We start from the raw sequence: 71424 nt of genomic DNA, 5'->3' as shown, positions 1-71424 counted from the left end.
CCGTTCTGTTGCTGTACACTCCCAGTCAACTTCCTAAAAGAAGGTCAGCATGTAATGTTGGATCATTGCCAGTTATGAAAATAACAGACACGATATTGCAAGACAGTCAGTCATACTGAGAAATCTAAAGTCATGTCACCCTTTACCTTGTCTAATTTTCATGGGTTCATTTTTAGTAAATTTTTACTTCCGATTACTTTTGTCTGTTTCACCGTTGTGAGCTTTTCGGTCCTTAGCACCGGGATAACAACAACTTTCTCTAAGCATGTATGCTTTAAGACAATTTGATATGTTGAAATTTCCACTCTACATAAATATATTTGGTTTAAAGATAAATAATATCTGAAGAACATATATTATTAACCCATATGATTAAAGTTTAGTCTGAAAGCACACGTGATTTTAATTTAAGTCAATAAAGGTTCTAACATTGTGCATAGTAAATAATGTGGTCATGTGTTTTTTATTGCCAGATTTTTTTATTTTTCTTTGGACTCTAAATTTTGCTGCAAATATTTTATTGAATTCTTTTCACACATTCAGTAGATCAATAATTTTACTCCCAAGAAATGAACTTTTTTTTTTTTTACACTTTTAAATGCCTACAAACTGAGATTTTATAAACCGTACTCTCTGCCCGCACCTTAAGAGGTGTGATGTTTTATTCCACTGACTTATGCCTGAGGATGTAGCTCCAACTGAGCTTCTTCACATACCACTGAAACTGACCAACTAATTAATCTCTTGTGCCTGTAAAATAAAGCATAGAGCTTCGAATGCATGTCAGAGATGATGGACAGGACTATGCTTAGTTATGGTTACAAATAATTTGTTGCAAATGATTTGAATATCCACTGATAAATTATTGTTTTGGACATTCCTAGCCTTTTGCTCAACAGACAGCTGTTTACAGCATTTTACCACAAAGCAAGCAAAATGACAAAGCAGAAAAAAAATTAAACATGAAAGTTTTTATTTTTGTTTTCTCTTTATGACCAAACTGTTACTTCACATCAAAAAACATAAAGTTGATACTCATAGGCACATCTGCAGTTGAGTAACTGAATAATGACATGAATCACCATCTATCTATCTATCTATCTATCTATCTATCTATCTATCTATCTATCTATCTATCTATCTATCTATCTATCTATCTATCTATCTATCTATCTATCTATCTATCTATCTATCTATCTATCTATCTATCTATGAGGCTCGTTGCCAGATTAAAAGCACCTCTTGGCAATAACAACCTCAAAGAAGGTGTTAAATATACTTTTCATTAAGTATATGTTTCTGAGTTGAAAATTGGTCTGTTGTGATATTCTAGTTTTCAATGTAATGTCTTTATTAACTGTAAGCGGACAATCTCCATAATTAGCAGAAATATCAGCAGAAATACAGGCTATCAATCCTCCATCTGTTTGTAATTAATCTATATAATGCCTAGTAATAAAGTTCTTGAAATAAATGGATTTTTAAGTAACATTCTAATAACTTAATGGGTCTGTATATATGATTTGTCATTAAAACATGCCTTCAGTACAAACACACGTGGTGCGTTCAATACAAGCACACAGTCTCTTTATTTCACTTTTTTTTAATAAGTTTGTATTCAAAAGTGATGGCCTGATAATGCCACTACCTTTAACAGTTATTTTTGCATAAAATGCAGAACGATTAGATTTTTTGCTCACTAAATTTCCAACTTAAATACATTATTTTGTGCCTCATTTCATCTATTTTGTTAGATGTTGATTCATATAAAGTATGATCATTTAGAATTTTTAAGAACATACACAAAATAATGCAGTATTTTAAAATTCCCAACATTCAAGCCCTCTGCTTCAAACCATCTGCCTATCTAGCAGAGCTGTTTTTATTCCCATAGATTTCTGAAAAATCTATCTAAGGTTTCACACTAAATTCCATGACATTAATTTATTTACGAATTTAAACCACCAAAGCATGAGTTAACTTTATATTTACGCAGGGTTACACACTACAGATTTCTTATTGTAAAACTTAGCAATATGAAAGACTTAACAGAATAATGTCCATTGAGGAAACTGTAACAAGCTGTCAAGAGGTGCAACCAAAATACTTTTTGAAAACTCTTAAGTTCTGGCTAAAGCAACCATCTGTAGCTGACTGTATTGTAGGCAATTTATTTTTAAAGGGATGAGGGTTCCAGAAGGCGCCCCACATCACTTCAACATTTTATAGAATGAATAATAATATTTCAGAATACATAACCAGTCTCAGACCCTCTGGAGATGTGTGTACAGTGAATTAAGATATCGACAGAAGGAGAAAAAGAGAAAATATTACATTTCAGTAAACAAGCTGCTCAAAACATTTGTGGAAAAATATCTAATAATTTTGAGTCTCATTCAGTTAGAAAAAACTGAATGAGAAAGTGTGAAACTCCAGTTGTCATAACTAAATGAACTCAGTTTCTGTAATTTTCTTCCAGCTGTGTTATTGTTTCCTTTCATTTCTAGTTGTTAAATTGTCAAGGAAAAGAAATAGCAAAAAAAAAAAAGAAGAGCCTGAAACTGAAGCTGTTTGTGAAAGGTATTTAATTTACTCACATAACGTTCTTTCTGCAGAGAAACTGCAAAATGAATATTTGCATTTTAATGTCAAAAGGTTAATTACTATAGAGAAGTTGATTAAACGCAATTTGTTTACTCTTTCCTTATCAGGAATGCTTTTATTTTTCAGCCGAATTCTGCTTGAGCAGTATTCAATCATGCCTCTTTTTCTGTGGGCTTCCACAGTAGCATAAAACAATGCCAATCTAGCCTGTATCACATCCACTTAGTTGAGCCATTTTTAAGGCACAGGGGTCAGATTTACTGGGGGTGAGAAAATTTGATCTTGGTTTCGGAAGCTGCTTCAAGAAAACAGCATGTGTCTGCAGCGAGAAGCATTAATATATTGTTTCCTTATCAAATCAATTTAATTTTCTATCCCACCTCAGCATTTATATGGAGTTCACATAATTGCACTGCAGGGTCAAATTCCTGTTGTACGTTTTATACTTTTTTTTTTCTGTGAAGCTACCTAGGGTTTGGCGTCCGGTTCTCTTTCCCTCCTGGTGAGCCAAAAGTTGTGGTTAAAGGCAAAGAAAACCAAAGTTTTGTTTATTTTACTGAAACCTTGTCCTATAGCGCTATCAAAGGTATTCAGGTTAAATTTTTGTATTTGTGGTTACTTTTACCATCTTCCCTCATTTCCATCAATGATTTGAGCTTCTTTTATTTATGATTGTAAAGAAATACCCAATTAAACCTTCACTGTACTCGTTACTTCACTGGTAGGTATCCAACAAGAGGCCTGTCTTAACATCTAAATAATTCAAAGGATAGGGAGGAAGTGATGCGGTCAGATGAGATGAATTTCAAGCTCTTTGGCATCAGGTGATGTGTTTGATGGCGTCTGAACCACAGAACACCGTCACAAACACCAACCAAATATTTTGCTTCAAGTCCTCAGGACAAAGTTTTTCTGTTGTCAGTGGCACAGTACAGCCCAGGTACTGTTTCTTTCTTTCTTTTATTCCTTTTACCAAATATGATCAGTGAGTTAGTCTTTCTAGTAAACTAATTACCCAACAAACACCAAAAAGACGACAAAGGCCTGGCTGCAAGCGTGGAGCTAGAGTGAGGTTGAGCTTGGGGTGAGGTCCTTACTACATCCACCGTCCCAATAAGCAGATTAAGACAAAATTAGCCAGCAGCAATTGTTCTCTGTTCACTTCCTTCAGGGTCTTCACATAATCTCAGCTTAGCTCCAATTATGGGTGCTCTCACTTCAAGCCAAGAATCATTTTAGCTGCTTTTAGTTGTATTTCTCTTACTTTTTGGGAATAATTAGCTTGCCTCCTCCATTGTATTATCATACCAGTCGTACTGTGTTAATAAACCACGTGGTTCTTTCCTTCAGCAGGGGCAGGAAAGCTGCACAGAGTTGAAGGAAGATGGATGGAACTCAATTCATGGAGGGAAGCCTGTTAAAGTTTGTAAAGGATCACGACTGGGTGGGTTCACCTTCCAGCAATTAGTTTGTACAGCAGTTCTCGCGAAATAATTGTGGAGGACAGCAGCTTTTATCTCTGCTAGAACCTCTCTGTAACCTCATCCTCCACAGTTTAAGCCCATCGGGCTGAAAGAGACCTGAAGAGTTTAATTAAATAGGTTTTATTCACTCCAGTACTGAGAATATTATCTTGCTTGGATGAACGACCCAATATTTCCAATGATCGGCTTTGATGAATCGTGTCTGTTATCACCGATGACTGGCTTAAGAGACTGTGTTCAAATGTGATGGGGCTTTCTCTGAACGGGAATGTCAGTGGGGTATCTGTCAACTGCTGCTTCACTTTCAGCAAAAAGGTAATAAAGCAGATGGCTTTTCATTGATCTAGTTATTCTTGAAAAAGACTATCCCCTTTTCCCTGATCAACTTTTGAGAGAATAGCATCAATACAAGCTGCTGGAAATGCACAGCCATAACTCTCTCTACTCAAGTTTGGTATAACCATGTTTAATAATATTTCATTAACAGCAGTTCTGCTCTGAGGAAATAACATTAATTTGATGGATTAAATTTTAATTTTTTTAAAAGCATTTTGACTACAGCTATATTTGAATTCATGCAGCCTGCAATGTAATATTCTGCTTTGTGCCAGTTTTTATGACACGCCTGAGGTGTGGTTGAAAACACGGCAGTGATGTAGCACTTATCCAGCAGCCAGGTGTTCATTTTACTAACAATAGGCCCTGCTGCGTCATTGTGCTCAGGCCAGCTACATCCTCTCATCGCGAATTAAAGAGCAGGGCCCTTACTCATCGTGTCGTTTTTGGAGTCTGACTTGTAAATGGTCTTTTTATTTAAGGCATGCTCTTTGTCTTGCTAATCAAAGATGCCTCTTGTTTGAAATGCAGTTGAATGAAATGAGGGACGGGAAAATGGATAACAGAGATGGATAGGGAGGAGGGCTTGTGAGGGTATACAGTGAAAAGAGGCCTGTTTAAAACATGGATTCAGCTTTAAACGACTGTGAATTTCCCACCCCCCCTACCCAGTTGTTTTCCAGCATCGGCCAATGCACGACCACAAAAAAAGCGTTTTGAAGGCTTTTATGTCTGTAGATTAATATTCCTGAGAAGATCAGCATCTCATTCAGCTGTCTGAAGCAGTTCTTCATTTGTCAGACACTTTAACGTATTTCCTGCTCCTTATGCTAATGACTCCTCAAGGGTACAATAATATCTCTATAAAGGCAAAGTTGATAAGCATATACAATAAAGGCCCAGGATTCATTTGTATGGCATACATAAGTTCCCTAAAGTTTAATTATAGTAAACCTAAGTGGAAATTAGGTATTTCAAAGTTGTCCAGGTATAATTTAGCTGCTGATCAAGATTGTATAAGTGCCTGAATGATGTGTTAATCTGTATGAATTATGTTTTCATAATACCCAATGACTTTGAAGATTGTGTGGGCCTGGAGTTGAAGGTAAGTCTCTAATCTAAAAGTGAGGCAACGTTCTTGACGGCAACAAATAAGCAAAGTGCAGCTTCTGAAGAAAGTATCTATTTTAAATTTTAAAAAACTGAGTTAAGTTAAGTACTTGATTAACACAAAACAATAGAATTTAAAAACTTTTTCCGCCTTCAATGTGACATATATCCTGTACAGTTACTTAGTGGCAGGCATTAACGATAACAAAGTTGTAACAATCTGGTTGGCCATGCAAAGACACCTGCTTGCACAGCTGGTAGTCTCTTTCAGCGTGCCACATCTGAAATTATCCACAGGCTTCTTCAGGTGACCCCACAAATATTTTGAAAAATTTTAAAATCACTCCAGTGAAGTTATCTTTTTGTTTGAACGTTAAATTCAATTCCAAAAGCAACTCAAGGCCATGTAGCTTGTGCCACCATACTGTGGATGTGTTGTTCTTTTGAAGATTGAAAGTGCCTTTGTGCCAAAACTACTTTTTGGAATTGGAGTTCAAAAATGTAGTTCATCCACTCCTGATGCCTCCTCCTACGTCCTTTGGAGGTTTTGGATGTTTTGTTTGGAAGAAAAGGCTTCAGCTTTCAACTGAACTTCTGGTCCGGAGTAGTCTTGCCATCACCTCCCTATCCCAGTCCAAGGATTTCTCCCATTCACTTAGATTCCTCAGGTAGATTTTCTACTGGGCCAACAGAAGGAGATGGTGTAAACAATGATGATGATTTTCTGCACTGTTTTGAAATTGTAGTTTGTTTCAAGGTGTGTTCAGAGATGGATGTCCACTCCTTGTTTTAGCAAGTCATCTCTACCTCAATTAGATGCTTAAATATGTTGAGATGTAGCCAAATAATCGGCGGATTATCTATTTCTGTTAACAAGCAGTTGAACAGATGTATTTAATAAGGTGAGTTTTTTTACTGAAGTTTGCAAAGTACAGATTTACGCCAGAAGTGACTGCTGCAACCAATTATTCTAATAAATGTTTTATATCTGCAAGTACATTTAAACTTAATCAATTAACAAAAGAAGTGGGCAATTATCCGTTCTAACTCTAAATTGGTTTACCTAAATTGGTTTGACTTCCCAGTTTACTTTTCTCTGCATTACCTCATTTGTTTTTTTCTAAAGGTGAGTCTAATTATTGATGACATATCAGCACAGCTTGATTCAGAGTACAAATGCCTGCATGTAAGGGATTCAGTTTGCCGCTTTTGTAAACTAAAAGAAAAACCTGCCATAATCTAAAAATATTTGTCTTTGGCTTGAAGTGCATAATCAAGATGGTTGAAGCTTGCACATTGTAGAAGTGGAGTGGGCATTCTTGTGCGGAGCTAGTCAACAACGCTTCTCTGTAGAAGCATCAAATGTGTGAAGATTTATAATTATGAGTGGGCGTCACTGATTGTCTCAGGGTAGGAAAAAGAAAACGCTCCTCTTAGGAAATTATTCCATGTCTCTGCTCTCATTTTCAAATGTTCACATTTGTGTATTGAGCCATTAAAATGAAACTGCTGGGCAGCAGAGTTACTGTGGAAATACCCTCCTTTAGCTCGCTCTATCCCTCTGTGGTGCAAAGCTTTGAAAATCCCTTCATACTGTGCTGCACAGAGGACTTTGTGAAGTAGAAGGGAGAAAACAAGAAACATAGTTAAGAAGCTGAAAAGCCGAGCAGGAAAATCTGTCTCTTTACTGGCTCATTATCATCCCATCTTTCAAAACAATTTATTGCCCAACAGACCAACCTCACATCCTGCAAAGCAACTATTGATCACTAATCAATATGCTGGGTTTCCATGTGGCTGTGATTCACATCATTATACAGCATGCTTAATCTTCCTCAGTCTGCTGCAAAGCATCCGTTATCAAAACATATATACTCCTTTAAAATATTTATGGAGCAAAGGTCCACTGCTACCAAAGGAACAAAATGCTGCAATCAGTAAATTACACAAAAAGCGCAACTATAGCTCTGTTTTCATTACAAATATGAACGAATATTCATCTGTATTCTGCTAATGTCTAGAAAACACAATTTTACAAATGTGGCGTTTCCATTAAAAAACAGAAATAAAATTTCCACAAAATGCTGCACACATAGCATTTTGTGGAAATTATAGTTGCCGATTTTATAGAAGAGTTATGGATTCAACATGTTCGAATGACACACAGCTTTTTGTGAACTGTGTGATGCTTTTAGTGCTCAGGTGGAGACAGCTGCATTTGTCCAAAAATATAAAAATCTAAAACAAACGATGCTCCTCCCACTACTTCCTTCTATCTTCTTTGACGTTTTTGCCAGTAGTAACATGAGTCATGTATTGATCACATGACTTGATGTGCAGAAAATATTTCCATTGCCGTTTTAACAAAATACATCTGTTTTGATATGGTTGGAAAAGCACATCATCAGAGAGCAAAAACTCCTTATAGAAAAACGGGAGTTGTTTCAAAACTGCCAAATTTATTTTTGTACTTCCAATTTACACTATTTTATGTTTGTTGGAAATGCAGCTACTGTCAAGATAATTACACAGCTTTGTTAAAATATTCACAACTTTGAAACTGTTTCAGAATTTGTCACGTTGCAAGAACTTTACAAATTCTACATTTTTATAGGGATCTCATGAAATAGACCAACAAATCATAGTGTATCACAGGAAAATGAAAATAGAGTGACAGGTTTTTCTTAATACTTTTTTTTTTTTACAAATAGTTTGACCAAGTGAGTTGAATTTGTATTCAGCCCTACATAAGAACTCGCTCTGGTAGGTCTTTGAAGTACCTCTAACAGCTTTACACACCTGGAGATTATAATTTTTTATATACACTCAGATTAGAGGGTGATCATCTGTGAACATCTATTTTTGTGCCTTGCCACAGACTCACACTCAGAAAAGCATCCCCACAGCATGATGCTGCCACCACATTGCTTCACTACACAGATGGTGGTTTTCAGTGTGTTAGTTTTTCACAACTAATACTGTTTTGCATGTAATCCAGGAAGACGAATTTTAAACTCTAGTAACGTAGCTAGCTTATGAAAACTTTGGAAAGAACATCACATGACTAACTTTCAATTATCAGATAAAAAATAAAATCACTTGCTACTTTTATAAAGCCCAGTTTGTGGAGTAAATGGATAATACACTAAATGTTACTCCAACAGAGGTTTTCTCTGTTGCATGTATGATGTTTAATTTGTCTGTAATTTACTTGAGTTTGTGCTGTTGTATCGTCTGAAGATCAGTAGGGGGAGCATATCTCATTTTGTCTTAAAATAAGATATTTTGTTATCTTATTTTGTTAAAATCATAAAATAAGATAACTCAGAGATCCTCCCACCTGAGTTGTGGATCTCTGCAGCTCCTCAAGTGCTACTATGGAAGTCTTTACTGCTTCTCTGGGTAATACCCTCATTGCCTCCGTCTCAGTATAGATGGACAGAAATTACTTTCCATTTTGACGATGGACGATGGACAATCAGCACTCTGTGAAGTGAGCTGTTTACCAGTTGTGTTCTGACGGTTGTGCTGGGCTTTATTAAGGAGCATCAGCGTAAATGAGTTTTAATACATACAGACTGCCCACCTTTCAGATTGTATGTATAAAGCCCTTTGAAATCCGCGTAGGATTTTCTTTCCACTTCCGTTCTGCTCTTTGATTGTCCATCCAAATAAAACGCAACAAAGTTTGAGGGATGTGACAAACAGTAAGAAATGTTGCAGGTGTTTCAATGCTTTTACAAGGCATTGCACGTACTCGGTGTGATACTTGTGCGTCATGTTTGACAGAAGCAGGAATCACACCTTGACTTTGATTGCATGTAATTTGATAACAGAATGGGCTTTACACTAGGGGGAGACAGAGACCCTTTATGGACATACCATCATTGTTGACTAACGATTGAGTGATTAATAAATTCAGGTGATAAGTAAATAAAAACAGATTCATTTCCTTTAGATGTTCTGCTGAGAAGCAACTGTCTGATTGGCAACAGACATACAGGTCAATTCCAGAGGAGTATCGCTGTATGTGCAGATTGTATTATCCACAGATATAGCCTATCTGTGATTACCTATTTGTTTTTATTTAAAAATCAAATAGTTCCCCAAAAAGGAAGGTTTGGTGTCACGTTCTTGTTACTGTGTGTCTTAAAATGCTTAGACAAGCATCGAGGCAGCTGGGTCCTTTAACTGAACCATAATGTAGTGAAATGTGGGCCACATTACTGGGCTGTATCCTGGGGGAGACTCATTGTAACGGCAGCATGGGAAAAAGGAGAAACGGTGCGAGGCAGGGAGAGAGGAGGAAAAGAGCGTTGTCAAATTGCCCTTTCACAGTCTATCTTAAACCCATAACGCCGTGCTCCCAGATAGTTCAGAGGATGTGTTGGGCAGTCAATAACCAATTTATGTGAAGTTGATTGAGGAAAAGGGACCACTGCCTGGTCATTTTCAGTGAAGTGTGGAGTCATTTCTGCGGTGCTGCTCCTTTGTGTGAACCCTCCGAACTTTCTCTTGGAGCAAGATTTGCCCAGATCCTTCAATTATCGTCCTTTTTTGAACGTATACCAACTTTTGACCTTAATGAATGTCTCACAAATTATATGATGTTGTCTGCTTTGCTACAAGCATGCTTGAGTTGCTATAACAACAGTTGCAGCCAAAACTCTCTGCTCTGGGTTAAGCTAAAAGAGGAACGTACGTTACATACCGTATATAATATGCCGCAGCTTTTTGCTGTCTTTATCTTTAACGTCTGCCTTTCTGTGTGAGGCAGTATTCTTGTTGATGAAAACAAACAGGAAAAAAAAACACCTTGCTTACAGCGAGACGACTGACAAAATGCAGACAGTCAAGCAGAAACAAATTGAACCCTGCTTTGCTTGCTGCTTTTCTGCAGCGTTAATGAGCGTCGAAAACAGCAGGGGATTTTCATTGTAGGTGCTAAATCTACTCCACTGCTTTGAAACACAACAGTCATGTATAATAGTGGACAACATGGAGGGAGGGGGAGGGGAGCTGCTGAGAATCAATATTATAGCATATTTTTTCATAAAGTACATTTAGTAAGTTAATTCAGAAAGCTGGATTCATTACTCGGAGTGATATATACCTCAAGACTTTTTGCTCACTTTGATATTTATTGATTAGAAATTATGAAATCCTAGACCTAAGTGCCTCACAATTAACATAATATGAAAGAAGAATCTAATAAAGTATTTTTTATACAGAAATTTAAGCTTTCTAAAATACACTCGAGTATGTACACTCTGTATGCAGAGGCTCCTTTTCGCGAGAATTATACTGTGTCAACCCAGCGTGGCATGGAGGTGAACTGCCTGGAAGAAAGCCAATGCTGGATTCATATTCACCTTCAGCTGTTTGGATGCTGCGTATCTCAAATTTTTTCTTGACAATGTCCCATAGATTCTGTGAGGTCAGGTGAGTTAGATAGCCAATTAAACAGAGTGAGACCACAGTCATTGAAGTAGATTTTAACAGTGTGAGATGGTATAAAATCCTGCTTGAAAAAATCTCCATAAAGCTTCTCAGCAGAGGGAAACATGAAGTGCTATAAAATCTTCTGCCTTGACTTTGGATTTGATAAAGCACAGTGGACCAGCACAGACAGATAACATGATACCTTAAATCCTCGCCCACTGTGGAAACTTCACACTGAACCTCAAGCAGCTCAGATTTTGTGTCTCTCCACTTTTCCTTCAGAGTCTGGGACCTTGATTTCCAAGAAGAAAAAAAAAATGCTAAATGTATTTTGATCTGCAAAATGGTTTTGAGACCACTGAGCCACAATCGAGCCTCACTTCAGGAGGAGCAGCTCTAACACTGACTTTAGTTCAGTAAAGGCTTAATAAAAAGCTGTCTCTTCTGTAAATGTGTAGCTAATGTACAATTTCTTCTTAAAAATAATTCTTGCCATTCACATTTTGAATTGAATTACTGAAATTATATATACATATATACAGTATATACAGTATATACTGTATATACAGTATATATATATATACTGTATATATATATATATATATTTTTTTTTTTTTTTTTTCTGGAAATAACAGAGAAGTGCCAAATCACTCTGTGGAATGTATATTTATTAAGTTAAAAATGTAAAATTCACAGATGAATTATTGTATTTGCAACAGAACGAAAATGGTTGGACATGATGCAATCAAGTCAGAAATGTTTCTACAGTTTTGTATCATTGAAGGAGGCACACACCGGGTCTCGATAGCAATACTCAGGAACAGTCAAAGCTTCAAGAATACATTTAAGAGCACTAAGTGCAGTACCACTTGATCTACTGAATGTACGTTGACATCAGAGCTGAATGTGGATTAAAGATTTATACATCGGCGAGTAAATACCTTCAAATAAATTCAGCTGAATAGAAAGTCTTTTTTCTTGCGGAATATCATGTTTATAAGCATTTCCACGATTTTGTGGCGCATGACGGAAAGCAGAGAGTATGAAGACACGTACGAGTGTAAAAGCTTTTCAACTCAACCATCATAGAAAGACTTCTGGCCAGTACAAAGAACTCTGTGACCTGAAAAATCACAACAAGGTCTATATAAAGGTTAGAAAAATAAACATGGCAGAGTAAGTTTAAGAGCCTTTAAAACAGCAGACGCTCTCCTTATGTCAAGGAGTAAATGTCGAGGTACAAAACTCACAACACTAGCTGTTTGGAAATGGGTAGTACATCAACACATGAGCAGGTCCTTAAAGTCTACAGTATGGCTATATTGATCGGATAATAGGTCCGGGACAGTTTTACCCTCTGAACTACTGCAATAGTAAAAGCACTTGATGTCAGAGAGAAGAGGGAAAGGGAAAAATATATATATAGCACTTTTCTGTTATAAGACACAGTGGATGCACAGGGAAGGTTGGCTGGCGGGATTCACGTCGCTGTCTGGGAGAAATATCTTCATGGTGTCACCGATGGGACTGTGCTGTCTGTGCCATCATCCTGAGTGGTTAATATCTGAAGAGAACAGAGAACAAGGTTCCCTCAGTAAACCTGAAATGATTCATTGAAAGAAGTTAACACATGTTGTCTCAAATCATCTATTGTTTCCTGATTCGTTGCTTCCATTGAGCCAGATGTTCAGTAATCCTTAAAATTCTTCCTACCAACTGATGGCAACAAATTGTTCAGACCTTTAGTGAAAATTGGGGAAATTGTAAATGTGTAAAACAAAAGGAAAGGTGTGAGGTCTGAAAACTATCAACAGCACATCATAGTCATGCCTTTACGAAACAGGAAAATTCAGCAAGGATGGACACAACCAGTGAGGCTCAATATAAATAAAGAAAATCAAATCAAAATAAATACTTTGAAATGGCCTCCAGGAAGCATAATTTACAAGCTGACAAAAAATGACTCACTGGAAGCAAAATATGAATAAATGGGACATAGAGTGCCTTGCAAAAATGATATCTTGAACTTTTTTGAAATAATAAAAATGAAAGTTTTCAAAGTTAAAAATAGCTATGTTGTGACCCTTATTGCAAAGCTGAAGTCAATTTTTCTTTCTCCATTCTTGAATATCTTACATTTGACTAGAAGCAGCTGTGAATATCAATGTTGCCAAACAGGGGTTTTTTTATCCTTTAGCTTTTCATAACCATGTCTATTTGTATTTCACTTTACAATTACACATTGATCTGCCACTTATAAACCACATTAACACAATGAAGTTTGTGATACAACATATGATAAAGTTCAAGGCATACAAATAACTTTTCAAGGCGCTGTATCTCCAAGGTTTTGCAAAGTTTTACACTACTGAATGCATCTAATTCACCTGAAAACAGTATAGAGCGCTACTTAACATGCAAACATCACACTTTGATATTTTTACAACGTTCACACATCATAGCCACACATCAGAATCTCAAAGGACTCTAGGTATGAACACACCACTAAAAAAAATCATGCATCATGTCTACTTATCTTTTTATTAGAAACAACTATAATATTAGATGTTTTCTAATGAGAAATATCTAGATAAGAATCAAAAAGAGTGATTGAAAAAATAGATGAGTCCAAAAAGGACAGAAATGAGTGCCTTTCAAAAATGTGTGTGAAGGATGAGACAGAGTGATGGTTGAAGCAACGGGAGTCTACAAAGCTGCAGAGTTGTGAGTGTTGAAGCTACAAACAATGGATCCAAAAAGGAAGGGGATGATTTTGCTGTTCGGGTTCAGGCTGAGGAAATCACATGTAAAATACCGTGTCACTGAAAAGCTCTTTTATTCGGTAACAGGAGCGACTGGATTGTCTTTCTGCTCAGAAGGAACGGCTAGGTAGTTTGTCCTGCAGGAAAACAGAGGAGCATCTGAAAAACAATGCCTTGGTTGTCTCCTGTTAGAAGGCAGAAGTTTTCTTTTCAGTCTGGAACAACAAGGCTGCAACATACATTTCCCTTTAAATCACACGTAAGTAATTCCTCACTTGTCCCATGTGGAGTTTATGAAAGACAAATAAATCAGTGCAGTCTTGAGACAGCGAGTGCACATCCAGATGAACTGACACACTCATTCAGTATTTATCATCATGCTCTTAGCCTCTTAAAATCTCAGTGCTAAAAATGCTTGCAGTTACATGCAGTGCACCTACACGACTTCTCTGCAGACTAAACAAGATTTATATTAATGAAATTAACTTTGTTACCTAGTCAGCAAATGTTAGGGAAGAAAAGTTATCTAAATCTTTGACCAAGTCTTTCTTTTTGTTGTCACTTCCCATCTTGATCTTAAATAATTATCTCAGATATTACAGCTAATTCACTGCCTCAACTACAAAGACTAAATGCATATAAAATTGAGTCCAACATAATAGAAGTTAAATACTTTTGTACTGTTGAGTTTTGTGTCTTTTAATAAGGACTAAAGCCTCTACAAAGCTTTAGCAGCTTCATCAAAGTACCATCTAGCTTAATATGCTTTACCCAAGGTTAAAGTAATTATTTGGAATGCAAATATCAATCATGGTAACCTTACACAGGAAGGCTCACAACTTTAAAATAATTGCTGACTTGGAATATTATAAGAAAGTCCTCCCAATGATTATCATAGCAATACAATTTCTCTGCTCACTTGCAAGAAGAAGAAGAAGAAGAAGTCACTGAAAGGTTTGAAAACCATAAAACAGGCTAACAATAAGCTCCTAGATTTTTCACCTTCTTGGCCTATTGCCAACCTTAACACTATGCAATGAGTGAAAGACCAATAATGATCAATATATCAATCATATCTGCAATTATATATGTACACATTTGACTAAAAGGGGCTCAGTTAGTGGAGTATGCATGTACAGAGGTTGTTGTCGTTAACATGTGTATTCAAGCCATTTGCTCCTTGTCTTATTCTCATTTCACAGCACTAAGAGCAGTACCACCTACCATTTACTTTTGAATAAAGGCCACAAGAGATTAAAAATGAGTTCTGGGGAGGTTTCAGAAGAACCTATATGACATTTAACCAAAAGCACGAACAGTGACATTAGATATTTGCCACCATTTTCACAGAGTCTGCGATTGCATTGCACATTTCCTCCCCCATGAAATAAGGAATCTTTAGAACATACCGCGTTTTATTTTGCAGCTGCAGGACTCTATTCACATTGCAAGAATAGTGAATCAACCATGGTGCTGTGTATTATCTGTTACTTTTCACAGTATGACTCATATTTTCAACAACAACAAAAAAGGAAAGAATAAGCTGTCAACAGGAATAGGCTGGCAGAGTCAATGTTGTGTAAATCCAGTAGGAGCTGACTACATAGGTGGCTTTGAGACAAGGTGACACAAAAAGCCAGTTTACGATGGAGCTGAAAATCCAGCTTGGATGTTAAAAGCTTGCTCAAAAGGCAAACAGTCAGCAGAGCTTGGAATAATTCAGGTGTGTCTGGCTGGCTTCCATAGAGAAAAAAAAAAAACAGATTAAAAATGTAAGAGGGTTAAAAACCAGAGCAGGGAACATACTCAATTTTCAATTATTCCCATATCTGTCTGTTAGTCTGACCTTTTCAGTCTGACTCTCTGTCTGACAGCCTGCTAAATCTCAGCCATTGATGTCTGGAAGGTATATGATCATTATGTAACAATAAGAGATTCAAGGATCCACAGGTGCAAAACATCCTTTTCAGATTAGATCAATTGGATTTACTATTAGGCAGATCACATCAGAACACTGTGTTTGTCGTTAGCTCACGCTCTGAGTGTGTGGAAACGTGTGAAACTCACGCTGTGTCCTGCGCTTGCTCATCAGATTTTGAGATCTTCCTGTAGCAGTAGACCATTTCCACCAGCAGCCACAAGGTCAAGAACACCAGCAGGACATACATCATGATCTCAGAGTAGATTGCGGTAATGTCATTGGAGGCTGCGGAGCACAAACAGCAGATAGGCACATGCTTTATTCAGCGCACATTCATTTTCTGCACCATTTAGTGAAGAATGACAAAATAGACTCTGCTGCAGCTCTGAGGAAATGTCCTGAGCTTGTTGAACACGGCTGGCACAAAATCTTGCATCATTTATGACGAATAGGACGAGATATCAGCAGGTTACTTATTTGACTAGATAAAAAGTTCAATTTAAGCTTCTTAAAGGATGCATTTGTTATTTCTTTTGTATTTTTATTTATCCATTTCTTGTTAACACTGTTAACAAGAATTTTATACATTGGATCTTTTAGCCTGGTGCTAATTAGAAAGTGATCGTGAAATGAAGGTGTTTATCATTTTAAAGAGGCAGTGAAAAGAGCATAAAACATCTATTATTCAATATTAGCCAGAAAATGTTTTTTTAGTAAAGCGGTAGTAATAGTAAAGGTTGTTTTCATATTCCACAAGTTCCTACTGATAATGACGAAACAATCTAAACCTGCTTTTCTCTACGTTATTTGCAGCAATTGGGCTCGATGAAACTAAATTTCCCACTAAATATTCTGCTGCCAAATGCAACCCAGTCTAACAGGGTAACGCAAAAAAACTGAATTTACTGGAAACAATTTCCGGATGTTTTCCAGGCTAATGGCCACAGAAATAAATGCACAGAAGAGGACTGCTGTCAGCACATTTTCATGCCATCAGCACATTTTCAGAAACACTTGCAAAATAACCATTGGATGCTATTCAATGAAGAAATCTCCACTTACCAGGAAAGGGTGGCAGCCTTGAACGGCTGAGGTACACAAACAACCTTGTTGCATAATTATCACGTTTATGTTCTCTTATTCTGAAATTTAATTTTCCACTTAACTTTTGTAGCTTAGCCTGGAACAGTGCATCCTCTCTTGACTTGTATTTTGGTTTAATCAAAAAATATATTTTATCTGTTTCTAGACATGAAAAACCCAAAACACGATGGTTTCCATGCAACATACAATTTAACAACATGAAAAATCCCACTTCCTGTTGTTCTACTAAAAACATTTTTTTTTTACATTTAGGAGTAATGAGATACTGTCTGATTACCAATTACAGTAAGTACTGTTAAAAACATTCTTCTTATAAGTTCATGCTTTTTGGATGCATTACGTTTTAGATAAATCTAACAATATACAGGTAAATATGATGGGCATAAGTATTGAGTGATGATATTAGAACCTAAAAATGTGAAAGAAAAGGTGCCTTGCAGAGATTTCACAGTTACATGCAGGTAGAGAGCAAACCTGCCCATTGAACTGTGAAAGCTCCACAGGATACCTTTGTGTATGATATAAAATGGAGGTGCAAACTCACAGTGGTTCTTGGATCAGACACTTCTTTTTGTTGTTTGAAGACAATTATACCATCAAATGAAGAAAGTTTCTGCTTACTCTTGTCATTTATTATCTGTAAATCTATAAGAAAGAGTGTTTTCACTATTCTATTTGTTTATATTTTCTAAAATTCTTCACTTAGCTGTAGTAAAAGATAAAAAACCTTGGAGACTGAAGTGCTTTGCAAAGGTATTTAAACCCCTTAAGCTGGTTCGCATATGACCACAAAATTCAATGTATTTCTAGGTTTTCATGTAATCGACCATCACAACATCGTGCATAACTCTGAACTAAGAAAAATTGTTTTCAACTTTGCTTTTTATTATTTATAAACAAAACACTGAAAAGTTTGACCTGCTTCCTCAGCCTTCTTAGACGTAATCCTCTAAGCTGATTCACAGCTCAGGTGGGAGAATCTGTCAGCAAGCCTTTATTAGCCATGCACTATCCAAATCTGATCTCTAAAGTGGAAAAAACAAAGCCTTCTGAGAGGAAACTAAGCCATTCGCCCAGTTTAAAGTTTTGTCATAAGGCATGTTGAAGCCAAACAGAAGATGATGTTTTGATAACTTAAGACTCAAATGTAAATTTTTGGCCCAAATGCAAAAATATGTGCAGAGCAAAACTAACACAACAGCACTTTCCCATGGCAAAACATGGCATAGCCTTATCGTCCCATGTGAACATTAATCTTTTTTTTCTTTTTGACAAGCAGAAAAGTTGGGAATAGATTAAAAAAATCCAACACTTTCAATATTTCATTTGGAAGAGTGTGCAAACTGCGTATTACTTTCCTTCTACTTGTTGGTCTGTGACACCAAACCCTAATAAAATGCGTTGATGCACTGAAGGCTTCAGCAAAATATATAAAAGAAACATAAATGCTTTTGCAAAGCACTGTACGTCACCCATCAATCACAATTAAACTTCATTTGGAGCAGAATCTTAACATACAATTTAAACATGAAACTGGACTTAGGGAACCAAAATGTCTTGGGAACACACACTGACATTTGAAAATGTATACATAAAAGTTTAATATTTTTGAACCACTGTGAACCTGTTTGTACCAAATTCCAGAAAACCTTCTCAGAAGAACCATGTTTGTCCAACTTGATTTGCTGTTTTTGTAATATGATCTCTTAGATGAGAAAGCACAGATCCGCTGAAAGCAAGCTTTTCCACTTTCTTACCATGAAAATCATTATCAGAACATATGCATAATGGTTGCTGCAGAAAAGGCTTTCTGAAACTTGATACCACTGTTGTATGAAATATGAAGGAAGATTTTGATATTTGTGCAGAAAGAAATCTGACTGCAGCGTTCTGCGTGTAAATGCATCTTATTAAAAATTCTACCATATGCAAGCATTGAAAATGAAAATCTAAAGAAATGGAACAGAATTAGGAACTTCCAAATATACACGTTGATTTGTATATTCGACTGAGGTGGAAGATGAAACATTCAGCAGGCCAAACATCCAGGAAGCATAATACATTACCCAGTTTTAAACAGATAGCAAAGTAGCTGGTTTGAATTAAGCCCTTCACAGACAACAGAAGAAAGCTTTAATGGAAAAAAATAAAGGCAGACAAAACAAAGCACAGTTATTTTTTTTGTCAAACCAGTCACAACATAGAGTGGGAAAGGGAAGAGGTATTGTTAGTGACAGAGTGCTTTCACACTAATACATCACTTAGCAAAGACAAAAAGTTGGGTTTATAATTACAAAGCAAGTCATGCTGTCCTGATAAACATTTTAAAATCAGATGAAGACGAGGCAGAGCACAAAGACAGGGCTAGGTGCACAGAGGCCAGCAGTTTTGCAACTCAACAGCACAGTGTTGATTCAGGCAGCTCTAAAATAAAACACTCTAAGTGCTTAGCAGCTTTCAGCTAAACACCAGAGCCTGTATGCAGAAGGATTTTCAAATCCCTCAGAGCTTCTATCTTAGCCCAAAAATTCCTGCCAAGAAGTCCTAAGAGTATTTTAAGAGTGATTCAGTCAGCTACTGAGAGTGAAAGGAATTGCCATCTTACTGAGGAAGTATGGTTGACCCTGGTTGCTATAGGTGACGCTGTCTTCTAGGGTCATTGATTGGTTTTTCTTTTTCTGTTTCTGGTGGATCACTACCACCACCAACTGATAAAGAGTGTGGACCAAATGCCATACCATACAAATCACATTGTCTTAAAAAAACAGCATGTGAACTGCATAAAAGGACATTGAATTTTCTTTCCCTCACATAAAATTGGGCCCAAAAGTCTTTTCTTTAAGGTCAGTGGAGATTACAAAAATTACTTGTAATTGGTAAATACCAGAATAATTATTTGAAAATTTCTTCTTGCTAATTTGCTTTATTTTTGGTTTATTTTTACTGTCTTAGGTGTTTCTGAGTCGGCTTTCTTCTTACTCTCACCTTTGTAAGCCCTGTCCACATATTTTTTTGTGATAGAAGATCGTAGCTTTGACTTGGCCTCTCCAAACATTGACTTTGTTGCCCTTCAACTACTTGGACCCTTTTTGGACCTGAGTTTGAGATCATTGTCTGTTTGGCAGACCAATTTTCACCCAGGTTTTACTCTGTTTGATGAAGAGCAACAGTGCTTCCTACAGAAAAACATCCAGACACCATGGTGCTGCCACCCTCATACGTCACAGTTGCGAGATTGTTATGGAGCTTGAAAGCTTTTTTCTCTAAATGTAAGGATGGTCATTATGGCAACTCACTTCTACTGTGGGTTTCAGACCACAAAACATGTCTCCAAGACTCAATATATTTGTCCTTAAGTGCATTTGCTAACTTCAACCTGTCTTTTAAAGTCATACTTTTGCAATAATAGCTTCTTTCTCCTAAAAGCAGCATTCAGTCCATGTTGGCACAGGATGTTTTTCTTCAGCCAGGACCTTTACAATAGTTCTTTTAAATACATAAAAAGAACATTCTTAATACATTCTTGTGGAAGTCCTCTTTCTCTTCCTGATACCCTGTCCTTAAAATACACCCACCAGTATGCCAATATTTAACTGGAATGTTACTCGAAGTTTTGTTATTGGGTGCAACTTCTGAATTTAAAGAGAGCTAGGAAAAAAATCTATTCCATCCTCCTTATAGTCGTTAACATGTCTAAAACTCTAGTAATCTTAATTGATCTACAACAGGAAAGGTTAGCGTAATGCTACATCACAAACTGAGACAAAAAAATGGGTGTCTTTTTATACAGTGATTTAAATATCTTGTTTCTGCTGTATTTACACTGAAGCTAATGGACACAATTGTACCTTTTTCTTTCACGGTCAGTGTGATGTTCTTTGTTGTCAGTGTCGATGGCATATAGACTCCAAATTCAAATGTACGATTAACACGGCACTCGTAAATACCACGGTCGCTCTCTGAGACATTTAGGATCGAAAGGGAGACGTCTTGCAGGTCTTTGCTACCATTCCAGATCAGACGGTCTTGAAAAGGTCCATCCACTCTTTTTCGGACTCCATTATTCCTTTCGAAAATCTAGGTAAAAAGAAAAAAAAAAAAAAACTTTTAACATTTACAATCTAAACTGATCAGCACGACGCTCAAAAGTATGGGTTGTACACAACACTGTTCTGGAAACATACATGAATTCTGTCATATGTGTTGTTTTCACTTGACGTGAAATACCAATTCACACTTGTGTTTGGTTTGAGTTCCTCCCTCTTCAAACAAGAGATGCATGTCAGCTTCATGGAGCTTCCCAGCACTGCTTCCGTATCGGACGCCACATCGACACATACTGGCCTGCTCAGGTGGACTAAAAAAGAAGCAATATTACACACATTTATGTCCAGAATCAACTCATACTTCCATATCTAAAATTCATCAACTTTCAAGAAAATGTTTCATAAATCTTGAACATTTTTCTCTGTCCTTGATCTGGAAGAATAAAGATAATTTAAACCAATAAGTAAAAGAGCTAACTAGAGCAGAAGGGAGAATGTGTCTGTCCTAGATTTGATAAGATGAAAGGTAAATGGCTTGTTCTTGTTTAATGGTTTATCAAGTCCCGGGGACCCCAAAGCACTTCACACTGCATTCACATGCTGATGGTGGTAAGCTACTACATTGTAGCCACAGCTGCCCTGGGCAGTTTGACAGAGGCAAGGCTGCCAGGCATCCACGCCACTAGGACCTCTGACCACCACCAGCAGACACGCTGGGTATTCGAACCATCAACCCACCAATTAGAGGTCGAACTCCTACCACTCATCGCTACCACCAGATATTTAAGCAATAGATATTTTTATGACAATGGAATTGGTTTAGATGCCTTTTTGGTAATAAAAAAGTCTAATGGTAATGGCTCCAAAATTTATGGTGTTTATTTTGGGCATTTCGAGAGGGAAATGCTTAAACATAAAGCTTACAAGAAAGTAACTGTATTACAAGTTCTCTTGTAGAGCCACACAAACTTCGACAACAAATACAAATGCTCTTTTTTTGTTTTTTTCAAAACAGGAAAAAAATCTCATGAGTGGGAGGTTTGTTTTTTTTTTTTTAAGTTTCATGATCTCCATTAATCTGTACATGTCAAATCCAATACAAAGCCAGATGCAGAACTCAGTTTACATAAACACAGGCATAAACTTAAGCTTACAGTTCTGTGAGCACTGGAGAGACTCAAGTCATAAAAGATCGACGAAGAAAATACTGTATTGTGGCTCCTGCCAAGTAATGTTTTCTTGGTTTTGCAATATTGGTAAAGATCATAGAAACTATGGGAAGCATTTGAAGGGGTTTTCAACATACTATGAGAAAACTGAGGAAGGGGAAGAATAGACTATAATTGCATTTCAGTTAATTGAATAAAGTGGGGAGGGAATTGAGTAAAAAAGGCAAATGATGCAGTGGTTATAAATGCATAGACTTGAAGTCTGCAACCAGCAGCCAAACAGAACTCCTTTACTCCCTCGTTTGTGACTCTTAAGAACGAGGAAACATTGTTTAGGCCTTCTATCAAGAGATGGGTATAAAAATTTGCACTACTGAAAAACACTAATGGTACAACAGAAATTGTTTGTCTTGTTCAGTCTGGTTAATGACATCAGACTTCAAATTATGTTGTTTTTTTTTAAGTGAACTATTTTCTATAAATAAAGAAAAGAGTCAAGGAGTCAAGTGGTCACAATTAGTGGTAAGTAGTTGTATTCATAGCTAAGTGTCCTCTCAAGTCTGAGGATAAAGATAACAGTACTAGACAGTTGTATATTCATAAAACTTTATATGTTTATTTTGTCAAAGGACGTTTTATAGTGGTTTATAATGTCACAAAATGTGGAAAAGTTCAGTGTCAATGTGAATGCGTTAGGCCCATTGCTGTTATATAACCAGAGTCTTGCCCAGGGCAGACAGTGACAACATTGATTTTATCCCATCCTTTTTTTATTTTATTTTTTAAAAACATTATGTGAGCGGAGAGAAGACAAACAAGAGGACAGAGAGGGAGACGAGAAGGAAATAAGAGGACACAGCCTGACATCCCTTTCTTTTCTCCAGTTTACCCATTATATGAAACGAACGGAAAGCTCTGGAAAACGTCAGTGTTCATGACCGTGAATGCGCCACAGACATAGCATTCAACGCTGATAACTTAAACCCGACATAAGCCAACCTCAAATGTGATACTTACCGACAAACAACAACAGAAGCAACGTTTGCTGTTGAACTCTGTGCAGAGTCAGCATATTCAGCCCTATGAGGAGCTGCTGGTGGGACAACCGCTGCTCCAACTCCAGCTGCTGTTTTGAAGTTGTCTTCAAGGCCAACTCCTGGCTGAGATATGCGAGTTCAGGACCACAGACAGCGCCTCTCCTCGGCCGCCCCGAGCGCAGGAAACTTCCCTCTGCCCCACGAGTGAAAATCCACCTGCTGAAAGAAGCGACGCGAGGCGACAAGTGACGCTCTGCAGAAGTGCGGGCGAACTGATTTTAGCAGTTTTAGGAGCCCGTCTATGAATTTATAGCTTCTCGGTTCGCAATTCCTCATCTACACGGAGACAGGAAATTTCATCATCCCTGGCACTTGGATGGAATGAGCAGGTCCGTGATGTGCGAAAGCAAACTCGAGTGATGCAACAGTTTCCTCGCCCACAAATCCAGTCACCTCAGTCCAGATCCATCCACAGAAGTATTTTTCTTTTCTTCTAAAGTAAAAAAAAAAAAAAAAATCAAAGATCAAAACCTGTGGATTCTATAACAACAAAGCCGATTCACTCACTTACAGCCTCGAGGTTTGAAGTCTCGAGAAGACCCAAACGGCAACACTTCTCCTGCTTTACACGACATACGGCAAGATTGTTGATTGATTAAAATCCATCTCTTTCATTTAAAAAACAAAACAACCTATTGACCGTATTTCCTAGCCGCTGCTCACTCTTTGTTTTCCACTTAGCGCCTGGAAGGAGGAGAGGGTTTGATACGCATGCGTGAGTTACTCCCACCCACAACACAACGTGCATGATCATGTTATAGCCATTTGGGTCCTGTCTAAGAAAGCTCCCCCTTCAATTAATTTGTTTTTATTTGACTGAAAACAAATCCGAGCAGCTCCTAGAATGGCTTGCAGACATTTAATGCAAATCAATGGAGTGAAAAAAAAGCAAAACAGAAGCATGAAAGAAAATGGGGTTCCTCAGTTTGTCATGTGTTATATAAGGTGTTTAGAAGAGCCCACTCATGACATTTCCTTTTTTTTATACACTTGACCCTTTACATTATTTCAACCTCTCCAGTGTCATTATAACAAGGCACAAAAGATGTTGCAGACAGTTAAGCCTTTAAGTAATAATAGGAAAATGAGGTATTCTCACCCTTTTTCCATTTTGTCTCTTTATAGCTAATTATTTTGAAGTCTTTTCTTAGAATGTGATGGACCAATTCAAAGCTATGTATAATTATGAGGTGAAATAAAATCTGAATAGCTGTATGTACATGTACTCAGACTCATTTGCTGTTGTATGTCTTCTGAGGTATGTTGTTGTAACCAGCTTTCAAAGCACAGAGACTAGAATTTGTGCCTCCTGGCTGCTTCACCCATAAATGCTACTATTAGTCAAGCTGGACAGCCTCATTTTAAAAGGTTTAGCTGTCCCACACTCCCTTCGTTTTAAATTGGATTGTCCAGTGCTCTGAGATGTTTATATCTTTATTGTTTTACAAGCTAACCCTGATTTATCCCTGACCTGTCCACTGTGCTCCCAGATCTTCATTATGCTGTTTTTCTTCACTGATGTTCTTAAACAAAACTTAACAGTCTGTACAAATAGACCGCTTATGCTAAGAATAATTTACACACGTGATTTATTTGATAATTAGGAGACCTTAAAAGGTCAAACAGGGGCAATGTAGTGTGGTGAAAAGTAATGCAGCAGTTTATTTATTTAACCACTTCTTAGTCATGCTCCACTTCTTTTAGTTTGAGATAGTAATATAAGAAAATATGAAAATATTTAAAGAGCATAAATATACCAGTGGACCAACTAGCAAGCTATAAAATGGAAGAGTTTAAATTATTAGCTATCTATAATCAGCATTGTGTACATTTAATGGTCTAAAAACTTCCATAAGTAAAGTCGCACAACTTTAATGGCTGTACAAACATAATGACTTGATGACTTCTTTAACGAGTTAAAAACTAAAAGCTATGCGTCCTGACTTGAGACTTAAGATAAACTGAAATCCTTTGGAACGCTTACTAAGTCTGAAGTTTCAAACTTATTTAGTTGAAAAATAATGATTTTATTTTTCAATAAATAAAATCATTCACTTCATGAATTTGATTCATTCCTCGCACGTTTACTGCTGTCGTCAAATCCCAGAGCCTCCAGACTACCAGATCATCGTTATGGGAAATGATTAAAACTTTTAAAACCATTATTGATTTTTCTTGGTAGGGGCATCATTAGTGTCAGGGTTGGAAACGGTCTGCGCCCGCTGAAGAGTTGGATCTTAAACTGAAAATTCGCCACTTGATGGTTTTCTTATTTTGTAAAGAATTTCATTTAGTTATTTATCCAGTTTCTCCTCTCTGTTGCTCCATGTTTTTCCCTTCCATCATAAAGCCATGTTCACCAACAATTTAAATAGGAGACAAAGATTCAAATTAGTTTTTTATAATGTATAGATTTAGAGCAAGATAAAGTAAGGCGCCTCTTTCCATTATATACTGCAATGTCTAATGTCTCTGCTGAAGCTCTTTGGGAAAAGAAAATCATTAAATGAGCTTCCAGGATCCTAACAGAATCTACACTGCTTTCCAAGTTTTTAAGTGTCTTCCCTTGGGACTCAGACTCTGCTGTCCTTGCTGCAGGACTCAGTTGACGAGGACAACTTTAGTCCCCAGGGCTGATCAACTCCTTCATTCCCAACCTTGTCCTGAATTGCACTAAGACGTTGAACCAGCAAGGTTGTGGTAAAGTTTTAAATAATATTGTTTATTTTTATGAACCATTTTAAAACATTTACTCGTGAATGTTTTACACAGTAATCCATTTTTCTGATAGGGCTTTCTCTGGTTTCTGTGAATGTGTCTGTGCTTCCTAGGGTCTTCTGAACAGTAAGAAACACAAACTACTAAAGTCTCAATATTCCTTGCCCAAGTGAAAATATACTGTTGTCGGTTTACACTTCAAAGATGGATTAAGATTTAAAGAGACATTTTAACATTCCACATAAATATCCAAGGTTCTACCAAAGCTGATTGATGGATATTTGAGTTATGTTACAAAGTTATGTAATTCTTGCTCAAATCTGGGTCCAGTATATTTTTACTTCAAGAAAGTTGCACTACATGATATAAACTGTTTGGGATTTTTGTTTTAAATTCCACATAAGATAATGTTTCTACCAAGAAAGACAGATTTCTATGTGGGCTGTTCCAATCTGCGAAGTCTGTGAAGGACCGAAGAATGGCAGGTTCAGACCAAACTGTGATAAAGCCTAAAAGAGACAATAATCTCAGAGTATTTAATCCTGCAGATCTTGTATCTGGAACTATAAGCTGATTATATAAACAAAACAAGAATGTAGGCTTAGTGAGGTTTACCAGCATTATTTTGTTCAATATTTTGTAATTTCAAAGATTAAGAAGTCTAATTTCTGGTTTACCAATCCCCTCTACGTAATTGTACACATCAAACCGATGTTAATGTTGTGCTAAAAGTGCAAAAGTAAAAATTTACACAACAAGGCTTCAGGGCCACTTCATTCTTCACAGAGAAAAACAAGTGAGCTAAGTGCATCCAGCAGCAGCAGGCTTGCGTGCTGAAAAGCAGACTAAATATGGCAGGTCTGGTTGAACCACATCCTGCAGATAAGGAAACCATAGCAACAGTAATGCAGTGCCATGGTGACTAAGGGCCTGCTTAGTGACAGGCTGCAAACTCATTATAAGCCTACAGGAAGCTCCAGAACAATTTCTCTTCCTTACTTACATCCAGACCTATTAACTGCAAGAACCAAAGCCAAAAAAACAACATTGTGTAGAGTGAATGGATGTGGTTTTACACTGTTGCTCTTTAAAGAAAACGTGCATATGTACAGGTCTGGAAAAAATGATCAGTTTCTCTGAATTAACTTTTTATAGGTATATGTTTGAGTAAAATTAAATTGTGTTCATTTTAATTAGTCAGATATTTTCTGACCATTTCTCAGAGAAATGATCAAAATAAAGAAAGATGCAGTGTTTTCAGACCTCAAATAATGCAAAGAAAACAAGTTCATATTCATTTAGAAACAACAACACTAATGTTTTAACTCAGGAAGAGTTCAGAAATCAATATTTGGTGGAATAACCAGGAGGTTTTCAGTGGGGATCAGTGCAGTGGGCTCTTCATTTTTTCCAGCACTGTACATTAAAAATTTAAAGGGAGCACAGTTGCAGCCTATAAATATACTACTGCTGTATATATTGACATCATTTTTCAAACAGGAAGTTGTTGTGAGAGCAGATATCCATGACACTAAAATCAAGAGAGCGCTCAGAATGGAGGAATTTAAGTGGTCAGAAGTGTATATGCTGCTTCATATGTACTAGGATGGGTTGTGCGAGAGTGCTTGCAGGACCTAAAAGACATAGAGCAGATTTCCAGGGATTTGGAAGGATTTCAAGATTATAACATGATTACAGCAGGCAGTCATGGATCAAACATGATGTAAACTGAGATGTAAACCTCATGTGTGTCTTACTGGAAAAACCTCTTAACGCTGCAGCTTTTAGAGCCAGACATCACTCATCTTTTGGCACGATTAACTGTTTTGTTGCGCGTTGTGTCTCAAGAGCGAGTCTCGCAAACATAATCATACCCACTGCACTGTACAATATTTTGTCATGTTACAGTCACTCATTTTAATAGTCTCTTGTTGCATCTACTGTTTTCTTGCAGGGTTGCCATGTATTTAGCTTCATCCATGTTTCCATCAGCTCAGACTAGTTTTCCTGTCCCTGTGGAAGGCAAGCATCTCCACAGCATGATGCTGGCACTGCCATGTATCATCGTGGACATTGTGTGTTCAGAGTTAGGCTTTCTGGCACTAATATTGTGAACTTTGTTTAGTAATTAGGTGATTTTTAAGGACATGATTTCTCTGGATTTTCTTTCTTGACACCAGAATAGAAGAGGCTGAATAAAAAGGTACTTAACAAAATGTAAACAACATTTATCATTTTCATTCTTCTTCACAGTTATTCACTTAGAATCTCAAAAGAAATGTGTTTGTGGTTGAAATATAATGTGCATTTTGTGAAAGAATAAAAATACATTTTGTTTTCTTGTCTCAATTAATCATACATTTAATCTAAATCTTGAGCAAACGCATGTTTGATTTTATTGTCTTTTTTTCTTTAGGCCTTTCCATATTTCGAATGTTCATTGATTTCATCTGTACAACTCTTTGTCGCAGCTGCTGATGTCTTAAAGTGCTTTATGAATGAAGTAGTAGCAGTAATTTACTCAGAAAATGTTTTCAAACAAATGAACAAACAGATTAGGTCCGCATGCACTTGATTAGTTACCTTGACTTGATTGAGGGAAAAATTAAAAGGGAGCACAGTTGCAGCCTATAAACATACGATTGAAAACATAACACGTATGGAAACATACCCACACAGATGTCACATGAAGTTAATCTTCCCGAAATAACCCATGTGTTGTGATCTAAACAACTAGAGCAAGTGTAATGTGGTACAACTGCAAAACATCCCACAGATTTACACACACAGGCTCCTCCAGCAGTTTGTTGTATGTCTGTGCCACTGTGAAGCAGACGTGAAGGTCCGATCAGTGGCAAAAGAAGCTAATCTAACTGATAAGCACATAATCTCAGGTCAGTCACTAAACAACACCTCACATACAAGCACCCACACATAGCTGCGGGGCATTGCTGGATTCTGTAAGGGGGACTTGGCATGGAGTGGAAAGCTAACACTGATATTAAGTGAAGACTTGTTCCATCTGACCTTCTGATTTGGCTCACAGCCCCCCGGTAGGAATACTGACTTTCTATTATAAGACCCAGAACCCTGTGTGTCAGATAAAGCGCTGGCCCAGAAGAAAGCAGCAGTTATGAAGCTTAGGTTTCTCCTCTGACTGGCACTCATGTTGTGGAGAGGGTTACAAAGACATTTCTAAGGCTGCGGGAATCCAGCAAATCACAGGGAGAACTATAATCAACAAAGGAAAACCAAAATGGAACCCAAAAGTGGTAGACTGGCCAAAATTACTCCAAGAGAGTGTCAGCAACTCATCAAGTTGGTCAAAAAATTGCCCAGAAAAACAACTAAAGCACTGTAAATACCTAGAGAAGAGTTCCAGGGGGGCAAATTACTTCTGTACAAAAAACTCCACAAATCCTCAAGACTTTTGAAAAAAAATATTCTGTGTATCCATGTGACAAAGGGATAACTTTTTTTTTTAACATTTGCATATCAATTAAATCTGACATTAAACTAAAACAATGTCAGCTTATATAGAAATATATATAAAACCGGTCAAACATAGAGGTGGGCATGTAATAATGTGAAGCAGCTTTGCTTTTAAAGGAGTTGGAGGATAATTCTTGGAAACTATAATTTTTTGTTCTATAACAGAAATCTCCAGCCATCAGTTTGTGACCTTGAGGTCAATCTCAAGCTGAGATTGCATTATATTGGTTTTGCAGCAATACAATGATCCAAAGCAAACAAGCAAATCCACCACTGAATGGCATAAGCAAGTATTATCCTAACTTGGATTTTAGTTAGTGAATATATAAACAAAGACAGGTTATCAGGAGACAAAAAAAAAGTAATTCAGTTTTAGTTTATAATAATTAGATTATTATAATTAACATAGGTTGTTCTAAAGGCAATAGTCCTACCCCTTTATTAACTCCAGACAGAGACGCTATCTGGATAATATTACAGGTTGTGTCATACTGCGGCTCGTTGCCAGAATATATTCCTGTCTGTTATCACTGGTGGTTAACAGGGCACAGCTGAACTGATTTCAAGCTGCAGCATGGTAAGACTGAGGTCAATGGAATCACACTTTAGCAAACAAATGTATTATCTTGTACAATATTAGCTCAAAGCTATTAGAGGCCAAATATTACAGAAAAAGAAGTCTCTGAAAGAAGAATATGCCATTGCCATCTGAATGAAAATCAAAGCATCAAATATATGTTTGTAATAGTTTTGTGTCCTTTTCTATTTTTCTTTAGGTTTGTCTATTAGGCTTCAGATTTCCTGGGGGATTTTTTTTTAATGGAGTTGATCTTTGGTGCGCCGGAAAGTTTGATCCATTAAGATGTCCGGATTGTTGGTCTGAACAGAGCCACTTCTCTGCTGGTCGGAAATATAACTCTCCGCTTTATCATTCAAAAGACCTCGGCTCTCTGGGCTGCGTGGGCTGAGTTTCTGACCAGCTGAAAGAGCGGCGCTCCGCTGGTGGTCTGGAGGACTGCGGCGATCCGTGGCAGGATCATGCTCCTTTTCTCTGTGCTGATCGGAGCCATCATCACTTTCCTCGCGGCCTTTTGTTCCGTCTCTCAGCTCGCCATCACGCAGCTGGCAACGTCTCATTTGGTTTAATGTGGTTTGCAGCTCGTTGAGTCGCTGTGATACATAACATCTCTTCAGCTCCAACAGGACTGTTCCGTTACGACTCAGGCTTGGCGTGCTTGTGGATGTTTCCCTCTGCAAAAATAGATCACTCATTCATTCATCATACTTGTGCATCCTAATGTGAGTTTTTATCTTCTATGTCAAGAATGACTTGGAGCACATTTACATCAACATGAAGGAGGGATTTGTTTAAGTAATTATTCCCATTAATGTGATTACATCAATGCAATGTGTCTTTTATTCGTTTGGTATCTAGCAAAATAGCCAACTCTCTGAACCTTTTCAAAATTTCTCATGTTACATTTTATTTTTATAAAGTTGAGTGAAAAACTAAAAGGTGCGTGATGTACATTAGTATTCGGTCCATTTTGCTTTTATACATAAAACAAATCCAGTACAACAATGTGTAATTTAACGAGATTAAATAACTTAAATTTCACTATAAAAAGCTATGGTGTCTGTAAATAGTATTATGAAATCCAAAGAACACAAACAGATCAGGGACAAAGGACCAGTGAAGTTCAAAGCAGGGTTATGAAACAATAATCCAAGTTACTATATCCCATCTCAGATTTGTTGAGTCATCATCTGGAAATGAAAAGAGTTTAACAAATTTACTAAAAAAAAATTCAGGTGTGGTGCAGCAGAGGCACATCTAAAAGTTGCAGGACACTGGCCCTTGAGGACTGGAGTTTGACACCCCTGCTGTACACTTATCGTAAATTGTTCTTTTAACCTTCTCGAGAATTTTTATGACAATAAACTCCAAATCCGCAAAACTAAAAACATTGTTGGGACTGTTATTTCAGTTGGGTTTTTTCCACTGTTAGGTCTATAAAAGCAAAACAAATGTTTAAATACAGTGATCATGAGCTGCTTAGGGATAAAACAGCACTACAATGTGCTGAAGTAGCCTTTTCTATAACAAGAGTTTATTAAAAGGTGGTTTGTGACTGTAAAGATAAAACACTGAACAGGTTCAGGGAATTTAAACAATTTTGGCTGAATGGAATAAAAAAACAAATCTGTGACAAAAACGTCAAAACAAACACACAGGAAATAAGACAGAAATAAATTACGTATGAGTGGGACAATGCATCATTCAATTTAAACAATAATGTACAAATCATATATATTTTTAGGATTTTAAATATGTCACCAATCATTCTAATTACCGCTTTTTCTGCAGCACCGTTCTCTCTCTCCTTTAACATTGTGCTTATTTGAGATCTCCTCTGCATCTGCATGCTTAGCTGCAGGAAAGATTCACTCATGCGGTCAATTTCTTCCTCTACACATGACATCTGGGGAAAAAGGATCATGTTATGCAAGGCATAAAGTACATTATCTTTGCTTCTTTTATTCTAACCTTTTATGCCACGTAGCTTCATTACCTGCACTGGTGTCCCATTTGGTGGTAAACCTGAGGAAATTAAACCATACACTTAAAAAAAGTAAATAATGACATAAGCAATTAATAAACAGAGCAGTATGTAGTTGCTTTTCTAGCACAATAGCCCCTGTGTGCACTCCTTCAGCACTCACTGGTACTGGGCTATTGGGTCATTTCTCATAAACAAAAGCTCTCTAAACTCATTAGGGAGGCAATAATTGACTTTCTCTCCAGACCCACAATTGTTTAATGATGTTTATAGCTTGTGGAAGTGGAGAAATGAGAAAAAAAGAGTCTGATATGGCAAATGGATTCATCCATTTATCTATGAGACGCATTATTCTAGCAGATTAATGGAACATAATTGTTTCACTATCTGGACCCAAAATAGATTATGCTCTGAAAATCTCACCAGAAGAGAAAGTTTGTATTGACCATTCAAAGTATAGTTTTTTCAAGTAGACTTAAGGATGGTCTGTTTGTTTTTGTTTTGGTTTTTTGTGGAGACTGCTGAAGGCAAATGGAAAAATGAAAACCTGAAATACATGACACAATTTTATTGCTTTTATTTAAAGCAACAAAGCATTGCTTATTCCTAGTGTTGTAATTATTTAAAAAAGCACTGTTTTCGACTGTTATAATGTCCTCTCTCTACTTTTTGGTTTCTTTATACTTAGCAAATGCATAAGAAACACATCTTTTACACACAGTTGGTAACAGCAGCGTTGGTGTGTTGCCATAAAGTCATGGGTTTGAATACTGGCTTTATTGTGCAGAGCTAGCTTTTGAATGAGCATGCATGCCTAGGTTCTCTCTGGCATGGATTAGTAATCAATAGTTAGTAGTAATTACTAATGAATTACTATTCACTACAAGTTGACATTACTAATGAGTGCAGAGCTCTGAAGGATTAATCAGGTATAAAAATGTAGTTTTATGAAATAATAATGTTATTTACTTTATAAGTAGTGTCATCCTAATGACTAAAGACATATTTCAAAAATATTTGATCAATACTATATTTAATTTGTTTTACTACGTACCAATAAATTCATTAATTAGTTTTAGACACACAAACCTGAAGAGGCAGAGCTAATTTCTCAGAGCTAGCATCAGGTGGAGGTTTATTATCACACTATCTCTGTGCTCATCTTTATTTGAATGGAGCTATTTGAGAATATCTCAGCAGCTGTTTTGTAGTTTTTTTTCTGCTCTGTTAAGCTCATGCTCCATTTGCTGAGCTTTGCAAAGTCTACGATTAGGTTTACCTTCTCTTATTAAAGCAATGGATAAAAAAATGCAGACCGAAGATGGACTGTGTTGTGCATTTTTAAACTATATTCCCTATTCTGAATTTGACTGAACTGTTAATAGCCTTAATATGTATAATTATTGTGGCAGATATCATGATAGAATGTAGAGAGACAAATGTTTGAAAATTGTAAATGTTCTATTTTCAAAGTCTTTTGCAAGTTATTTGAGTGCCTTATATTGCACTTGTCTTTTATAAAGTGTAAAAAAAACAATAAGCCTACAAAATAACTTGAACTTGAACATTAAAAGCTGCCATACCTGTATTTGGAGTTGATCTTTGTTTGAGGTTGCAGATAAGATCTTCCAGTTTAAAATACTTATATTTCTCAAGTCTAAAGTAGAAGATGAGAAAAGTTACTTATAATAAATGCATCCAACATTCTCTGCTGTAATTTTTAGTTTTTCACACCAACCTTCTAGCTAATAGGGGCTCAGTGAAGCGCGCTTCAGAGGGAACTCTGATATTGAGAAATTGCTCCACTAATGCCCCATGCCGCCCACCTAATGCATCAAAATTAGGCTGAAGAAAGAAGCAATAAAAAGTTATCAGCCTACATTTCAAACTGTGTGAGGATGATGAGTGAGCTTCAGATTACTCTCACACACTTCTGCTGGGCTCCATTTAAAAGAAAGGTTGAACAGCTGAAGGCTTACAGCTGAAATGGCTTCATGCAGAGCTTGCAGAAACGTCTGGGGTTTGGATCCTGGATAAAAAAAAAACAACACAAATTAATCTTTCTGCTGCCGAAGAAGATTACATAGTTACTGCTCAAAGATGATTGCCCAGCCTATAATGTTATGCATGACATTCAGGACTCTCTTTTACCTTTTTTTTTTATTACCTACTGCTATGCGGGCCATGGACAGCAGAATGACAGCAATAAAGTGTCCCACATGCTGAAGCTTTGCCTCTGACAGATAAAGGATTTGATTGGTTGGATCAAAATAGAAGTCCCCAGTGAAATGACCCAGGGGATTCTCATTAGACGAAGATGAGCAAAAGGGAACCGACTTTGCCAGCAAAAGAAGCACAGAGGGGAACATGGGGGAATCTGCAAGCCACTGCACCACGTGACAACCAAAAAGGTAAACAGCCGAATGCTGTGGAGACAGGCTGTCCAGTGCAGTTGGAATTAGACGTTCGTTGTGGTTCTCTTGGACTGAAGTCCCCGTTTCTGCTATAACAGAGAAATGGTGAATCAGGAGTTGATGCGTCGGAATTTACGATACAGTGCCTCGCAAAAGTATTCAAGCCCTCGTTTCCCATCTTTTGTTACATGCCAGCCACAAACTTGCAGTAAATACATTTAATCAGGTTCAATAAAAGTAGCACATCATTTTCACATGGAAGGAAAATGACTTGTGGGTTTCTTATTTTTAAAAACTTTATTCCAAATAATCTAATTGGAATTCATTTGTAATTCAACTCTTCCCTGAAACAACTAAGTGCCACCAACGGCCTTCAGAATGATAAATGGCCTGTACTTGCATAGGGCTTTAAAATCACTGTCCATTACATCCAGTCATTCACCCATTCACTCTGGCTCCAGTCGGCAGACCGACAGGAGCAAGGCTGCCATACAATCAGCACCACTGAGCGCTCTGACCACCAACAGCAGGCAAGGTGGAACTGCCAAGGAGGGCAGTTCATCTATAAATACAGAAAATGGTGGTCCTACAAAGTTGAAACTGCCATTTTCTTTCTATTTTATAACAATGCACTATTTTGCATTGGTTGATTAAATAAAAGTACTAACTGATAGGAATGCGAAGGGTTTTTTGCTTTTGCAAGACACTGTACATAGTTCATTGTGAATTTTACTTTCAAGCTAAAAGACAGTTTTGTTTTTGCACCTTTATGGGAATGCTGATGTGACTCATCTGTGGTAAGCTGTTGTAAAGACTGCTGAATGTCCTGCAGAGTTTTGAACAAAGGAGATACGGTGACCAATTTGGATAGATTGTCTTCACTGAAACAAGGAGCAGCTGTCTGTGTGCAGTCTGGAGAACAGAGAAACGGCATCTTAGCGCAAGTACTATTTTGTCCTGATTTATTTAACAGAGAAAAAAAACCTCAACTTTTAAAGATTTGTTTCTGACCTGTCTCATGAGAAATAGCTTCTCCTTTATTCATAGACATTGATGAGCACTGGGGAAAGCAAACAAAAAGGGGATACAGTTTTTACATTCTCAACATATGTTTGAAGCAATTAGCAAATGTTTCTATATTACCTGTGTAAAAGACATATTGGTGTTACCAGGTTGCATATATCCAACCTGAGCCTCAGAGTCTCTTGAACCGTGACAATATGGAAGACCACACAGATCCTGGTTCTGCCAAGCTTCTGCTGTCAGCTTGCATAAAAGAGCTTCGACTGATCTAAGAACAGCTCCCAGTAAAGACACAGAGGACTCAGCTTGGCTGGTGGAAATGTCTGCTTTCATGAAAATATACAGAATAAACACAAGGCATTTTAAAAGTTTTAGGCTCTTAAAGCAAAATAGTTTAAATGCTACGGGAGATCATTTTTACAGCAGTGTTAAAAGAATTACATTCTCAATTTGAACAACAGGACCTTAACCTAGAAAAAAATCTGAATGAACTTATAAACATTGCAAACAAAAATATGGCTAAATGAATGCACAGGTGCTGAAGAATGATATCTAAAAGATTAGACGTGTTAAAGCAGCAAATGAAAAGCAATCTCACAAAAACTACTGTTGTCATTTTTACAATGCAATATTATGTTGATTTTATGTTATTTCAATCACATGAAATCAATTCTCTCTGTGAATATTTGATCAAGTGAAAATAGTGATTTTGTTTGACATATACTGGATCCTCTCTCCATCCATCCACATCCAATATAATATAATATAATATAATATAATATAATATAATATAATATAATATAATATAATATAATATAATATAATATAATAATGATCATCAAGGTAATCAGAGAAACAATTAAACTTGTTTTGTATGTAATGAAAGACTAGAAGGGAGAAGGGTGGATTGTATTTTTTGAGAAACCAGTGGTGAGGACGATATTGATTAATTTTTATTCTGGTTTGCTGCAGCATTTTTTTTTTACTAGAGTTGTCTAATTATAAGTACCTCCCAAATTTGGACAAGCATTTATTGCTTTACTAATAAAAGCATTTTATTCAATTCATTATTCATGTTTATCCTAAAGATTTGAAAATTTGTTATGCTCAGCATTTTATTAATATTTTCTGTAAAAACATCAGTAGGCCGGCTGCTTGATGATGATGATGCAGATGCACCACATACATTTATGATCGTAGTTTTAAATCTAACACCCATATCAGACCGTATTTTATCAGCCCACCCATAGTTTGGCTGATAAAACAACTTAGATTATTAGTATTATTAAGTTAAGTGTGCTTACGTTTGAATTTACTCTAAACTGTCCAAGTTGTAAGCATTTAGCTATTGAGTTGAAATGTACTAAAAAAATGTGGAAGTTCTCAATTTTTTTGATATTACTATCCACTGACCAGAACCACTGGTACACACACAGACCTGGCATAATGCTGCCAATTGAGTCTAAAAAATAGACTCAATATGATAGACAGGATTTTGAATATCATAGAGCATATATATTTTTAGTCCTTTTTATTTTCTATTGAATTTAGCAAACAGACTAATATGTTTTTTTGATCTTCAGGTTTCCAGACCTCAGATAGTCAGACACAGACTGTTAACTGAGCAATTAGAGTAAGGCAGAAGGGACTGCAGTGATTACACACAACAGATGGTCGAATACTGCGATGTGCTGCGGTGAAACTGCACTGAAGTGTTCTTCATATTTTATACAAAGAGACTGCACATGTTTTCAGAGCAGCAGCCAGAACTGCAGTAAAAGGTATGAGCAAACAATCTGTCCATCTGTTCGTCCATCCCTTCACCAGATATTAAATGAAATTACAAAACACTAATTTAACAAGATTTCATTTATTTTTTTCCTTATTTTTTTAACATAGATTATCCAGAAGCTTCCTCAGAATAACAATATAATGGGAATAATAACTATAATTTCTAGTTGCAGCTTCTATTTTGTTACTAATGGGTCCATCTACTTTTATGAATAGCAAAGTACATAATTTATCTTTCTTTGACCATAACATAACATTGTGTTTTTTAAAAAAGTTGTCGTATTTTTTGATTTGTGGAGCTTAACTAATTATTTAATACGTGCATTTATTCTCACCTTGGTTGTCTCCCTCTCCGATGTGAGTGTGTGATAACACATCCTTCCTCACATTATGGACTAGAATCTCTTTAAGGAGACTCAGGTTTTTACTATCCATATTTTCAAACACATCCTGAAACAAAATGTACAGAATAACGATATATCCGATATATTTTGAGTGCAAGTCCACCGACTTGCTAAAAACAAAAATAAGCCACTAAACCTTGAGTGATTCAGCCTGCTGGCATATATTCCTATAAAATTCCTGCATGTCTTTGCGATGTCTGGCCAGCTGGGCGGCGATGTGGAGGTTCTGGTCCTCTAGTTTGTCATAAAGAGTCTTCACATTAAACTCCTCCAGATCCAGGCAACCTGACACACTTCCTAAATGAGAGAATTAATCATCAGTAATTGTGAAATGATCTTCGTGTATGGCTGTATCTTGTAGTAAAAACTTTGCTTAATTTGACCACACGTCGATTCACTGGGCTCTCTCTCTCGCTCTCTCTTTATATAAATGATTTAAGGACAACTCATTACAGTCTAACATTACCCATTATTTTCTTTATTATCTATCTAATTCAGAATAGGCTGCTAACTAGGAGCTGTCATGGATGATGATCTCATTATAACCATCCTATGAAGCTGAATGAATAATGCAATACGCACTAACTGAGTAACATTAGGGTCAGCACCATTATCAGTCAGCAGAGCATAATAGCAAATGATTACACATGCAGAGAACAAACACTAAAGGAAAAGTTAGAAGGAAAAGTTAGTTAAGTGTTTCCGACGACTCTTAATTTGAAATAGAAATTAATCAAAATAACAAATTTTTCTTTTTGTTTGATAATCCTCCCCCAGAGCTCTGCCTTAAAGACTAAAATATTTTCTTAAAAGATATTTTAGTCTTTAAGAGTGCAATAGGTAACTTTTTAATTAAAATATGCTTTTACATAATAAGTAAAATTAACACTTTGTCCTGACAGTGTAAAATGAGACAGATAATCTGTGGGCGGAAAAAAATCAAGCTCCTCTGTCTCCTCCCTGAGGTCCTACTGCCATCTGCAGAAATACACCAGCTCCTGGCCAGAAACAACCAATCAGAGCCAGGAGGAGGTTGTAACGAACCAATCACGCTGTATGTGGAGCTCACACCCTCCTCTTTGCTCTCTGCATCATTACAGCTCTTTCCCCACAGTGGAGCCTGGTGTGAACATGCAAGCTAGTAAGCATCCATCTCATACTACACTGTTATGACATTGAGGCAGTTTTAGCAAATATGTACAAAAATATTTTTATTAAGCTTACCTACTGCAGCTTTAAAGAAAGATTAAGGAAATAATTAAATGGTTTTGTATGAAAAAGGTTTCAGTACAAACAGAACTTACCTCCCTTTATGACTGCAGATTCCTCAGCTTCTGCTCCCTCACCTACGCCTCGACTGGCAAGAACGTCGCCTTGACTCTGGACAGTTATGCTAAAACACATGAATAAAGGAAAGATTTCTGAAGATCTCTAAATCTCTCACATGTTTTCACAAGATGTTTTGATTAAGGATTATATGACTGCAGGTGCACCAATTGAGGTTCTGTATCTGATCACAATCTTTAAAGCTTGACCTGTCAATACCAGTTTTGTCAGATGCAGAAGTTTTTTTGTCTGAAATTTTTTAAAATATAGTAACAAAGTCTCGAAGTTGGCAATAGTGGGATTAAAGTAGTTCTTCTTATAAGCTCATTGAGAAGCTGATTTTATTTTCCAGAATATATGGAGTATAGTCGGAAGAAAGGAAGGTAGTAAGGAAGGAAAGAAAGAAGGAAGGAAGGAAAGTCTGTAGCTAATCATAAGTGTCTTATTTTCTGAGCTTATTTTCTTGGGCTATCAGCTGAAAAAATGCTTGAAAAAATAGTGCTAAGTAACATCTGTGTACAAGTTTATCTTTTAGAATGTAATTACCATAACCACTCTTGTATGTAATGTAGAGCAAATTTTGTACTGAAAAACATTGTGCATAGAAATGCTAAACAGATCAGTCTACTTTAAACCTGTTACCGGTAATCAATTTCCATTTTATGCATGCACAGAGCATGTTGCAAGCTCATTAATATGCTAGTGACACTGTGATAAGCTTGCTTAGACTAAGAAGATTCAGCCCATTCAGAGGCAGTTATCACAACATAATCAGCCGGAGAGGCACAGACATAATTGTGTTTCTTGGCAAGAAAAAAATCCTAAATCACAGGTGTCCTTAAGGTCGGGTGTCCTGGCAGTTTTACACATGTCTCTGTTTCAACACTGCTGATTCAAATGGGCCAGCTACTTCCTCGGCAGGTAATGGTGCAGAAGCCTGCTCATAAACCATCATTTAATTCATGCGTGTTGTACCAGAAAAGGAACCAAAATCAGCCCTTGAGGACTGATTTTGGACACCACAGGGTTAAATCCCTCTGTTTCACTCTACTTGATAAAATGACTCAATTCCCAGAGGTTTCTAACCTCCATTTTGATTTGCATATTATCTTAATAGTATAACCACAGGCTTATAAGTGATGAATCTTTACCTTATCCATAATTTGGAACCAAAAAAAAAAACTCAAACTGAATGGTGGGTAATATACAATGAGCAGGGGTTGTACAGAAGAATAGAATTAAAAATAATTAATTCTGTATTTGTTATTAGTTAGTAAGAGGGGAAAATAAAATGCTAATAGACATGAGTGTCCAATTTTAAGTAAACAGAAAACTGACTGTGTAAGATTAACGTAGCACTATGTTAAGAATTATTTCTTAACATGGTGCAATATTTTATTGATGCAGTAGAATAAATATCTCATGTTTGAATAAAAAGAAAATAAAACAGCTACAACAAGAAAATGTGTGTTATGTAAAAGTAAGCAGTAATCTTTTTTTTATGTTATAAAACTGTTTTAATTTGTAACGTGTTATAGCAAAAGGCTTTTGCTTCAGCCTTGTTTCTTTACCTGAAGCCAAAACATTTGTATGTAAATATGTGCATAAATGTGTATATGAGTATAAATTGTCACTTATTTCTGTATTTTTTTTTCTCTGTACTCTGGTAACCAAGCAACAAATTTTGTTGCCAAGTTCACTGTTGTGTCTTTGTGCAATGACAATAAACATATCCATAATGTAGTTTAAAAGCAGTTTTTAAAAAGTAGTGTGAAAAAGCTGCCTGAATAGTGCTCTAGCATATCTGCAACCCATACACACCTTTCTCTACTGCAAACACACTCAGCTGGGCAAAAAGGCTCTCCAAGGCTGCGCCACTTTGGTTTTATCTTCCAGTGGGGAACGAGTTTCGCTTTGCTGGGTCGCAGAACCAGCACAGTTGTGGTCAGGACTACAACTAGGACCAACAGCAGACTCAGGATCCCTGCACACAGCCACTGCTTAATAATCCTGTACCACTTACTCAACGAAATCAATCATTAAAAATAAATTAAAACAGCTTGCCAACAATGAGTCCCCAGTCAGGCAGAAGGTTGAGGCGGTGATTTTTTACAATCCCATATTTGACCAAGTGTCCTGGAGTCATGGGTTGAAACGCGGCAGCTCTGGTGTCACATTCTGTCCCCTCCCTACTGACCACCACAACAATACTCCACTCGGGGACAACACTGTCCACAAACACATACTTTCCTGCTTCTGAAAAAACATGAGCAAACCTGAGAGGGAGGAGAAAAGATGAAAAAAAAAAACTGTTTGCAAAATGTAATTTGAAAGAGTTAAAAACTGTGTGGAGTCGACTCTACATTGAAGAGTTGAATTTTGTTTGCTTCATGAGGATCTGCAGATGTCTGAAGGCTCCAAAGTCCCAGCTTGGGTTACTGTTAAACAAGTGGTCCTTCTGGTACACTGGGAAGTGGCTTAGAGGGCGATCTAAAGATTTAAATAAAGTTAAAATATCATTGGTATAGCTAAAATAAACATATGTAATCTCACCAGTATGATAAATGATTGTTAAAGTAAATAAAATACAATATACCAGTGTGGTTGATGGTAAGATGAAAAACGAGCATGTCACCCAAGGAAAGGCAGGCGATAGGATTCGGGATCCGAGGAAGGCCATCAACCTTATTCTCATCATCTTCAGTGTCTCTCCTCTTTCTAGATCTTGTATTTATATCAATATCAATTGGTTCTAAAAAAGAAACACTTCATGAATATGACAAACTTTGAATTGATCTTGGGGTTTTTTAAAGAAATATTCAAGCAGATCAATAACTTCAATGTTTACAAAAACAGAATCTGAGAGGAGATAATTTATATCAATAAATATATCTTAATTTATACTTACAATTTGTACATAGATTCCCACTGAGAATTAAATTTAGAGTGAAATAGAAGAAACCTTCCTTTTTTACACAGGGAATTTGTGAGAAAGTATTATTTGAAATTCCACATTACAAATATTGGAGATGGTCTATTTATGTATTTAAATCTATAAGTATAATGTTGACCATTAATTACTGGATAAAAGAACATCTACAATAAATTATGCCTACTCTTTTTTCAAATTCAATTAAGTTGCATGTTATTCCATCATTCCAGCCTGAAAAATTAGTTGTTGAAATATATCACAAAATGCCTAAGACTAATTATGACATTTATGCTGATGATTAGTGTATGTAAACTTCTAACCAGTGCTTACCTGAAAGGAAAAGATTGACAAGATCTCTTTGGAGGGGAATCCAACCAAAGAGTCCTTCAGTGGTAAGCTGCACTAAGTGTACTCTTCCAGATGTCTGTGCGTGGATATCAGGACCCAAAACATTTTCTATTTTCTGGAAGTAAAAAGGAAAGGAAAACCAACTGAACAAGAATGGCACTGCAACACGTTGTCATAGTACTAGTGAAATAATTTTATAAATATGGTTTTTAGGGGAAAAAAGATAATTTAACTGTATCCTTTCTGATTACTCCGTTGTAAGACTGCACCTTTAGCTATATTTCTAAAAAACTGTATTTGCATTACTGTCCTGCTATTAAAAACTATCTTATCAGTGTGTATAAGAATGTGCATGAGAAGCAGTACTATCACCTTTCTTCTCACTGTACTACAATATTATATTTTTACCAGTGCTATGAGAAGAAAAATATTTAATCAATTTCGTTGATCAAATAGTTACCTGAATGTTTGCTGTGACACTTTGTAAAGTAATCTCACCATATTTAATGTTGAGACTACATCCAATGGCAAAATAAGTTTGGTTGACAGTGTTGCCAGATTTTATTTTGAAAATGGTTCTACATGGAAAAACTGCTTGGGGCTTGTCTGCAGTAATGCAGGCGGTCCTCTGATCTGTCATAGTGAAAACCTCTGCTATCGTTCCAAACCTCACCTATGGCTATGGATCATGACTGATAGAAAAATATCTCAGATGCAAGTGGCTAAAAATAACTTTTTCTGGGTGGCTAAGCTTAGCTTCAGGTGAAGAGAAAAGTCATCCAGAGGAAGATCGTAGAGAAAATGTTCATCTTTCCCAACGAAAAGAGTCATCTGATGTGGTTGGGACATCTCATCATTAAGCCTCCTGGGCACCTCCATCTGGAGATTTTCAGAGCTATGACATGCTGACGGTCAAAAGATTTTATTTAAATGTTTCTTCTAACAACTTTACTTGTTTAAAGGAGGTATTATGTATTTTCCAGGTACATGGGGCCATTTTACAGCACAATCAAGTAACTATGTCACCTGCAGTTTTTATAAAAAGGCTGACTATCAAAGTTAATTCCCCTTATTGCTTCTTGTGACAATATTTTTTTCTCAGTTGTGCATTTGGATGCCCATACTGAATCATGACCTCTGACAGTAATACAAAATCTTCTCCATAAGCCTAAATAGCGCTAGATTTACCTTGTAAAAAATATGTGGACAGTTATACATGTTGAGACATCTAGTACAGATCAGACTGAGAAACTATTTTGTGCACAAACAGTTTTTCCTTTTCTTTTTGTCAAAAAGAAATGATAATTCATAATTTCTCCAGATACAATCAAATAAAAAATGTCTGAAACTGCAAGATATTTAATACGGTAAGTAATAAGTTGGGACTAATACTTCTTGTGCATAGCTTTCCAAAATAACTCTTATTCCAAGCAAACAATACGGTCTGAAAAATTACTCAGCTCTATCCTTACAATCCTGATAATGAATTGGGTCTATTTTTATCTCCCAGTAGCAGCTTTCACATTTCCTTCTCAGTTATATGCACATGTAGGATAACAAATTTATGCATGGTAAATAACTGGATTGGATGAGATGATTTGCTGTTCTTTTAAGGTGTAGCTAATCATCACTTTGTCAGCTTTCTCTCACCCTTGCCCAGACCCTGCTGTTTCTTTCTCTAAGGCTGAGCTGCAAGTCGCCGTCCTGCGTGAGCTCGGCAGACAGCTGAGGCAGCCTGAAGAGGCAAGAAGTATTGCAAATCTCCTCTGCGGACACATATCGCTCACACCGACAGCTGGGACAGGCGCAGATAAGACAGGAGACAGGAAAATATCAGACATATCAAGATGAAAATTTCAAACTTGGGCGTCATGGGCTGGAGTAGGTTTTGCATGGCAAACTAAATCAGTACTAAATCAGAAAAAATATATAAAATAGTCAGACTCACATGCCCATCTCCACATCCAGGATTCCTCCATGAGATCCACAGGTGATATTACAGGAGTGGAGGGAGGGTAAGACACACTCTCTGGATGCTGCTACTCGTATTTCTCCTGTGATGCACCGTCTGCTCACCTAAAAAACACACACACAAAAAAATCAGAGACACTAACATCTGAGTTGGCTTCAAACACAAGAATGTTGCTATTTGTTGCATCACTTCTGTTTGGATCCTTAGAAAACAATACATAAATTTAAACACAAATATCGACCTTAATGCAAGTATTCTGGTCAACACTATATTCTGTAAGCTTTATAAGATATTCAGCATAAACTATGTATGTAATTTTACTGGCCTCAGGTTGGCAGTCTAGTTCACTGTCAGAAGTAGAACTTTTAAAGTCCAGCTCATTGTAGTAGATGAAACCGGTCCTGCACAGACACGATCCATCAGAATACTGGAAAGCCCGGTTCTTCCCAATGCAGGTACACGAGACGGAACCTAAAAATAATATTTTGGAAAAAGAAATACTGTAAAATCATAAAAATTCAACTTTTTCCATTTTAAAGAAATAACTGGTTTCATTACATAAAGTACAGATAGTGTATTTTTAAATCTAGCAAAAGCAGAATTTGCTTATTTTAACTATTAATTGTTAACCTAATAACAACATTTTTTAAATATATACAGCAACTATTGCGTTTTGTGAATACATAAAGAAACTAAAAAAAAAAAAACTAATCTCGTTTACAAGAGTTTCTTTCAGTCCTGATGCTAAAGTCTCATTCTGTAACACACTTGCTGAGACAACTTTGCCTGTCAGAGGAAAAACAAATTTCACTTCAGTTCACTTTTTTATATACATTTTACAATTGAACTTTGATTAAAAGTGTCTCAGTTAAACAAGAAAAGCATTGCATCCAATTTTAAAGTACTGTGGTTTTGTACATTGTGTCACAATAAAATAAAATGTAGGGAAAAAAGTAGATTAATATTATTTCTATAATTATTTTGTTAACAAACCAGGTGTTGAGAAGGAGGAGCTGCCACATAGAAAGCAAGCCTTCTGGGCAGGCAGGTGGTTAAAAGTGTTGGCTGGACAAGGGTGACAGTCGTCCATTTTCTCTGCACGGGTACGGTTACCGAACGTGCCTGGTGGACAGGACTTTGGCTGGGCGTATCCCTTCCCACATACATGCCCATGAGGGCAGGGATTAGTTTTGTAATCTTCTGTGCCTTTATGAAGTTGGGGAACAACAACAAAAAAAATCAAATCCTGGAAATTCAAAAGATAATAATTTAGAATTGCTTTGTTTCAGCACCTTGAGGGCAGTAATATCCCGGTGGACATGGGAGGCACTGCAAACTCGGGGAAAGATATGGACGATAAGTGCCATCTTCACATAAGCTACAGCTGCTGCTGTGTGATCCTCTGAGAGTGCTCGTGCTGACAGGCATGGATCCTCCAGAACAGGATTTCATGGCAGAGCTGTTGGCAGGGCAGTAGTAGGGAAATGGACATCTGTGGGGTGACGCAAAATTATTTATTTATAAAGCTTTCATCCAACCCTTGTAGAATCAACTAAAGTCCACATTTTAACAACTGATTTTTAAAATCAAAATTACAGGGTGTTTTTGGGTCTGAACACACACTTTAGTTTGATGGATCCTTCATGTACTCACAGTTGTTTAGAGGTGTCATACGAATACGATCCCTCAGGACAAATATAACCTTTTGGACACACTTGAGGCTCAGCAGTCTGAGGTCCACAGAAGGAGCCAGCTCTGCATAACTTCTCTGAAACTGCACCTGGAGTGCAGTCAAAAGCTCATTACAACACCAGGACCTCATCTGGATGTGTTTAGAAAGTCAATATTTATGGACACACCTACCAACAGGACATTGATACGAGGCCCTGCAGGGGATTCCTTCCACGTTGGGCTTTCCTGTCACGCGAGGGTCTGGGCAGAAGGTTCCCCCTGCACACAATTCACACTGGTTGGGTGCAGCGGCTCCAGGAAGCTGCCTCTTGGTCCCTGCTGGGCAGAGGATGGGGGGTCCAGTCCCACTGCACCAGAAGCCAGGTGGGCAGGGACTACTGGTATACTCTGTAAGTCCTAAAGAAACCCAAAAGTTAGAGGGGGGTTATAGGGAGGTAAATTAATCTCCACAATGGCCAGCCTGTAAATTTGTTTTAAATTTCATAGACTTTTTAACAAAATAAGATTGTTTTCCTCCAAATTGGTGTATTACATTTGTACTCATCAAGTTTTCTTACAATGACTGGCAAGTTTTTGTCACTGAAGTTTTCTTTTTGTTTTCCAAGTCAAACCTTGTTCAATATGCACAGGCTTCAGACAGGCAGCCGTTAAAATTGGTTAATTTTCTATCAGGAGGGAAACCAACACCAGCGTGAAAAGCAAAAAAAAAAAGAAAGAAAGAAAACTGTTACAAACATGCAATGCTGTGGGAATGTGTTTGCTGCCTTAGAGATTTCTTCTTCTTTTTTCCTGTCACACTTAGTATGTTTTATGTGAAATTTGCACTAATTTATTTATTTTTTACTCCTGTCATCAACCAGCCTATTTCGAGGGGATGGCCACTGCAGCAGCTGCCTGGCTGTTGAATTTGAGAGAATTAAAAAACATTAAATTTAAGTGAAACCCCTCGAGGAAGGAATAAAAATGCAGCATCATCAACCTCACATATTCAACAGAACTTAAAATTAAGTAACATACTCCTCAAGGTTCAGACATATTAAAATTACTGTTTCAAACGTGAATATCCTTGCTTCTTGTTATTTAAAAAGGGAGGTCGTTTAAAACCAGTAGAGGAATGGATAGGGAAACTATCTGCTGCGCATTATCCATTAGCTGAAATTACAATAGGGTTTAGTTTCAAGCCTCGAGCTTTTGTAAAGGGGATTAGAAATTTTTTTTTTCTCTCTGAAACTCCAGAACTCATTTATTTCTGTGGCCTCAAGTGACAAGTTTTAAATTCAGTGCTTCCCCTCGCATTGCATTTCCTTCACTCTTATCTCAGGCAGTGTCAGAGGCAAAAACATTATAGTGAGTGAGCATATATATATATACACATATGAAAATAACTGCAGAAAATTTGCTGTGAATGAATTTAAAATATAAAAATTCTAATTCAAGTCCACCAGATGAAAGTACAACAAGGTGAGTTTCACTTTGGTATTCTTACATAGAGGATATAAGTAAGGTAAATAAAAATAAAATGGTAACATGCATGTTTAATTAAAACTTTTGCTAAAGGGTCTTCACATGGTACCTGTGGTGTTGCAGTGTGAACCAGAAGGACAGGGCAGGCAGTCACCCTTGCTGCCCGCTCCTGGGGAAGCTCGATAAGTAAATATGGGACACGGCCGGGGCCCGGTACCACCACTGAAGTCACTGCCGGGCAGACCGTCACAGTAATGACCAGGCGGACACAGATGAACGACTGGATCTCCTGCAAACAATGAAACCCCAGACAGTAATCAGCCAAAAATGCTTTCATGGTACAACTTATGTTGCTGCTAAGTTTGAATGGTTCTGGTAAAACATATGAAGTCCCTCTTACAGGCATACAATCAATATTGCAAGTAGATGAAGTGCATCCAGCAAAACTAACCCTTCCCCTTGAATTTTTAACCAGTTTTATTGGGATTGTATTGAATAGACCAACAGAAACTTACATGTTTACATTTGTAAAGTGTGATGGGTGCTGTATCCCATATTCTGATACCTTAAAATTAATTTCAATCAATTGTCTTCAAACAATTGGAGTGGTTTGCAGCCAAGTGTGAAGCGGCCGGGATGAGGATCAGTGCCTCCAAATCCGAGGCCATGGTCTTGAGCCGGAAAAGGGTAGAGTGCCTTCTCCGGGTCGGGGGGGTGTCCTGCCCCAAGTGGAGGAGTTCAAGTATCTCGGGATCTTGTTCACGACTGAGGGAAGAAGGGAGCGGGAGAGGCGGATTCACAGCGTCTGCTGTGAAGCGGGCCCTGTACCGGTCCGTCGTGGTGAAGAGAGAGCTGAGTCAAAAAGCGAAGCTCTTGATTTACCGGTCGATCTACGTTCCCACCCTCATCTATGGTCATGAGCTTTGGGTCATGACCAAAAGAACGAGATCACGGATACAAGCGGCCGAAATGGGTTTTCTCCGCAGGGTGTCTGGGTTCTCCCTTAGAGATAGGGTGAGAAGCTCAGTCATCCAGGAGGGACTCAGAGTAGAGCCGCTGCTCCTTCACATCGAGAGGAGCCAGTTGAGGAGGCTCGGGCATCTGGTCAGGATGCCTCCTGGACTACTCCATCTTAAGTCCAGAGCATACAGTTTTTTTTGTTGCTTTTGCCACCACTAGATGATATGCATATAAGATATACCATAAACAGCACTATTCAGAGATGCAATGAGTTTATAGCAGTTGTTCCACCATGTCTGTAGTTCTGACATTCTGCCATCACTGTAATTCTAAAGAGCAGCTCTGAGGGGCAGACTAAATTGTATGTCTATTTTGAGTCTTACTGACACTGCTTTGTGTCAGTAAGACTTTTGTTTTGAGTTGAATTTGGCTCGTTTTTTGTTAATTATGTCGCCACTCGAAATGCCAACAAAAGTAATAGCTCCCCTCACGGGATCGAGCCCCACATTTTGATATATATATTGTGAGGGGGCACGCAGCGGTACGAGCCGCATTAACGTTAGTAGGAAGCGGCAGTAATTTTGAGGTGTAGAACAATAGGTGCCTGCCATGCATTGCTATGGCAGGCCACAAATAGCCACAAATAAGACTATGTGAACTTTTTTTTTTTGCTTGTCCCAAACATTTCAGACATACCCCAAAAAAGATTCAGATTTCAGATTTAATTTGCAAGCACTGTTTGTAAAGCATACAGCCATTTCATTCCACTTTAAATGTACACACTTCTTTCTGTTAGTCTAAAATCTCAGTAAATTCTGATTACATTTTTGATTGTAAACTAAACTTTTCTAGCATGCGTGCCATCAACTTACCAGGTTTGCACCAATACTGCGGAGGGCAGGGTAAGCAGTCCTTCAGACTCACTGCCCCTGCGAAGCTCCTGACTGTGTTTGCAGGACACAGCTGCGCCTGTTCTGCACCTTCAGGGCAATAAAAGCCTAAATAAAATAAAAAAAGCTCCTTTTAAGACTGATAACTGGAAACTTCAAGAACCAAAAGAAATTGAGGAACATTTTATTGATGCATAATACCTGGTGGGCATGGGCCAGCACACTGCACACCCCACTGGCAGTGGGTCATGTTAGACACTGACCCCTGAGGGGTGAACTCTGCACTCCCAGAAATGCACAGATACCCTGCAGCGCAAAAACCCTGGATCTTACCAGCCCTATGAAAACATGACAAAATCAAACACACAAAATCATTGGTAGGTACTAAAATATGCACTTAAATGAATAGGATGGTACTTAATACCATTGTTTTCTCACTCCGTAATTTTATAATAGAAGTGCATAACAAGAACAGTTCAATTTCTCAACATGATATAGCTTCCTGATGTCCACCTGTAAAGTGAAAGATGAAGACAGAACTTGCCTTTCAGCATGTGTTGGTGCATGTTGGATGTAAATGTGCCAAATAATGTGAGTGGAGTGTGGGTCTAAATATAGAGTGTGACAGTGAGACACGTGCAACGCATGGTGCAAGATGCTTCCTGAGTACCTGCAGAACGTCCCTGGAGGGCAAGGGAAGCACTCCTTCTCTTCCTGTAACCCAGTCTGGTTGGAATGGGTGTACGTCCCATTAGGGCAGGGCTGCGGCACCATTGTCCCTAAAGAAAAAGTCACAGTAGTAAAACAATTGTTACATACCTCCTGTTGGAAATAAAACTTTCCATATCCCACCTGCAGGGCAAAACGAGTGTGGAGGGCAGGGCCACGGGTCTCCCACCACAGCCTCCTCACAGAAGAATCCAGGTCGGCACGGGACGCAGTTCTCAGAGCCCGGGTTCGGTTGGTACTCTCCGGTAGGACACGGCAAGGCCAATGCTGATCCCTCAGGACAGAAGTGGCCCTAGGATAAAAAGAACACAATAAGAGGCACATCCAAGGAGACGCATCCAATTTGGCAGGGCATTAATAATAAACGATGCAGCGTATTCAGATCCAACGACATAAAAGAGGACAAAAAATGCGGAAGAGTAAATTGAAGTGTACGTAAATAAACATACCTTGGGACAGAGGAAGGCATATGGAGTAGTTGAGGAGAAGTCAAATGGACAATAAAAACCAGCAGAGCATGGACCACTGGGGCTAGCAAGGCCCTCAGCGGAGCAGTAGTGGCCAGCAGGACAGGCGGAGCAGCTTTCCATGGAAACACCTCCTACAGTCAGAAAAACAATACTGGCTGTATATAGTGACACAAAAAAAGATTTCCAAACTGCCTTTGAACTAAGGATGGCAGTTGAATAATTGAATTCATCGCATGTTCAGCTTTTTCATAATGTACTCTACAAAAAGATTAATTGTATACAGTAACTTTAGTGGAATGTTAATAGGAAAGTTTGCGATCAGCCAATCCATCCATCCATTTAATCCGGAGTTGGGTCAAGGCAGCAGATTAAGCAGAGAGGCCCAGAATGCCCTCTGCCCAGTCACTTGGGCCTCCAAGGGAATCCAAAGACCTTCCCAGGCCAGCCGAGAAACATAATCCCTCCAGGGTGTCCTGGGTCTTCCTCTAGGTCTCCCTCCAGTGGGACGTGCCCCAAACGCCTCACAATTTTTAAACCACATTTCACTACAACAACAGCTGCGAGTCTTTTAGAGATATGGCTCAAACAGCTTTTCACATCCAGAGTCAAAATTTTTTGCAAAACAGCTCAAGCTCTGCTTCATTGTGGGATTGATTTGACAACATTTGAAAAAGCTTCAAAGCGTAAAATATGTTTAACTCTGAAAAGAATAATAGCATAAGAAATACTCGGAACATGTAGGACACTCTATTTGGGGTGTCTTACACATGACATATTACAAAAGGAAGATGAATACTTGGTAAAAACAGAAGTGCTTTCAGCAAGTGAGAAAGCCATCACAAGAATATATTATAAACCGGAACAACCAGTGACTGTGCATTGTGGAGGCGATATCTGTGATAAAACAAAGATATATAAACTGAGATTTCAAGAGGGTCAGTTTATTAGAAAATAGGAAAAATGGAATGAATATTCAGTAGAAACAAGGATGTAAACATGCTGATACTTTTCCATTGCAACTGTTCAAAGAAAGGTTCAATAAGAAATAAGTAAAAAAAAAAAAAAAGAAAAGAAAAGAAAAAGTTCAGGGCAAGAAATATTCTTAAAATTCAATTTAGATGGTGTTGTAATAAAGGCATGTACCAGTTGCATTGCGGATACTCCCAGCAGGGCATGGGAGTGGGGTGAGAGACCCAGCTGGACAATAGTGTCCTACCGGACAGAGACCGTTCCTCTGGAAGGTTTCAGAGCTCTCGGGTGTTGGCACTGTAGCTCCACCTTGGCAAAAGTAGCCCTGCAAACATGGAGCTACACAAAACCCATCAACACTTACAGATTGATATCCTCTAGCAAGTCAAATCAAGAGACTTCAGCATGGGTTTGAAATAAAATCAGTTAGCATCTTAGTGTGTGTTTACCTTGCGGAGCAGAAGCTCCATGTACGCCACAGTACACCCCAGAAGGACACGGCAAGCAGGCAGAGAGCGAATGAGCTCCTGTTTGGTTATTGAAAGTTCCTATAGGGCATGCCTGAGGCGCCACTGTCCCAGCAGGACAAAAATGGCCTAAGAAAAGAAAGAATTATAAGCGGAGAAATAAGAGCTGGGTGGCTGAAACATATTGCATCTGCTGATTCAAAATGAGTTTTTACCGGCTGGGCAGGTAGAGGGCTCTTGAGTAGCTGAAGAGGGACACATGGTTCCTCTCAGGCAGACCAAGCAGTGAGCTGCTCCAGAAGTAGGACTGTAAGTGCCAGCTTCACAGGGCACTTCGCTCGCTGAGCCAACAGGACAGCTGTAGCCAGCAGGGCAGGGGTAGCCATGGGAGCCGTCGGATGGAGAGGGACTGGAGCTTCCACTCAAACAAACATATCTGTAGGCGTAAACAAAGAAAACAAACTTCATATGAAATAAAAGATTACTGGAAGCATCCATTAGTAAAGCCAAGTAGACTGTCGGCGGGAAAGTGTCCCTCCAGCGAAACACTTTTGGATGGGTGTCAGGCTATGCCAAGCACTTCAAATGATGATCATTACAATTATTAGTTTGGCTACAATAAAACTCTCTGGTTGAGCATGTGGTCCTCAAAGACTGAAAGCTTTATAAAAAAAAAAAGGAGATTTTACAATTTTCTGTCAAAAACCGACTGTATCTATTGAACTCGAGGAATATGATGAGGCTCACCGAGTAAATTCAGAATGAAAGGAATGAGTGCCAGTGTTAAGAACTGACTCTGAAAAACAGCATAAGCTCTCTAAATGAGCGGTTTTATGCAAAATTATATTATAATGAAACTCCCTCATTATAAGCATACTTAAAATATTGCTTTGACTCATTCATGCATGTTTGAGAAATCCTTGAATCTCCCACAGCAGCCTTCCGGGGTGCCTTTCAGGCTGTACAATGCTCCACCGATTTACCCAAAGCTCCTCCTTGGAGTTTCAAGCCCCAGCTGAGCTCCACAACTATTATTCTGCCAAGTGATTTTTTGATAAATGCAAGCCAGTGTGCTAAATGCTTATGACTTAACCTTACATTTCAGGTTATCCAATAGTGCCAATGTGCGTTACAATTTGTACAAGATTGTTTTAATAAAAAAATTCTCAGATCTAAAAATACACAACACATACATAATGAAATTTAAATCTATTACATTTAAAACCAACTATTTTAAAATTTGAAAAAGGTCAGAAAGTTTTACCCAGCGTGACATGGCAAAGCATTGGAGAGATCGGACATTGCAGGACTGTCACAATATAATCCAGGAGGGCAGGGCGGACATTCTTCTGCTGCTTTTAGTCCTTGAGAAATGGCAAGAGAGCCAACAGGGCAAGGCAGAGGATGACCACTGCCAGATGGACAGTAGTGGCCAGATGGACAAAGATGGTGGTTGGTTGAATTATTCTGGAAGAAAATTTTAAAAATGTAAGCCAAGTTATTAATAACAACACAATTTTTAACTTTCTTAAACACTTAGTATGGTAAATAGATGACCTTATTTTGTTATGTTTCTTACGTACTCTGACATTAAATGTTGCCAGTGGATAAAATTTTAATGAATTTAACACATAGAGCAAGGTTCAGACAGCAAGCCTCAAGATCAAAAGAGTCCTTATGACCCTCTCTCCTACTTAATGAAATTTCTCTACAGCCATAAAACCTACTTTCCATAGGGGAAACGATTAGCTGTGCACTTAAGCTTTTTTATTGTTTTGAACTTATCAAACTACATTTAATTTAGTCAAAATAACAAAATATGCTTCAATTGGTAGAATAATGAGGGAGCCACATAGCCTTTATATGTAAAAGTGTTGCTCCTTTTTGTGTCGGTTTACGTTTTAAGAGCCACTGTGGATAATCTGAACAAATCTGGGGGATGTACACAAGAACAAATTATTAAGGCCCTTTTAACAATAAATCCCATCAGGGTGCTGTGGTGGCGCAGGAGCAAAGCACGACCCACGTATTGAGGACTTAGTCCTTGTGGCAGCTGTTGCAGGTTTGATTCCCGGCCTGGCGACATTTGTCACATGTCTTCCCCTTCTCTCATTACCCTCTTTCTTGTTGAACTACTTTCAAATAAAGGCCACTAGAGCCAACAAACCTTTTAAAATAAACAATATATCCTATCAAACTACTCAAGCTTAAAGATAGGATTTTTTGATGTAACAAGGTTACATTTTATGAGACGTATAGTTGAACATAAGCGCGATTAACAAAAAAATAGACGAAAAATCCTCACCTGACTTTCGGTGGAGTTTGGGCTGGTTGATCCTGCAGGACAGAAATATCCCTCCTGACACAGACCTGAGGGCTGTGACAGACCAAACTGAGAGCAGAACATCCCTGCAGACATAATACAAAGAACCATTAAACAATATACATTACCATGATGCACACATATATTTTCCAAAATATAATTCTGATTAGGTGATTAGGAGAAACTATTTTAATAAAAACTGCTCCCTAACCCGCAGGACAGGGACTGCAAGCATCTGGACTGGACGCTCCAAGCCTCCTCTGTAGTGTGCCAGGTGGGCAAGGGAATGCATGCCCTAAAATCTGTCCCGCAGAACAGTAATGTCCAACAGGACAAAGTACAGGCTGGAGAGTACCTTCATCTGAGACACACCAGAAAGAAAACATCAACTGCTCAACCAAATGCATCCTGAAAACTTGCTACTTTGTTGCTTCTATACAAAGACAACACATTGACTAACTCCATCCATTTAACAGTTTATCATGTACTTACAAATTAAATCACATTTTTTATTTTAGCTGACTGCTCCTTTTGCTGCAGATTGTGTTAGAACAATGTGTTGACTCACACCTTGACAGTAGTAACCAGGGGTACAGGTGGTGCAGTTGTCTTGGTGAGTGTTGCTCATTTCAGAGCTGAACGTTCCTGCAGGACAGGCTAAGGGGATTGCTGTTCCACTGGGGCAAAAGAAACCAGCTGGACACACAGCCTGATCTGCTTTGGCGGACCCCCAGTCACAATAAAACCCTGCCTGGCAATCACCTGACGAAATGAGTTCACTGGTTTATATGTATTCTAATACTATGACAAAAATGACAACTTTTAATTTATTTTCGATTTATCCCAATTAGATTCCACCTACCTGCTCTCAGCCCTTGTTGGCAGAATATCCCCGGCGGACAGAGAGATCCTGTCATGTTGTCCTTTGGATTTGGCACCTTTGCACCCATCAGACACAGAAAACCTGCCGCACACGATCCTGAGGGCTCCACCAAACCTTCGGATCCACAGAAATGGCCTGCTGGACACATTAAGCACTGACCTGCAAACAAAGAGACCGGCAGCTGTGACATCAGCTGCCAAACAGCGAAACAAGCTATCTGCCTCATGCAATTCATCAGCATAAAGTGCGGACATGCTGTTAAAAATGTTTGAGGTGTGCTAACTGTAATTTGCTGAATGTAATTAATAAAAACATAATAAAGGAAAATCTGATTTCCACCTGTAGAGATAAGACCCTGGCTGGAGCTGTAGGTTCCTTTAGGGCATGGAACAGGCTGATTGTCCAAGCTATCTCTGGGACAGATGTGCCCAGCTGGGCAGGGCAGAGGACTGGAAACTCCAAGAGAAGTCCCTCTGGTGGGACCAGGATTCAGAGGCTGGCAGTGGAATCCCGCAGGGCAGGGAATACACTCTTTCTGGCCAGGTAAATCCTGGAACCAGCCTGGAAGAAGCATTATTATGGGAACTGTAAAATTCTAAAAAATATTAGGAATTCATAGCACTTAAAATGAGAGGCTTTGTAGAATTTGCTATGGATTACCAGGTGGACAGGGTTTACAGTCATCTTTGCCTTTGCTTCCAGGATTATTCTGGTAGAAACCAGCTGGGCAAGGTAAGGGAACACTGGTGCCTTCTAGACAGTAGTGGCCTGCTGGACAAATACCTGCAAAGTCACCTGATCCTGGAGAAGCAGACTGAGAACCCTCTAGACAGTAGTAACCTGAAGGAATAAAGAAAGTTTAACCAACTGAATCAGGCATCTTATTAATATCAATTTGCAGCACCTTATGGTGGGTGTAAGTTTGTACAACTTTAAGATTTAAAAAATAAGATTAAAATATTTGGAATTGTGACAAAAAATAACACAACTTTTGGTGCCACCACGCAGAGTGAGCAGCAGGTTAAGGGAGACTAAAAACAACAACCTCCACAGCCAACTGTTAGAGAACAAGCATCAAAAAGGGGCATCTTGGCTCCACCACGTCTTTGCTCTCTTGAAGCCAACCAGTTGCTTGGGAGGCATACAAAGAAAAAAAGCCTCACGTGTTTAAGCATGCATTTAGCTAGATAAGACAAACATGATCTATTTTGGCATCAAATGCTCCACATGGATGCGATGGGCTGACATTGTTTTCTTGACAGGATAAAGAAAAAGAGAAAGAAAAAAAGTTCTTCAGACACAAATCGACCTCATAAAACCTGTGGAGTTAGCAGACAAGAAGGGAGCAAAAGAGAGGATCCAGGACTTTGGTGATACATTTATTTTAAGTTTTTTTTTTTTACACATCTTTGCAAAAAATGTCAATAAGTTTGGGAGAGACCATGTTTACCTGGGAGACAGAGACCAGAGACTGAAGAGAGACCAGGTTCTGAACAGTAAAAACCAGGACTGCAGCTCTGACACTGAGAAAGGTCTCCAAGCCCACTTTGCTCACTGTCACAAAACGTTTTAAAAACACATGAGCAATTGATAATAAGACACAGGAAAATTAAGATTGGTATGTTTAGTTGTATCATTGTAAAAAAAAACCTCACTAATAAATTGACAGTTGACAAGAAATACAAATACTTAAACAACTTAGCAAAAATCTATGTTACCATATTCTCAAAACGTCAAAATCAATTACATTTCACATCAAGTCATATTTTGTAGATAACATAGTATGTGCCACGGAAAGACATTCAAAGGTTGAAGAGATACAACTCAATTTGCACCTGTATGTTCCTTTAGGGCACGGTTTTGGTGCAGAAGTCCCCATGGGGCAGAAATACCCAGGAGGACATGGGAATCCTGTCAGACTGTCTGATGGCGAATGATCAAAGGCGCCGCCGACACAAACGTACCCCTCAGCACAAAGCCCACTGGGGAAAGTCCTTCCTGGAAGCACATTTCACTTTAAATGTCTCATTATACAGGAACAATACAGCACTAAGATCAGTCTGACTTTTTAGCACTTCATTTAAATTCCACTAGTCTGTTTAAATTTGGCAGACATTCATTGTGAGGATCAATGTCATTCATTTTATGGTTTAAAACAATTCATTTGAAGTTGTGTTTTTCCAAAATAGGAAAATGTTATTACATTGGCAATGAGCTTTAAAAGCTGTTTTCATAGCCTTCAGCAAGCCTGAGGCATAATTCTTTGTGCATATTTGTCCACTCTAAATCAGCATTGGTAGATCTTAATCAAAATGTTGGTTTTCTGGCAGAGTTTCAGCACCTATGCATAACACACACATCTGAATACGGTTAAGATCCCAAAAGGTTTATGTTAGTCTTTATTATTCATTTATTAAAAGCCAATTCTAATGTTCCAGGTAAATTGTGCTGAGATCTTGACCATCAAACCCAAATCCTGATCGGTTTCTGACGATAAATGTTCATAAACTTCATAAGGTTGGAAATCCAGCATTACTGACTTGAATAAGGCAGGTATTCCATTGCCCTGGGATGAATCTATTCTATTCTGAATCTTTCCACTCTGAAAACGAAACATCTCAAACAAATCACAAAAAGCTTAAAATAACATGACACTCATGCTGATAATGAATGGCTGTGAACTTCTGACTGACACTGTAGCTTTCTGCACAGTGTAATTTCCTTACACTTTGAGGAATACCTGCTCCTTTGCAGTACATGCCAGGGTCGCATGGTGTGCACTGGGACTGCTCTGCAAGTCCTGACAAGTTTCCATAGGTCCCTGATGGACAGGGACGTTGATTTGCTGATGCAGAGGGGCAGTAATGTCCTCTTTCACAGGGAAGCGGATGACTCGTTCCTGTGTTGATGCACAATTCCCAAAGAAACATTTCCTTTGCTCTCATTAAAAACTACATGAATGAAGGCTAATCAAAATTCAGTTCTTCATCTCCTAAAAGTGTAGTCACTGTCCAAGTTATGATTTACCCTGATCTTGACAATAGAAGCCAGGAGGGCATGTTTCACAGGTCCCTTGGCCCTGTCTGTGCTGGTAGCTGCCAGGAATACAGGGGGTCTGTCTCACACTGCCCTGAAATGACAATTAAAATGATTTTACAAGACTTTACACCTGGGGAACAGCAGCTATCAACTGTGATAACTGCAGAGCCGTGATAAGAATGGAGACAGACACAGCACAAGGTGAAGACTGACACAGACTGATCCAGTCTGGGAGACAACATTAATTGACTGCAGCATAAAGTAATGTGCTTGTCATACCAGAGCACTCTGCTGTGAGGAAATCTCATACAAAATTCAGCAGTGATGACTGACAAGAGCTTGAGGACTAATGGAACATGGCTGACCTTCTCACAATAATGTCCAAGTGAGCAGACATGCAGTTGTGGTCTCTGAGAGGTCTGTCCTTCAGGACAATAGTAGCCCTCTACACAGTGGCCATTTGGCTCAGTGCCGCCTCTTTGATCGCAGTAGTGACCTGGAGGACATGGCTGACATGTCTCCACTGTGGATCCACCAAGGAAACCTGGGGTTAACACACAACAAACATACCAGCAGAAGAAAATGTAAAACAACAAATTGATTGCCCAGTTACAAATAATTAAGTCTTTCAAAGATCCATGTGACATGTACTTACCACAATAATCCTTTTGAGCCGAAGTCAAAATGTAGGGTTAATATATAGATAATATATTCAAAGTTGAAGCGTGCACTCTTAAAGTGCAATCATGTACTTGAAGAGTGCAAGTTTATGCCTAAGCTTGCATTTTGCTTAGAATGCAGCAATGAATCAGTTTCATTCTGTGAATTAAATAAATTTTGTCTTTTTACAACCACGGTTAATAGAAAACCTAGTGATAGGATGACATTCTGGCACTACCGCAGTTATCCCTTTAGCCTCAAGGAGTCTCCTTTACAGCCAGTTGTTGAAAATCGGGAAAGATTTGCAGCATTTTGGGTTTGGACAGATGAAAAAGACTTAAAGATGGAAGGTATGATGACCTAGTTTTAAAGAAATGTTACGGTTATGTAAAAAAAAAATCTTAGCAGGTATCAAGCAGTGTATTTTAAGCCTGGCGGGCCACCAGGCTTTACTTGGGCCCCCACCAGGCTAAGCATTGCTTATTTTTTTAAGTCTTTTTAAAATGTTTGCATTTTTAAGGCTTTATAGTTAGTATTCAAGTATTAATCCCCCAATCTTCCAATAACACATAATTATCAAATTATATTTTCAAATTTCCTGGCAACTTTAAACATTTTTTTAACTTAAAAACATGATGCGCCGTTGGATGAATGACTGCCGAGCGCCCCACCCACCAGGCTTAGCAAGTTTTCTGGGGGAAACTTTGGATCAAGTATTAGCCTCCAAACCTCTGTCTCATAGAGAATCAAGCACTTTATTGACTACTACATCTACTACAATATTTAAAGAGATCAAAAGACGTGTCCACACAAATTGACTTCAATTGGATCGAAGGAGATGTTTTTCTAAATCCTCATAAAGGTAAAACATCTTTCCACTACTTGCAATATGTGGTATACAGGTGTAAAAATGCCCATGAAGCTTTGTATACATTGGCGAAACTAAATAAGATTTCTGAAAACAGATGTAAGAGAGATCCCCAGTTGGCAAGCACAGATGGCCATGATTTGTTCTGAAACAAGTTTACTTTGCCTTCATTAAAGAGAGGAAACAATACGCAGCACCGGTTAATTTTGGGATATTTAAGAAAACAATATCAAATCAGTATGTGAGATTAAATAATTAAAGCATTAATATAGATAAAAATGTAATTTTAATGCAAACTACAAAGTACCTGCTCCCTCATCAGTTTCTAATTCATAGCCACACAAAGGAGCTACGGAACACCTTAATGAGCTTCTAGCTGTCTGCAGCGAGACGAGAATATAATTACACGATTAAACCATTTTATGACAATAATTACTTATAAGCGCCCAAGGGAGGTAAAACAAAAAACAAAAAAAACCCTTCAGTGGCTGTTTTCATATTTTTCCACATCAGTGAGCCACAAAGACAGACATTCGGTTCATTTGAGGACAACAGGGGGGAAAAACTGACAATGATAGCAGAAGAGGATTGGGTCCTGTTTATCTCAGCTCCGGTTTGTGTCTGAATACTCATTATTTCCAACTCAGGATGGGTAGGGATTACAGACGTGTTCAAAAATTGTTTTACAAGCAGTTTTCTTCAGAGAAAACTTATCAAAGTAATTTAGTAAGTTCAACTATATTCCAAAATGTCTCACTTTTAACGGTTCCTAGGGGGCATGGCTTGGGAAGAGGCGTTCCAACTGGGCAGTAGTGTCCAGAGGGGCATGGGTTGACGTAAGCATCTGAGGACCCCCAGGGACAGTAATAACCACCCATGCATGGCCCTGCTGGTGCTGTTAGACCCGTCTGGTTACAGTAAAATCCGACATCACAAAGCTTAGGATAAGCGGATCCCAAAGGACAATAGAAACCTGAAAAACAACAACAGCTGTCAATAGAACTATTCAACTGCTATAAGATAGGAAACTCGTGAGGATTATCTTTTTCTTTTACGCAAGAGCTCGCCCCGCACACAGGCATAAATACTGAATCTTTTCTTTTCCATCTAGCAGAGCTTCTTTGACAATTCAGAGGAACTAATTACTTTGCTGCAGGAATTTGAATTTGTTCTTTTATGGGCTGATATGAGCAACTACTTTATAGTGCCTTTATTCACATCGTCACCACCACCAGGCTTCTTTTGAAGAGGGAGGTCACAATATGACATTCAGACTTTCACATCTTCAAATGAAGACACTTGGAAAGTGAGGCGCATCGAATAGAAGAGGCAGCTCACTTTGCATAACCATCAGCATCTTCTGCTGCTTTGATTGACAGAAAAGATTGTTTAATCATAGAAAGTGCATGTAAACACTTTCTACAACTACTGTAAAATGTTTTGTGTCACTACATTCATTATTTTTTCAAATATCTAAAAATGCTCGAATCTTAGACACACTAGACACACGCATTTGAAAGTACTTATATGTTACAGCAAATATAGTGACAATGTCATAAGATGAAAATGTCCATGGCAGAGGGGATAAAGTTATATTGTGTCAGAATTTACTCACCCTTAGGACATATATCTCCTCGGTAGGTGGAACATGTATAATGTGGACTCTTGAGATGTTCTGCTAAGTGATTCACATTGTGATCAGAATCTGCCAGAGGCATCGCAGCTACTTTGATCCAGGTAGCATTTCTCCCTGCAGCTGAACATGGCAGACAAAGCTAAAAAACTGCTGGTTTTACATCTTTTATCAAACGGACAGTACACAAACAGAAACAGCTGTCTGTTTCTTAAAGGGAAGGGAGCAATGGGGAATAATGCAAAATATACTTTTTTTTTAGCTGTACTACATGTTATAATGTCATTCCCTCAGCAAAAACCTACCTAGAATGTTGCTTTGATTTATTTGTGCATGTTTAAGAAATCCCTATGAATCTCTTGTGGCAGCCTTTCAGGAGTTCCTTAAAGCTGCAGTATTCAACTTTCAGAAAAATACAGTATATCTTTTACATATTTGTTAAAACTGTCTCTTTGTCCTGACAAAATAAATTGAGAGTGGTAATTTGAGATAAAAGAAAATAGCTATAGGGCTGCTCAGTGGTGTCTCACTGCCATTTGCAAAAATACACTGCACCAGGTCAAAAACAACCAATCAGAGTCAGGAGGAATGTCTTTGCACTGTCAGTCACGCTCGCATCACAATCAAATCAACATTTTTTGAAGGAATAACATCTCAATATGATACAAAGCTCAAAAAAGTCAATTTTACATAACATCCACTAATGACACAAACAGAGCCACTTATGATAAGCCTCTCTAAAACAAAAACTTACTATAATATTTGTAAAAATGTGTATAAAACAGCAGAATGACACAAACAATAGAATGTGTTCTTGCCAAAAAATATATATTTTTCTAGTCAATTCTACTTATATAGCACATTTTATAACAGGAATATGCTAAACAAATTTGTGGTTGTTCATTGGGAATACATAAAAACAATAGTTTTTTAGAAGTGTAAAGTTTCTCAGATAAGGAATTTGCCATTTTACCATGGTTTTTACTTTTCGGATCTCCATCAGTCAAAAGGTCACAGCTCTAAGGATCATTTTGATAAAACATTATCAATTATCATACTTTAAAAAAAGTTTTTTTCAATACCAAACCCAAATGAATGACCAATAGCATGTTTGTATTTTAACTTCCCTTTTAACTGTGTGTGTGTAGCATTCGCTTAAAGTAACTTTTCAGATCAAAACATGGGCATAAAGAAAATTAGCCATGTTATGGACTTCTAGAGTTTGAGTCACATGACAACTAGTGTTCTAAGAAATATTCTTTACAGCTTCATCAATGTGGTGTAACTAAATCCACATCACTAAAATACAGAATGACTGTAGAAAGGAGTGTGTTTTAATTGCTTTGGATCAATACCACTATTTTTCCCACAACCAATGCAGAGCTTCCTATGATAAAGTATTTTGATGGCAGTTGCTGAAGAGCGAGTTGTGTTGCACAACAATACACGTTATAGTAATGATGCAGCACAAACCCAGAGCAAAAATTACAATTCATACTAAATTCATAGCAGAATTTTCACTTAAACGATCAATTAAAACTGAGCTCAATAGAGAATGCTTTGAAATCTCTGGGTTAGGGGTCAGTATGTTTTATTTCTACACGACGGCCCTCTATCAACATTTCTCTTGACTTGGTCCTCGATGGATAAATCTCTACTGTAATTCTCCCTTTATGAGCCTTTGTTGAATCTGCAGTCTGGATTTTTTTCATCCATTCATCCATCCATCTTTTTCTACAGGGCTGCAAAAACATTTGGTGAGATACATCCTGAAGTCCACCACAAGGCAACACAGATAAACATGGGCAAAGGACCATGTATGTTAACACACATACTTAAGAACTAAGTGACCTAAAATCATGTTTTGAATTGTGGGAGTGCCAGGAGAGAACCCATGCATGCACTGGAAGATCATACAAAGGAGCCAAGTAGAACCAGAACCACGGAACCTCTTCCTATAAGACAACACTGCTTCCAATGTGCCATTGTGCTGCCCTGTTTCTCTAATTTGTATGTATAAATGACTATAATACACAACTGAACAGAAAATGTTGTAAAATGTCCTACTAAGCAGCGAAACATTTACTGCACTACTTAAATGTTAAGAAATGCATAACAATACCAGATTTAGAAGAAACGTTGAAGCAGGACAGGTTGTACATCCACAAGACCAAGTCTATTTCCATCGAGTAAGAGTCCAGGATTTCCACAAGACATTTTGACATGGAAGAGTTTGCTCGTGGTGTGGGGCTATCAGCACCTCCAGCACAGAAGAAACCGGCATGACATAAACCTAGCACAAAGAGCCATTATTTCAGAAGAGATGGGATCAAACAATCTGTTATTAAACCCATAAATATGTGGTTGTATTTTGTAATTATTTGATTTAAGCCTTGAAAAAAAGAAAAAGAATGTTCCACGCCTGATACAATACATGCATAGAGAGTTAGAATAAAGCAAGTTCCCCACCTGAGGGTTGTGAGGCTCCAGGAATGAGGCAGTATTTCCCTGGAGGGCAAGGACGGCATTGAGAGAAGGATAAAGCTCCAGGTTCTGGAAGAAAACTGCCAACAGGACAAGGCTTGGGTGACCCACTTCCCTGAGGACAGAAGTGTCCCATAGGGCAAACATCCCCGTATGGCTGGGAGACAGGTGAAGGCTCGGTGGAACCCTGGGAACAAAAATGTCCTGTAGTAGAAAATACGGACAAATAGCCCTCTAAGGATTAGTGAAAAATTTTAAATTTTACCATAAGAGCAAAAGTGTTCCCCATAAAGAAATGAACACATAATGTTAAACTTTAATCATAAAAGACATCCAATAAAATTTTAACCTGGCATGATTACTGATGTCACAACAAAATATTTTCTACACACACATTATTTTCAAAACATAATCATACCCAAATTCCCCTCCTTTTGAAGATAGATCTACAACTTTAACGCTGCTTTTTTTATCTTTAAATTTCAATTTATATTCAGTCTCTGCTCAGGTTTGATAAGTTTATAGTTCAGGTATTCCAAAGCCAAAACAGATATTTAAAGAGTCCTTTTGTTATTTCCTTTATTACCACTTTCAATTTTTTCTTTTATTTTTTGAGATAATTTGTCTTACCTGTTATACATCTAATTTGTTTATGACAAATTAGCGAAAATCTACTTTTATCATGTTGGGCAATAAAAGCGATAACACTCAAGTGCTAGTGGAGTCCAACTTTCATGATATAGACTTATGACTTCATAAGTATATATCTATATTTATGATATAGACTTATGGATATATCTATATCTATGATATAGACTTATGAATTCAGAACTATTATGTTTCTATAATTTTATCTCTTGTACATTCTGCTCTCATGGATGTCGGACCTATAAGTGATCCTATATTTTGACTGAATTCTGCCTCAGTCTTTTTCACATACATTTACCAAGTACTTATCACTCTAACTTGACTCCACAAAATGTTATTGTACAAAAATAACTTTTATTAGCTAGGTTTGTTGATACACTGCTTGTGAGCTGACAGACCTGGGCTGCAGGGTCCAGACGGTTCTGTCAGAGCATTGCTGTTACAAAAGTAGCCAGAGGGGCAAGGAGAGCAGTGGCTCAGGGACATCCTGTCAGCTAATCGACTGACATAACCCCCCGGACATGGAGAAGGAACAGAAGAGCCTTCCAGGCAGTAAAAACCTGAAGAGAAAAAACTCAAAATGGAAAAAAACCCAAAACTATATACAAATTTAGAGCAGATAAACACATTCGAACATTTAATTTACCAGGTGGACAGCTATCACAAACTGACTGTCCAGACAAAGCCTGAAACGAGCCTGGACTGCAGATGACTGGCTCTGCGCTACCAGCTGGACAAGCATAGCCAGGTGGGCACCGGTATTCTGTGAAATAATCAGACATAAAACCCCAGATTGTTATTTTGCTTCCACAATGGCTCCATTTTGGAAAAAAAAAAGTTACATGGTGAGAAAAAACTTTAATTAGTATATGTATGTTAATCCAACAATGTGGCAACTATCCAGTGTTTTAATTCATGCAGTGCAGCACAATTTAAATAATGCAATGATGATCTTCTTCTGCATCATACAGGCCACTTCTATGGCATTTATGCAATAGATACAATATGGAGATCAGCCATAACATACCCATAAACTTGATGAGCGGTTCATAGCTTATTTGGGTTTCTCTCTGATTAAATCAGTACAGGGGTTACTACTACAATTTATGCTCTGTTTTCTTTACCATAGTAAGTACAGCTTGATCAGTGCCTCTGTGTTTATATTTTGTGTGCATGCTTTGTTTTAATGAACCCTCAGTTGGTTCTGCTGGAGGTTTCTTCCTATTAATATGGGTGTTTTTCTATCCTGTCACTAAAAACATGGTCAGTATGAAGGATTGATGCAAAGTCAGCATCACAATGCAAGTTATAGTCCTCTGTCGCTACATGCTCATGCAGGGGAAGTGAATACTGCAAGTCAGCAACTGAATGCAATCAGCTTGAATTCAAAAGAAAGAAATTAAACCAATTATTTAAGTCCTCCAGCATTACAAACCTATCCTTTTTGTTTTTCTAATTGGGTTAAATCCAGTTATCAACTCCACATGTTAATAAGTATTGTGGACAGAATTTATTTCTAATTAGACAAATTATAGTAACTGTTTTATATTTTATAATATGACTGCTTAAAAATCCTGTATCATTTTACAGTGAGCATGAACTATGTATGGCTGCAATAATTACAGTATGTTAACTGTTATTAAATTTGATAGCTTTTCTAATATTCTCTTCTTCACATTAGCGCTCATTCTATTTGGTTACTGCTTCCATTATACAGGTCGTCCACTGTGATTCATTTCAAAAAGGAGTAATTCTTAACTCTCTCACTGAACAACTGCCTCCTACAAATATTTCTTTCTAATTGCCTGAAAACTGCTACTCTCAGAAGAGATTTTTTTTTTCCACAGATATGATTTGTACGATGTTGTGAATTACACCTGGCTGATGTCCAGACGGTGATCCTGTTGGACAGAACCATCCTGGGGGACAGATGAGGCCCACGGACGTCTGAGCCCATGAAGGGCAGTAGAACCCTCGCTGACAAGCTTCACAATCGTCCTCAGAGTGAGCTGCAGTCCTCCCCAAGAAAGTACCTATTCAAAGAAGATAAATGACCCTACATGCAAAAATGATTCACAGTCCTGCTCCCTTTTGTCACATACACAAATATAACTATACAGACTTTAAAGGGTATGGCATAATTGTCATATGTGCTCCACTGCTCCATTTACTCACCTAATTAAGTACCTATCTGACCATTCTGACAGCTTTATTTAGGTTTTACATCTCTCCATAATGTTGTAGATACATTAACCTATCACACATTCCCCCTGGGAGAATTATAGCCCTTTGCCGTACCTATTGAAGAAGTGTGTTAAATGTGTGAGGTCAGAAGCATTTCTCATGTGTGGGTGTGACAAACCATTTCTGTGGGAGCCTTGTCTACAACGCAGTTGTAGCAAAAGATAGGACACCCACAGTTCTTGTCAGGAGTTCATATACACGCAGTATAATCATAGATGTTATAAAAAGCTCCTGATGATTAATGTTGGTCTAAAAACTAGTTTGTGTTTTAAATCCTTGTCCTGTAGAGGTGAAATTAATTTTGTCTAAAACTTGCCACCTGTTGATTTGAGGTGAACTTAAATAATTGGGAGGTGATTTCATCCTTCACCTTTAGTCCATCTACTTTGCACCAATACCTCTTGAGCAAAGAAAAATGAAAAAAAAAAAAAACTCAATATGGTGCAGTATCATGTTCAGTGGTGCAGTGTCTTTTTATATGAATATTTTGTTCCTTACGCCCAATAACAACATTCTTGACTCATCAGACTATAAAACCTCTATCTCAGATTTAAGCTGGTAAAAAGCCCAGCAGCAGATTTCAAGTTTGAAAGAGATGGTTTTCTTAAAAAAAAAACAACTTTGGGTGTGTTATTTTCATGTGAAATATTGCTTTAAATGCTTAATATTGTTTAAAAAAGCATTAGTTCAATTGGCGGATTATTTCACTTATATCAAGACATTTTTCCCCATGTTATAAGTGATTCTGTCAAACAAATTAATACTTTTCATCAATATTAAGAAATTGCTGACTTAAAACAGGCTCCCATTTCTTGCTGAAATGTCACTTGTAAGTTAGTTCTGTCTTATTTCAAGTGTAGTAAGATATTTGCAATAGGAAAAACTAAATAAAAAATATTTGGAAAGATTTTTGATCTAGTACACTAGCTCCTTTATGTAAATGGCTGACTTTAAATGTTAGTTTTTTCTTCATGAGCTCTGTCTGTGCATGCAGTCTTTCTACCTGGAGGACAAGGGCTTGGTGTTGCGCTGCCTTGTGGACAGTAGTATCCCGCGGGACACACATCTCCATGGACTGAATCGCCATCAAATCTGGCTGAAGATTTCACTTCACCTGGAACAGACAGTTCAACTATATTGGATGCCTTTACTGGCTTTGTTGACAAGTTATCTAACAGACTAAAATATTTACCAACTTTTGTAAAAATAAGAAAAAAAAACTGCTAAAACCTTTAAGATTATTAGAAAAATCTTAAAGGTGCAAGAGAAATGCCAAAAAATGTCTATTTTGTTTTTACATAATTTGAAATTTCACTCTGAAGGTATTTTACAAAAGCCCTGCTCAGAATGTTGCAATGCATTTATTATTATTTAAAGGTCAAGTCATGAATGAAGTGCTACCAGTCATATTTCTCAAAGGTGATGCAGCTTGTGATCCCTCTCTGCAGTAGAAACCAGGATTGCACAGTCCAGATGGGGAAGATGCTCCAGGCTTAGCACAGTAGTGGCCAGGCAAACAGGGCTGACATACTTCTATAGACACTGCACCTAGTATAATATTGAACAAGACAAGAAAACTGTTGATTGAAAGAAGAAATAAGGTATGGGATGATGCTGTAATTTCAAATATATCCAAGCTTTTCTGACATACAGAAGGCTTCTTCCTTCTGTATGTACAAAAATCAGTACAAAAATTAGTCCCATTGTGAAAAAAATGCAAGTAGCATTTGAATTATTTAAAAGCAATTAATAGTTCAGGCAACAAAATATTCAAAAGTCTCCATTGAGGTCATTGTTTTTTTCATCAGTCAGTAATTATTTCTTATTTATTTTTACTTTACTTAATTCAGTGTACCAAACTGAATTCGGTTTTTGGCGAGTTACCAAATTAATATAATTGTAACTTTTTATATTTAACTTTAAAAATTACATTTGTATTTTGATGAAGAGTACCTCAAATAACTTAAATCTGTCACCTGCTTTTTTTCTCTGTGAGATATTAGAAAGACATAAGTTACTTTTTCAAAGTAATTTTATAAAGGCATTTTTGATTTTTTTATATACGGTAATTAATTTGCCATTTTTCTTCAAAATTTAAATACATCTTTGTAGTTCAATGATTCTTCTTTTTACCAATAGTTTTTCTTTTCACATAGCTATATGAATTGATATATAAACAATAACAACTTTGTTGAAAATATAGGCAGTCCTAAAGGCAAACAATTTTCAATGTGATGACTGTTTGGAGTGCCATAGTTGACTATTTATTTTCATAATTCTGTATGTAATGTAACAGCTTTTTTAATTAAGGTTTTATGTCACCATCTATGGAGCTAAAGGTGCCTGCAGGGCAAGGAACCATGTAGCTTGTGCTCTGTGGACAGTAGGACCCTGCAGAGCACCGCCGTCCTGTTGGACCCTCCTCTGGTTGGGCCGATAGAGAACCTTGGCCACAGAGGTAACTAAGGAGAGAGGTCATTACAGCAGAGGTAAACTGAGGTGATATGTGGACAAATAATAGAGAAGCAAGATCGAATCAAACAGAGAGAATTTTCAATCTTTCTGCAAACATGTTTATTTACCCAGGAGAGCAGAACCCTGAGGGACTAGCCAGGCCTGAAGAACTGCAATATCTCCCAGGGGGGCAGGGCTCACAATCAGACTTATTGGACAATCCCATCTGGCTGCTGAAAGTGCCAGCTGGGCATGGGAACGCCACACCAGTCTGGGTTCCTGTAGATAAACATGTATTGAATCTACAGATGGTTGAGGGCTAAACATCAAAGAACGTTTTATGATGACCGTGCCTATCTCGATTATGCTCCGTAATAACCATTTGCATATTTGGAAAGCAGTTTAGCGCTACAGTCATTCATTCAGGAGTGCAAATAGAACAAGTTCAGCAGAGCACTCGGCGGTAGTCAGACAAGCAATCTCTCCGAGGTCGAATGCAACACAACCTGTGTCACATTTATCGGTGACGTTATAATGCAATGAGGCTGTACATTTGTCATGAATGTGTCGTTATATCCGATGTACCGTAGCTCACCAGGTGGGCAGTAATGTCCTTTAGGACAAGGCACAGGAGTGGAAGTTCCAGTCACTTGGTCAACATCTGCGCTGACCAAGCCAGGACAGAAAAATCCTGCAGGACATTCAATGCAGTCAGCCTGTAAAGACGTAACATAGAAGAAAACTGAATGTACATCCACTTAATATATTTATTAGGATTATTTGGGCTTTAGATTATTTAACACATGCTACTAAGTTGTATTTCATTCTGAAATATAGCAACAAAAAAAATAAATACATTTTTGTCCTCCTCACCTGACCTGGCAAATTCTGATATGTCCCAGGCAAGCAGGGCACCTGTCTATCAGATCCAGGTGGGCACTTGCTTCCTGGTGAGCAAGTTATAGAGTTCTGCAGGTTGCCGTTTTCTGTGCCTGGACAGTAATAACCTGCTGCACAGACATGAGGAGGAAAAGAGAGCCCTCTGCTGACACACAGAAAACCTACAAAACAGAAACATTTGTTAGGCAGTCACTGATGCAGTTTCTTAGGATTACTGCCAAATAATTCAAATTAGTTCCAACCTGGAGGACAAGGTAGGCAGTCGGAGATATGATTGTTTCTGCTGTTGTTGCTGTAATGCCCTGCAGGACAGGGAAGTGGTGCCGAGGAGCCCTGAGTGCAGTAATGTCCTTCAGGACATCTATCACCCGTCACCCCTCCATCCTCCGGTGTGGGCGACCGAGCACCAGAGACACAGTAGTAACCTGCATCACACAGGCCGGATGCGACATCTTTGCCAGGAATCGCACAGAATGAGCCTGTTGGAAGAAAAAATAAGAAAAGCCAAGATGTCATTTCTATGCCGCTGGAAAAATAAAAAGTGTTGTAAAATTTGTGAACCTACACTAAAATACATAAATCTAGACATTTTAACAACCCACTCTGAAGTGAATTATTTTAGCAACAGAGTTTTTAATTACAGCAATGATCATTAACAAAAACATAACCCTGTGTCAACTGCTGAATCTTTAATTAATCATTAGCAGTAAATGATGTGTGACCTGGAGGGCATGGCAGGCAGTCCAGGGGTTTTGTCATCCGAGTGCGAGGATTGAAACTTCCAGCTGGACACGGGAACTGGTATTTGGACCAGGTTCCGGTCGGGCAGTAATGACCCGGCGGACACTCAAAACTCCCCAGCAGAGAAGTGTTACTTTTGCCAGGGCAATAAAATCTGTCGAGGCAAAACAGGAAAAATAATAATTTAGTTTTTGGCTTCTGTTGAATGCAATGATTGATGATTGTCCTGTGCTCCTGTAAATTACGCAGAACTAAGAAAAACAGAACTAAACTACAAATGACTTGCAGTCAAAAACATCTAAAGTAGATTCCTTATACACGCCGTAGGAATATTTACAGGTCCTGCAGGATGCAAATGCTGTGTATGCCTGTGAAAATCTGTGTCAGCTTACAGTTCATGGAGACCCTGTGAGTCTTGATAAGCAAGCATACCCCTGGGGACAGACACTGCAGCTGGCTTGGCCGTCTTCTGTGCTGATGGTTCCCGGGGGACAGCGCTGAGGAGCTGCAGAACCCTCTGAACAGTAATAACCTGCTTGTGCAGACAAGTGCCATGAAACAGAGACACACACAATCCACAAGGATCAGGGTTTGGTTACTGATCCCATCAGAGCAGCTGCTTCTGTTTGGTGTGCTTAGCTTGAAAGAGGCTGTTGTTTACTTGTATGCTGAGCTTGCTTTCAGGTTATGTAAATGAAAAACATAATCGCTTGTTTAAAAATCCCTGTATGTACTGCTTGTTAAATGTCTTAAGAACATAGTTTTGTGTTGAGGTTTACTTCTTCAGCAACAATAAAGACCTGACCTAATTATGACCACATTTGTATTATTCCCCCAGTAGCTCATTTCC

The 71424-nt window shown here is 37.9% G+C and overlaps 4 protein-coding genes across 6 annotated transcripts; all 4 read right to left on the bottom strand.

The window, feature by feature from the left end:
- Positions 1–11626: 11626 nt before the first annotated feature.
- scn3b (sodium channel, voltage-gated, type III, beta) lies at positions 11627–23783 on the bottom strand. 3 transcript variants are annotated; one of them, XM_032545471.1, is made up of 7 exons: positions 23583–23781; positions 22996–23508; positions 20948–21120; positions 20612–20840; positions 15806–15944; positions 13792–13875; positions 11627–12540 (listed from the first exon to the last, which is right to left on the bottom strand). In XM_032545471.1, exons 2-6 carry the CDS (start codon positions 23048–23050, stop codon positions 13812–13814), a joined length of 660 nt encoding a protein of 219 aa, XP_032401362.1. In that variant the 5' UTR covers positions 23051–23508; positions 23583–23781; the 3' UTR covers positions 11627–12540; positions 13792–13811. The 3 variants fall into 3 exon arrangements, with proteins under 3 accessions (XP_032401362.1, XP_032401361.1, XP_032401363.1); XM_032545470.1 differs by having other exon boundaries at positions 23587–23781; XM_032545472.1 differs by lacking the exon at positions 13792–13875 and having other exon boundaries at positions 23587–23783.
- Positions 23784–27340: 3557 nt separating this feature from the next.
- Positions 27341–44155, bottom strand: LOC116708341 (uncharacterized). Its single transcript, XM_032546242.1, has 18 exons — positions 44033–44155; positions 42067–43879; positions 41401–41556; positions 41168–41294; positions 40626–41080; positions 38783–38871; positions 37615–37775; positions 37410–37524; positions 35404–35606; positions 35272–35320; positions 35026–35172; positions 34014–34349; positions 33778–33875; positions 33585–33691; positions 33430–33503; positions 31859–31887; positions 31640–31768; positions 27341–30536 (listed from the first exon to the last, which is right to left on the bottom strand). Exons 7-18 carry the CDS (start codon positions 37660–37662, stop codon positions 30102–30104), a joined length of 1770 nt encoding a protein of 589 aa, XP_032402133.1. The 5' UTR covers positions 37663–37775; positions 38783–38871; positions 40626–41080; positions 41168–41294; positions 41401–41556; positions 42067–43879; positions 44033–44155; the 3' UTR covers positions 27341–30101.
- Positions 42793–55457, bottom strand: LOC116707988 (multiple epidermal growth factor-like domains protein 6). Its single transcript, XM_032545722.1, has 22 exons — positions 55243–55457; positions 54883–55062; positions 54591–54782; positions 54003–54381; positions 52962–53164; positions 51913–52133; positions 51680–51826; positions 51405–51569; positions 50241–50392; positions 49915–50083; positions 49733–49841; positions 49264–49400; positions 49045–49170; positions 47322–47501; positions 45920–46144; positions 45710–45836; positions 45349–45548; positions 45050–45262; positions 44382–44527; positions 44033–44160; positions 43735–43879; positions 42793–42963 (listed from the first exon to the last, which is right to left on the bottom strand). Exons 4-22 carry the CDS (start codon positions 54129–54131, stop codon positions 42793–42795), a joined length of 3093 nt encoding a protein of 1030 aa, XP_032401613.1. The 5' UTR covers positions 54132–54381; positions 54591–54782; positions 54883–55062; positions 55243–55457.
- A 12-nt stretch (positions 55458–55469) lies between these two features.
- LOC116708342 (multiple epidermal growth factor-like domains protein 11) lies at positions 55470–61224 on the bottom strand. Its single transcript, XM_032546243.1, has 8 exons — positions 61086–61224; positions 60228–60443; positions 58308–58486; positions 57931–58033; positions 57644–57802; positions 56739–56901; positions 56354–56457; positions 55470–55743 (listed from the first exon to the last, which is right to left on the bottom strand). The coding sequence occupies exons 1-8, from the start codon at positions 61186–61188 to the stop codon at positions 55553–55555; spliced, it is 1218 nt and encodes a 405-aa protein (XP_032402134.1). The 5' UTR covers positions 61189–61224; the 3' UTR covers positions 55470–55552.
- Between the last annotated feature and the right edge of the window lie 10200 nt (positions 61225–71424).

Source organism: Xiphophorus hellerii, chromosome 18, assembly GCF_003331165.1.
Source record: "Xiphophorus hellerii strain 12219 chromosome 18, Xiphophorus_hellerii-4.1, whole genome shotgun sequence".
In the NCBI taxonomy this organism is placed as follows: domain Eukaryota; kingdom Metazoa; phylum Chordata; class Actinopteri; order Cyprinodontiformes; family Poeciliidae; genus Xiphophorus; species Xiphophorus hellerii.
This window is presented reverse-complemented; position numbering and strand designations above follow the sequence as displayed.

Bases quoted from the DNA above. Each gene is read 5' to 3' on its own strand.
- scn3b (XM_032545471.1), bottom strand. From the start codon at position 23,050: ATGCTGACTCTGCACAGAGTTCAACAGCAAACGTTGCTTCTGTTGTTG. The intron at 21,121-22,995 runs GTAAGTATCACA...CTTCTTTTTTAG, and splicing joins GCTTCTGTTGTTGTTTGTCG to TCCACCTGAGCAGGCCAGTA. The intron at 20,841-20,947 runs GTATGTTTCCAG...CTTTTTACCTAG, and splicing joins ACACATATGACAGAATTCAT to ATTTTCGAAAGGAATAATGG.
- LOC116708341 (XM_032546242.1), bottom strand. From the start codon at position 37,662: ATGCAGGAATTTTATAGGAATATATGCCAGCAGGCTGAATCACTCAAG. The intron at 35,321-35,403 runs GTAATATAGAAA...TGCTTTCCCCAG, and splicing joins CCAATATGTCTTTTACACAG to TGCTCATCAATGTCTATGAA. The intron at 33,692-33,777 runs GTGTGTGAGAGT...TTCTTTCTTCAG, and splicing joins TTAAATGGAGCCCAGCAGAA to CCTAATTTTGATGCATTAGG.
- LOC116707988 (XM_032545722.1), bottom strand. From the start codon at position 54,131: ATGGTTCTTTGTATTATGTCTGCAGGGATGTTCTGCTCTCAGTTTGGT. The intron at 44,528-45,049 runs GTTTGTTAACAA...TATTATTTTTAG, and splicing joins CTCCTCCTTCTCAACACCTG to GTTCCGTCTCGTGTACCTGC. The intron at 44,161-44,381 runs GCCAGTAAAATT...TGTGTTTTTTAG, and splicing joins AACTAGACTGCCAACCTGAG to GTGAGCAGACGGTGCATCAC.
- LOC116708342 (XM_032546243.1), bottom strand. From the start codon at position 61,188: ATGCCTCTGGCAGATTCTGATCACAATGTGAATCACTTAGCAGAACAT. The intron at 57,803-57,930 runs GTAAATCATAAC...GCATCAACACAG, and splicing joins CTTCTATTGTCAAGATCAGG to GAACGAGTCATCCGCTTCCC. The intron at 55,744-56,353 runs GTAAACATGGTC...TTATTCCTTCAG, and splicing joins CTCTGGTCTCTGTCTCCCAG to GTTACTACTGTCTAGAGGGT.